Source organism: Pinus tabuliformis, chromosome 7 (assembly GCF_031772625.1).
Source record: "Pinus tabuliformis cultivar Carrire ecotype Pingquan chromosome 7, CPIR1, whole genome shotgun sequence".
NCBI classification, from domain to species: Eukaryota; Viridiplantae; Streptophyta; class Pinopsida; order Pinales; family Pinaceae; genus Pinus; species Pinus tabuliformis.
Window position 1 is genome coordinate 894,261,592 of NC_142293.1, and position 72,089 is coordinate 894,333,680.

The window sequence follows — 72,089 nt, forward strand, 5'->3', positions numbered from 1 at the left end:
GGTGGTATTCCAGAACACCACAGCAGAGTACAAGAAGGTATGTCTGTTAAATCTTTCACAATTTTTTTTTTATTTGATTGAACTGTCTATCTGCAAGCTGTTGTAATATAATTTGACTGACCTTGAGAGATTGGAACTTCAGGCCCTGGTTTGATCAGGGATGCAGAGCCAGGAAGAGGCCCCAGTAGAAAGATATTTGCAGGAAAAAGGAAGACCCATTGGGCGGTTGTAGTATTCAGCGTTTTGTCACTTATTGTGGGTCAAGATGCTGCTATACTTCTTAACAGGTATTACTTTGATGATGGTGGTAACAGTAGATGGATATCAACTCTGGTGCAGTCGGTAGGATGTCCTATTCTTTTCATACCTCTGGTATTTTATCAAGGAAAACAAGCCTCTAAGATTACCCCGCCCACACCCAAATTGGTGCTAATTTATGTTGGTTTGGGCTTGCTTCTAGCTGGAGACAATCTGCTTTACTCATGGGGTATCTCTTATATGCCGGTTTCGACCTATTCGCTTCTCTGTTCAAGTCAACTGGCCTTCAATGCTGTATTTGCATTCATATTGAACAGGCAGAAAATTACTCCATATATCCTGAATTCTCTGGTTTTGCTGACTTTGGGTGCAATTCTGCTTGCGGTTCATTCAGATGGTGACAGGCCTAAGGGAGTGAATACTGCCAAGTACATAGTAGGCTTCATTTGCACTGTTGCAGCTTCTGCAACCTATGGGCTGCTTCTTCCATTGATGCAGCTTGTATTCAAAAGGGTTATAAAGAAGAAGACCTTTGCAGTGGTTCTGGAGATGCAAATTTTCACATCCATTGTTGCTACTGTGGTATGCATAGTTGGATTGTTTGTTAGTGGGGAGTTCAGAGATATGAAAAAAGAGGCTGAGAATTTCACAACCGGGAAAGTTGCCTATTATATGACATTGATATGGTCTGCAATAGGTTGGCAGGTTTCTTCCGTTGGTGGAGTGGGTTTGGTATTTTTGGTTTCTTCCTTGTTCACAAATGTGATTAGCACTCTGGCCCTCCCTATTGTACCCATATTATCAGTGGCTTTCTTCCATGACAAAATGGAAGCTCTCAAAATTATTTCGATGCTGTTAAGTATATGGGGATTTGTTTCCTATATATATGGTGGGTACTTGGATTCAAAGCCTTCTACAGGTGTGTTGACCAGGATATCTGTTCTAGATGAAAGCTCATCAATAAATTGATAGCCATTTATATTTAACTTATACTCTTTCTGATATTTCCTTTGTTGTTGATCTTGTTACTTAATATATGCAAACACGCCATGAGTATCATTGAAAAGCAACAAAAGAATGCATTTCTATATATGGGGTACAATTTAGTTTGGGATACATTAAGTTCATGGGTCTCTTTTATTGGTTGGTTTTATTGGCTCTTATAAGGTGGCGACCCTAATGATTGAAAGTGTACTATAATTTATGTTTTCATTCTTGGTTTTGAATCTGTTACTTGGGTTTTTAAGAAGCAGCAAGTTCTTGCTCTTTCTTTAGTAGAAGCAAGCCATCGATTAGTGGTTAATGTAAGTCAATAAGCCGTTTAGACTTTGTAGATCCTTTTAGAGTTTGGATTCCTATAGCAACATCCAACCACAATCTAATGTGACAACCAAAGTGCCATATAAGCTCGTTAAAGATTGAATCATTCAATGTCGACGCAACAAACATGTTGAGCTACACATGCACTTCAATAGAGAGATTATTCAAAATTGCATTCTCAAAGTCACTGTTTTTCCTTAATTCTAAACATTTTCACAAAGTCTCCTATAAAAGTGAAGTTTTCTATTAACCATGTTAGGAATTCAAGGATTTATTGTTGAGGGAAGTTCAGCTCTAATGCCTACTTCTTTCTCCTATTATGTCACCTTTGTAAATCCTTAAACCCGAGCCCAACTATTCTTAAGGGGGGATGCTAAAATATTTAGACATGTAGGAGTTAGTTAAGATAAACTTGGTCTAATGTGTCTCTAGGTAAAGTGTGTTTCTTTAGTATGCATTTGTAGTTATGTAATCCAATGGACACAATAGGTTCTAGACAAAAAACAATATGATGGTTCAACTCCTAAATACTAATGACTAGTTAAATGGCTTAGCACTTGATTGGTCCATGATCTCTATTTAAAAAGCATGTGTTATAGATAAATCTACTATATCCTATGATTAGGGTGAAATCACAACTCTAAATTTAAATATAACAATCTGCTTTCTCCTAAACTGTCTTACAAAATATCAACTATAACTTCTAGGTAGTTATGAGAACTTACTTGCTTAATTGATGATTGGAGATGAGATCCATGAATTACTCCCTTCTAACCTCCATGTGATATCCACTCATTCAATTTGTGCCATAGCACCTTCACTCGTGTGATATTAGAGAATACCTCTAATCTCACCTCCCCATATTCTTTTGTTACATCCTCATTCCAATACATCTCTCTAATAAAAATAATCTAAATTTTTAATAGATATTTTCTATTTTTACCAAATACCAATTTTTATACTCCATAATACCTATAACCCACCACCACCCCACCTTCTATCCCACATCTCACCACCCACCCCTCCACCATTACCTACAATATATTGCCTCTATTTTTCACAATTTTAAAACCCACTTTATGAATAAATGTGATAAGGTATTGGTCAACAAGGTGAATCCCCCATGCAAACCTCTTGTTCCTCCATTGGCTTTGCAAATCTACACACATGGAATAAGAACTGTTCCTCAAATGAAATGGAAATTAATAATTGAATTGTGAAATAACCAACACTCTAACTACAATCAAATGCATTAGTACCAATAATCGAAAATGAAAAATGGCAATTGAATGCAAATAAATAGCATCTTGATTGGGGAGGGGGGTGCAGGATGTAAAGGAGAAGAGAGATTTCCACTTTTATTGAGAATAACAACAAAAACAATATGGTATACCTAACTTGCATTGTAGACACCATTGGTAATCTAGATGCCTCCTATCTTGGGCCAATTAAGACTACTTCACTTTCAATACTCTACTCCGTGTGAAGAGGAGGAAGATAAGAGTGCCTTAGGCCTCTCTCTCAAAATAGGAGAAGGGATCAACTAAGAATACAAATGTTCATGGAATGGTGGCCATAAAAGCCACGATGTAAAAATGCTCTAACTAATTAACACAAGATGATAACTCTAGTATCATAGAGCTCGGTGTGTGTTATCCTTCCTTGGGGTTTACCAGATGGTAAAGACCATTTCTCATGAGAATTTGGAAGTTATGTAACCAATTTTCCTATAATTTTCACTTAGGGGTGCATAAATTTCACATTTTTTTTTTAATTTTGTGATTTTCTAATGGATACAAGTGAGTGTAGACTCCTTTGTTGAAGGAAACAAGCTAGTATATTGTAAATGATTTTTTACATAGTTTTAGATGGATTGAGTGAGTCAAAATCAAGTATGGAATGATTCAACACCATTTAGGTGCATTTTAGCTAAATGGGGTGGCTAAAGATGCTATAATAGGTACCCTTAATGTGTGAGGTTAGAAAGGATAGCCAATGGCCAAAATACATTACAATTTGGTGAAGGAAAATGCTGACTGTAGCCGAGTGGAGTGCATCAAACTTTGGATTAGAGAAGTAGCTGCAACAAAAGAAAGGTATGAGATGGATCTTTTCTTAAGATAGGCATACCCATGCTCAAGTATGAAAAAGGATGATTGTCAAATCATATACTTTGTAAATTCAAGAAGTATAAATAGGAGTAATGATCATGGCCATGAAAAGATACATGATGGACCCATGAAGTATCTATAGGAATAGCAATCATGCCCATGAAAAGATACATAATCAATCCATGTCAAAGTAGATTATATCCGTGAACAAATACACAATGGAGTTGTCTTAATATATATCAAGGAAATGAACAAATACACAATGGAGTTGTTTTAATATGTATCAAGGAAATGGCTAAAACAAAAGTGGCTCACTAGCTCATTTATAATTTGTTGTGATCTCATATAATTAGAACACTATATTGTTAAATTTTTTTATCCTTAAACTTTAGTTAAAAAATTTAAATACATAATCACTTCATAAATTATTTTTTTGAAAATTTAAATTTATAATTATGGATCTTTCACTTTTTAATATAAAATATATTTTAATATAAAATGCACTTTTTAATATAAAATATATTTTAATATAAAATGCATATTGTGAAAGATCAATAATTATGAATCATTTCTACTTTTATAAATAATTATAAACTCAATTATAAAGATCAATAATTATAAACTCTTTCGGCCTTTTAGGTTAATTGATAGCACTGTTTATGTTTCATTTTTTTTTTTCACCATTACTCTTTGATCACCTATACGGCTGTTTTAAAATTTTGTTTTTTGTGTTATGATTCCAGCAAAATAATATTATTTAGAATGAAATAAGAGTTCTTTCCACTCATGAGTTCTCACAAATTTAGTTTTTGGTTTTTTCCTGATACATGAATACATACGCACAGGATGTGTATCAATTTTTATTCATTTATATCAATAAAATTAAGATTATTTTTTTACCCAACAAAAAATGTTAACCAAAATTCAATAAAAATACGTTTTTTCCAGAAATATATCTATAAAAGAGAGAATGAATCCTTCTGACTAACTGAAAAATTATATTTTACACTAGAATTTGATTTTACGAATTGTACCATGACATTAACAATTCATTTTGGACTACGAATTGTACCATGACATTAACATTTCATTTTGGACTATTATGGACAGCTTAGATAAGATCAATACGATAAAATATCACTGCACTCAACAAAACGTTGACCTGAATTACTAAAGTTAAACAAGGAACATCGAACCTTGAAAAATTATTGCAGAGTGAGAACGATGAAACTCGAATCCCCTTAGAAAGATAAGGAAAATGTGGCCCTGCTCTGACCCGCTATATTCAACAGAGCGGGATCTTAGCAGGATCTTCTGTGGACTAAACAATCCGTGCACAATTCAAAGTCAAGCACAAGCAATGAGTTGCATATGGGCGGCCATTGACCTTCTCACAACTCCACTGCTGGTTCTATCCTTCAGTAAATACCATGTGCTTGCTTTAATAACCAATTTTCAGAACTTGAATTCAGATTGATCTTGATGCACGGTGATAATTCATTCCTAATGGGTGATATTCAGATGGGTTGTATTCTAGAAAGCCACAGCAGAGTACAAGAGGGTATGTCTGTTAAATCTTTCCAATTAATTTTATATTTGATTGAACTGTCTATCCGCAAGCGGTTGTCATATAATTTGACTGACCTTGAGAGATTGAAACTTCAGGCCCTGGTTTGATCAGGGATGCAGAGCCAGGAAGAGGCCCCAATAGAAAGATGTTTGCAGGAAAAAGGAAGACCCATTGGGTGCTTGTAATATTCAACATTTCGTCAATGATTGTAGGTCAAGCTACTGCTATGCTTCTTAACAGGTATTACTTTGATGATGGTGGTAACAGTAGATGGATATCAACTCTGGTGCAATCGGCAGGATGTCCTATTCTTTTTGTACCTCTGGTACTTTATCAAAAAAAACAAGCCTCTAAGATTATCCCGCTCACACCCAAATTGGTGCTAATTTTAGTCGGTTTGGACTTGCTTCTACCGGGAGACAATCTGCTTTACTCATGGGGTATCTCGTATATGCCTATTTCGACCTATTCTCTTCTCTGTTCAAGTCAACTGGCCTTCAATGCTGTATTTGCGTTCATACTGAACAGGCAGAAAATTACTCCATATATCCTGAATTCTCTGGTTTTGCTGACTTTGGGTGCAATTCTGCTTGCGGTTCATTCAGATGGTGACAGGCCTAAGGGAGTGAATACTGCCAAGTACATAGTAGGATTCATTTGTACTGTTGCAGATTCTGCAATCTATGGGCTGCTTCTTCCATTGATGCAGCTTGTATTCAATAGGTTTATAAAGAACGAGACCTTTGCAGTGGTTCTGGAGATGCAAATTTTCACATCCATAGTTGCTAGTGTGGTATGCATAGTTGGATTGTTTGTTAGTGGGGAGTTCAGAGATATGAAAAAGGAGGCTGAGAGTTTCACAACAGGGAAATTTTCCTACTATATGACATTGATATGGTCTGCAATAGGATGGCAGGTTTCTTCGGTTGGTGGAGTGGGTTTGATCTTTTTGGTTTCTTCCTTGTTCTCAAATGTGATTAGCATTCTGGCCCTCCCTCTTGTGCCCATATTATCAGTGGCTTTCTTCCATGACAGAATGGAAGCTCTCAAAATTATTTTGATGTTCGTTAAGTACATAGGGATTTGTTTCCTATATATATGGTGGGTACTTGGATTGAAAGACTTCTACAAGTGTGCTGACCAGGATATCTATTCTAGCTGAAAGCTCATCACATCCTTAATTATGTTCATAGGCCTGTTTATATAATAAAGAGAGAGTCAAATTAAGTTAGGGTGAAATTACAACAAATTTGAATTTAAAGATAACAATATACTTTCTCCTAAATTGTCTTGTAAAATATAAACTATAACTTCTTGGTAGTTATGTAAACTTATTTGGTTAATTGGTGATTGGAGATGAGATCCTCATGAATTATTATCCCTTCAAACCTCCATGGAGTTTCCACACTTTCAACCCATGCTATTGCATCTTCACTCATGGGATATTAAAGGATACCTCTCATCTCACTAGATATTGATTAAAACATCCCAAAATCATTTTGTTGCACCCCCATCCCAATACATCTCTCTAATAAAAATAATCCCTATTTTTAATAAATATCCTTTATTTTTACTAAATAACCTTTTTTATACCCCATAATACCTATAAATCACCACCACTTCACCGTCTATCCCACATTTTCCCCCCCCCAACCACCATTACCTACAATATATAATCTCTATTTTTCACAATTTTAAAACTCCCTTTATGAATAAATGTGATCATATATAGGTCAACAAGGTGAATTCCCCATGCAAACCTCTTGCTCCTCCATGGGCTTTGCAAATATGCACATATGGAATAAGAAATGTTAATCAAATTGGAAATTGATAATTGAATTGTAAAACAACCATATAACTACAATCAAGTGCATTAGTACCAACACTCAAAAATGAAAAACAACAATTGAATGCAAGTAAATAATATCTTGATTGGGGGCGGGGTCAAGATGTGAGGGAGAAGAGAAATTTCCACTTTTATTGAATAACAACAAAACAATATGTTATACCTAATTTCCATTGTTGACACTACACACAACCACCATCTAGATTCCCCTATCTCGGGCCACTTAAGACTACTTCACTTTCAATACTCTACTCTGTGTGAAGAAGAGGAAGACAAAGGTGCCTTACTTAAGACTACTTCACTTTCAATACTCTATTCTGTGTGAAGAAGAGGAAGACAAAGGTGCCTTATGCCTTTCTCTCAAGGACAAAATGCTCTCACTAATTAAGACAAGATGATAACTCTAGTATCATAGGGCTTGGTGTGTGTTATCTTTACTTGAGGTCTTATTTATGCCATTACAAGATGGTTAAGGCCATTTCTCGTAAGAATTAGGAAGCTATGGAACCAATTTTCCTATAATCTTCACTTAGTGGTGCATAAATTTCACATTTTTTTTATTTTTTTGGTAATGTTCTCATGCCTTTCCTAATGGATACATGTGAGTATAGACTCCTTTGTTGAAGGAAACAAGCTAGTATATTGTAAGGATTTTTTGCATAGTTTTAGATGGATTGAGTGAGTCAAAATCATGGAATAATTAAAACCCATTTAGGTGTATATTAGCTGAATGGGGTGGCTAAAGATGTTATAATAGGTGCCCCCTAATGTGCGAGGTTCGCAGGATAGCCAATGTCCAAAATAAATTATAATCTGGTGGAGGAAGATGATGATTGTAGCGGAGTGAAGCGCACCAAACTTTGGAGTAGGGAAGTAGTTGCAACAAAAGAAAAGGTATGAGATGGCTCTTTTCTTGAGATAGTCATACCTATGCTCAAGTACGAAAAAGCATGATTGCCAAATCATAAACATTATAGATCCATGAAGTATAAATAGAAGTAATGATCATGACCATGAAGAAATACATAACAGATCCATGTCAAAATAAATCATATCCATGAACAAATACATAAGTAAATCATATCAAGGAAATGACTAAAGCGAAAATGAGTCACCAACTCATTTATAATTTATTATGATCTCATTTAATTAAAACACTTTATCATTAAATATTTTATACTTAACCTTTTAGATGCATAATCATTTGATAGATTGTTTTTTAAGAAATTGAGTTTATAATTATTGATCTTTCATGTTAAATGTATTTTAATATAAAATACATTTAACTTAGTGTAAAAATCAATAATTATAAACTTTTTTAGCCATTGGCTTATGGCTTTAATGTTTGTAGTAGTTATGTTTCATTTTTCTCTCTCTAGGACATTTAGCCTTTTAGCCTTTTGGTCGCCTATCCAGGCGGTTTTAAAATTTTGTTTTTTTGTATTATCTTTCTAGCAAAATAAATTGTTTTTTTATTATAGTTTCCAGCCAAAAAAAAATTGTTTTTTTTATTATAGTTTCCAGCAAAAAAATAATGTTGTTTAAAATAAAATAAGAGCTCTTTCCACTCATTAACTCTCACTAACGTATTTTTTTGGTTTTTTTTAAATTACATGAAGACAAACTAAATGTATTTTCAACCATTCTACTAATAAAACTACGATTTTTTTTTTTATGTTTTTTTCCCTTCAGAAAAATGTTAGCTAAAATTCAATAAAATATGTATATAATTAACTGTAAAATTATAATTTACAATAGATTTTCATGTTACGAATTGTACAATGACATTAACATTTCATTTTTGGACTGTTATGGTCAGTGGGGGTAACATTTCATTTTGGACTGTTATGGTCAGTGTGGATAAGATCAATGCATTGACGATAAAAATATGACTCCACTCACCAAAACGTTGACCTGAAATACTAAAGTTAAACAACGAGCATCCAACCTTGAAAAATTATTGCAGAGTGAAAACGATGGAACTCGAATCCCCTTAGAAATATAAGAAAAATGTGGCCCTGCCCTGACCCGCTATCTTTAGCAGGATCTTCGGTGGACTAAAGAATCCGTGCACAATCGAACGTCAAGCACACGCAATAAGACTCTCTGAAACGTGCTGCATGTGGGTGGCCTTCGAGATTCTCGCAACTCCTCTGTTGGTGCCTTCTTTAATAACCAATTTTCAGAACTTGAATTTGAACTTGATGCACACTGATAATTCATTCCTAATGGATGATATTCAGATGGGTGGTATTCCAGAACACCACAGCAGAGTACAAGAAGGTATGTCTGTTAAATCTTTCACAATTTTTTTTATTTGATTGAATATAATTTGACTGACCTTGAGAGATTGGAACTTCAGGCCTTGGTTTGATTAGGGATGCAGAGCCAGGAAGAGGCCCCAGTAGAAAGATATTTGCAGGAAAAAGGAAGACCCATTGGGCGGTTGTAATATTCAGCGTTTTGTCACTTATTGTGGGTCAAGATGCTGCTACACTTCTTAACAGGTATTACTTTGATGGTGGTGGTAACAGTATATGGATATCAACTCTGGTGCAGTCGATAGGATGTCCTATTCTTTTCATACCTTTGGTATTTTATCAAGGAAAACAAGCCTCTAAGATTACCCCGCCCACACCCAAATTGGTGCTAATTTATGTTGGTTTGGGCTTGCTTCTAGCTGGAGACAATCTGCTTTACTCATGGGGTATCTCTTATATGCCTGTTTCGACCTATTCGCTTCTCTGTTCAAGTCAACTGGCCTTCAATGCTGTATTTGCATTCATATTGAACAGGCAGAAAATTACTCCATATATCCTGAATTCTCTGGTTTTGCTGACTTTGGGTGCAATTCTGCTTGCGGTTCATTCAGATGGTGACAGGCCTCAAGGAGTGAATACTGCCAAGTACATAGTAGGCTTCATTTGCACTGTTGCAGCTTCTGCAACCTATGGGCTGCTTCTTCCATTGGTGCAGCTTGTATTCAATAGGGTTATAAAGAAGGAGACCTTTGCAGTGGTTCTGGAGATGCAAATTTTCACATCCATTGTTGCTACTGTGGTATGCATAGTTGGATTGTTTGTTAGTGGGGAGTTCACAGATATGAAAAAAGAGGCTGAGAATTTCACAACCGGGAAAGTTGCCTATTATATGACATTGATATGGTCTGCAATAGGTTGGCAGGTTTGTTCCGTTGGTGGAGTGGGTTTGATATTTTTGGTTTCTTCCTTGTTCTCAAATGTGATTAGCACTCTGGCCCTCCCTATTATACCATATTATCAGTGGCTTTCTTCCATGACAGAATGGAAGCTCTCAAAATTATTTCGATGTTGTTAAGTATATGGGGATTTGTTTCCTATATATATGGTGGGTACTTGGATTCAAAGCCTTCTACAGGTGTGTTGACCAGGATATCTGTTCTAGATGAAAGATCATCAATAAATTGATAGCCATTTATATTTAATTCATACTCATTCTGATATTTCTTTTGTTGTTGATCTTGTTACCTAATATATGTATTCATACTCATTCTGATATTTCTTTTGTTGTTGATCTTGTTACCTAATATATGTAAACACTTCATGAGTATCATTGAAAAGCAATAAAAGAATGCATTTATATATATGGGGTACACTTAGTTTGGGATACAGGGTCTCTTTTATTGGCTCTTATAAGGTGGCAACCTAATGATTGAAAGTGTACTATAAATTATGTTTTAATTCTTGGTTTTGGATTTGTCACTTGGGTTTTTAAGAAGCAACAAGTTCTTGCTCTTTCTTTAGTAGAAGCAAGCTATCGATTAGTGGTTAATGTAAGTCAATAAGCCATTTGGACTTTGTAGATCCTTTTAGAGTTTGGATTCCTATAGCAACATCCAACCACAATCTAATGTGACAACCAAAGTTCCATTTAAGCTTGTTAAAAATTGAATCATTCAATGTCGATGCAATAAACATGTTGAGCTACACATGCACTTCAATAGAGAGATCATTCAAAATTGCATTTTCAAAGTGACCGTTTTCCCTTAATTCTAAACATTTTCACAAAGTCTCCTATAAAAGTGAAGTTTTCTATTAACCATGTTAGGAGTTCAAGAATTTATTGTTGAGGGAAGTTCAGTGCTAACGCCTACTTCTTTCTCCTATTATGTCACCTTTGTAAATCCGTAAACACTAGCCCAATTATTCTTAAGGGGGGATGCTAAAATATTTAGACATGTAGGAGTTAGTTAAGATAAACTTGGTCTAATGTGTCTTTAGGTAAAGTGTGTTTCTTTAGTATGCATTTGTAGTTATGTAATCCAATGGTCACAATAGGTTCTAGACAAAAAGAAATATAATGGTTCAACTCCTAAATACTAATGACTAGTTAAATGATTGGTCCATGATCTTTATTTAAAGAGCATGTGTTATAGAAAAATCTACTATACCCTATGATTAGGGTGAAATCACAACTCTAAATTTAAATATAACAATCTACTTTCTCCTAAATTGTCTTACAAAATATCAACTATAACTTCTAGGTAGTTATGAGAACTTATTTGGTTAATTGATGATTGGAGATGAGATCCATGAATTACTCCCTTCTAACCTACATGTGATTTCCACTCATTCAACTTGTGTCATAGCACCTTCACCCGTGATATTAGAGAAGACCTCTAATCTCACTTCCCCATCTTTTGTTACATCCCCATCCCAATACATCTATCTAATAAAAATAATCCAAATTTTTAATAGATATTCTCTATTTTTACCGAATACCCCTTTTTATACCCCATAATACCTATAACCCACCACCACCCCACCTTCTATCCCACATCTCACCATCCACCCCCCCACCATTACCTACAATATATTGCCTCTATTTTTCACAATTTACTTTATGAATAAATGTGATAAGGTATTGGTCAACAAGGTGAATCCCCCATGCAAACCTCTTGTTCCTCCATGGGCTTTGCAAATCTATACACATGGAATAAGAAATGTTCCTCAAATGGATTGGCAATTAATAATTGAATTGTGAAATAACCAACTATCTAACTACAATCAAATGCATTAGTACCAACAATCAAAAATGAAAAATGACAATTGAATGCAAATAAATAGCATCTTGATTGGGGAGGGGGGTGCGCAAGATGTAAAGGAGAAGAGAGATTTCCACTTTTATTGAGAATAACAACAAAACAATATGGTATACCTAACTTCCATTGTAGATACCACTAGTAATGTAGATTCCTCCTATCTTGGGTCAGTTAAGACTACTTCACTTTCAATACTCTACTCTATGAAGAGGAGGAAGACAAGAGTTCCTTAGGCCTCTCTCTCAAAATAGGAGAAGGGATCAACTAAGAATACAAATGCCCATGGAATGGTGGTCATAAAAGCCATGATGTAAAAATGCTCTAACTAATTAACACAAGATGATAACTCTAGTATCATAGGGCTTGGTGTGTGTTATCCTTGGGGTTTATCAGATGGTAAAGACCATTTCTCATGAGAATTTGGAAGTTATGGAACCAATTTTCCTATAATTTTCACTTAGGGGTGCATAAATTTCACATTTATTTTAATTTTGTGATTTTCTAATGGATACACGTGAGTGTAGACTCGTTTGTTGAAGGAAACACCTGGTATATTGTAAAGGATTTTTTACATAGTTTTAGATGGATTGAGTGAGTCAAAATCAAGTATGGAATGATTCAACACCATTTAGGTGCATTTGAGCTGAATGGGGTGGCTAAAGATGCTATAATAGGTACCCCTATTGTGTAAGGTTAGAAGGATAGCCAATGACCAAAATACATTATAATTTGGTGAAGGAAAATGCTGATCAAACTTTAGATTAGGGAAGTAGCTGCAACAAAAGAAAAGGTATGAGATGGATCTTTTCTTGGGATAGGCATACCCATGCTCAAGTATGAAAAAGGATGATTGTTAAATCATATACTTTGTAAATCCAAGAAGTATAAATAGGAGTAATGATCATGGCCATGAAAAGATACATGATGGACTCATGAAGTATATATAAGAATAGCAAGCATACCCATGAAAAGATACATAATCAATCCATGTCAAAGTAGATTATATACATGAACAAATCCACAATGGAGTTGTCTTAGTATGTATCAAGGAAATGAGCAAATACACAATGGTGTTGTTTTAATATGTATCAAGGAAATGGCTAGAACAAAAGTGACTCACTAACTCATTTATAATTTGTTGTGATCTCATCTAATTAAAACACTATATTGTTAAATTTTTTATCCTTAAACTTTGGTTAAAGAATTAGTCTGAATACATAATCACTTCATAAATTGTCTTTTTTTGAGAAATTGAATTTATAATTATTGATCTTTCACTTATATTAAATGTATTTTAATATAAAATACATATTGTAAAAGATTAATAATTATAAACTTTTTCTACTTTTATAAATAATTATAAACATCAATAATTATAAACTCTTTCGGCCTTTTAGATTTATTTATAGCATTGTTTATGTTTATGTTTATTTTATTTTATTTTTTAAAAAATTAATCTTTTGAGCCCACTCTTTCTGCCTTTTAGATTTATTTAAAGCATTGTTTATGTTTATTTTTATTTTATTTTTTAAAAAAATTAATCTTTTGATCACCTATACGGGCTGTTTTAAAATTTTGTTTTTTTGTGTTATGATTCCAGCACAATAATATTATTAAGAATGAAATAAGAGTTCTTTCCACATATGAGTTCTCACAAATTTAGTTTTTTGGTTTTTTCCTGATACATAAATACACACTTTAGTCATTTATATCAATAAAATTACGATTACGATTATTTTTTACCTGACAAAAAATGCTAACTAAAATTTAATAAAAATACGTTTTCTCCCGAAATATATATATAAAAGGGAGAATGAATCCTTTTAATTAAGTGAAAAAATTATATTTTACACTAGAATTTGATTTTACGAATTGTACCCTGACATTAACGTTCCATTTTGGACTATTATGGACAGCATAGATAAGATCAATGACGGATAAAAATATGACTGCACTCAACAAAACGTTGACCTGAATTACTAAAGTTAAACAAGGAACATCGAACCTTGAAAAATTATTGCAGTGACAACGATGGAACTCGAATCCCTTTAGAAAGATGAGGAAAATGTGGCCCTGCTCTGGCCCGCTATATTCAACAAAGCAGGATCTTAGCAGGATCTTCTGTGGACTGAACAATCCGTGCACAATTCAAACTCAAGCACAAGCAATGAGTTGCATATGGGCCATTGACCTTCTCACAACTCCACTGCTGGTTCTATCCTTCAGTGAATACCATGTGCTTGCTTTAATAACCAATTTTCAGAACTTGAATTCAGATTGATCTTGATGCACACTGGTAATTCATTCCTAATGGGTGATATACAGATGGGTGGTATTCCAGAAAGCCACAGCAGAGTACAAGAGGGTATGTCTGTTAAATCTTTCCGATTAATTTTATATTTGATTGAACTGTCTATCTGCAAGCGGTTGTTATATAATTTGACTGACCTTGAGAGATTGAAACTTCAGGCCCTGGTTTGATCAGGGATGCAGAGCCAGGAAGAGGCCCCAATAGAAAGATGTTTGCAGGAAAAAGGAAGACCCATTGGGTGCTTGTAATATTCAGCGTTTCGTCAATGATTGTAGGTCAAGCTACCGCTATGCTTCTTAACAGGTATTACTTTGATGATGGTGGTAACAGTAGATGGATATCAACTCTGGTGCAATCGGCAGGATGTCCTATTCTTTTCATACCTCTGGTACTTTATCAAGGAAAACAAGCCTCTAAGATTACCCCGCCCACACCCAAATTGGTGCTAATTTATGTCGGTTTGGGCTTGCTTCTAGCTGGAGACAATCTGCTTTACTCATGGGGTATCTCGTATATGCCTGTTTCGACCTATTCTCTTCTCTGTTCAAGTCAACTGGCCTTCAATGCTGTATTTGCATTCATACTGAACAAGCAGAAAATTACTCCATATATCCTGAATTCTCTGGTTTTGCTGACTTTGGGTGCAATTCTGCTTGCGGTTCATTCAGATGGTGACAGGCCTAAGGGAGTGAATACTGCCAAGTACATAGTAGGATTCATTTGTACTGTTGCAGCTTCTGCAATCTACGGGCTGCTTCTTCCATTGATGCAGCTTGTATTCAATAGGGTTATAACGAAGGAGACCTTTGCAGTGGTTCTGGAGATGCAAATTTTCACATCCATAGTTGCTACTGTGGTATGCATAGTTGGATTGTTTGTTAGTGGGGAGTTCAGAGATATGAAAAAGGAGGCTGAGAGTTTCACAACAGGGAAAGTTGCTTACTATATGACATTGATATGGTCTGCAATAGCATGGCAGGTTTCTTCGGTTGGTGTAGTGGGTTTGATCTTTTTGGTTTCTTCCTTGTTCTCAAATGTGATTAGCACTCTGGCCCTCCCTATTGTGCCCATATTATCAGTGGCTTTCTTCCATGACAGAATGGAAGCTCTCAAAATTATTTCGATGTTGTTAAGTACATGGGGATTTGTTTCCTATATATATGGTGGGTACTTGGATTCAAAGCCTTCTACAAGTGTGCTGACCAGGATATATGTTCTAGCTGAAAGCTCATCACATCCTTAATTATGTTCATAGACGTGTTTATATAATAAAGAGAGAGTCAAATTAAGTTACTTGCCCTTTATAAATAGAGATTTGTGATCATTTTGTGTTATTAAAAAGTTTTTTAGCCATGTAGTTGACTTCCAACCCTAAATTTGAATCTTTGGCAATATTGTTGCCACAATTGTCTTTCTTACTTACATCTGTGTCCTAAGCTTCTATTCGCATTCATCATCTATTTAATTATAACGCTGGACTAGTCAATGTAATTTTCTCATCGTTGTATATAACACGCCCTTGTAGAAGCATTTATGTTATAGCAATCATGCTTGTAGAACTAAATAGTGTGACTTTGATTTGAAGAGGATCCCTTGTCCTACAGAAAGGCAATAAGGCAATTGGGTGAAAGCCTTGTATTATAATGTATTATAAATTATATATAATGTTAATTGAGTTTATTTTGGATGGTTGGGAGGAGTGATTAATATCTTCCCTATCCCTATTCAATTATTGTAAGTGATATGTTGCGCCCATATAAGTGTTTTTTTTAATCGCTATGAGTAGCTGGGTGCCATCCTTGAAATAAGGGGAAGCACTAGGGGGTTTTTTGTAGGACAATTTTTTTATGTATCATTTTAACTTTGTGTATAGATTTGGTTAATGACTATGGTTTATGTGATACATTTGATTAATAGTGTTTTGGTTGAATATATTATTTGATGTGTTTTCCATTATCTATCTTCAGTTTTGAGATATACAACATCTAACACCGGCTTTATTTTGAGTGCAATATATAGAGGTGTTTCTATCTTTTTGTTGTTAATCACATTGGTCCTTGGAAATTTGCACCTTGCTCTCTAATAGAGGATAACACCATCTAATGTGTTTTTTCTCTAATGGCAATGGTTGCAACCTAACCCTACTATCATTTAGAAATTCAAGAACAAGGTTTTATAAGAATGAAAGGAGATGGTACAACCCTCTATTGGCATTCTCACACGCACACATATTCATTGGAAATAAGATGCATGACTCATTGAGTTAAATTTTTTATTAAGAAAATAATGAGAGAAGTACATATTTTCCAAAAACATCATTCTATTTATTTGTTACTCTACTATTTTTAGCTTATGATCTACTTCACAAAAATATCTCGATACTAAGTGCTTATTAGAACATTTTACAATTGATTGTCAATGTTATGTAGGCTTATTGGACAAAGTTACACCAAGACCTAAATCACCTTGTGTGATTGAACAACCTCAATTGATACAAGAAGTTAGCTAGCTCACCATCCAAAAGTGATAAGAAATATTCTGTCAATATTGCACATAGAATCATCTATCTAGAAAATTCCTCCCTTTGAGCTACAATTTGTGCTTTGATAACTAAGGGTCTGGTTCAAAATCACCTACCAACTTTTGTTTCAATCATAACTTGGAGATACAATCAACACTATTGTAGCATGTTTGTTGCAAGTTGCAATGCAACACACCTCATCAAGGACTAAATACTTATATTAAACCTATTGGTCTTGCTTCAATCTTCATATGCAACACCCAAAACTATTCACTTTGTCCTTATGCAACAACCTATGCTAAACATCATGTCCCTTATGCAACAAATTATGCATCCTCAACTCACCATGCTTCCACAAGCTCAACCTCTTGTAAAGCACCTCAGAGGTTGCCCTGCCAAACTAGGGTAATATATCTATGCAATATTGGAACAACAACCCAATCAATTTCCAAATCACAACAAGAATAAAAGTCAAGGTCAATTAAGGATAATAAGTTATTTCTTTATTCAAATATGTCAATCAAAGTGTTTTTGTTAATTGAAGACCAAATGGCCATGACTCAATCAATTACCTAAAGTCTAAGGAGCCTTAATCTCATATCAAGCTTGCACATTCCAAATTGGACATTTTAGAGTCAATTCAAGGGCTCATACATGCCCTCTTTGGAATGAAGAATGATCATTCAACCCTCAAGATGATGATTTATACATTGATTTATAAGCATTTTTACATATTCCATTGGACCAACTCATCACAACATATTTGAAAAACAATGAAATACCTTATTATACAGTGTTTTACGTTGAATTTAGATTTGACATTACTAACTTAATGCATGGAAAATTGGAACAAAATGAAATTAAAATGAAATAAGCTAAGTAAATAACACACCATCCACAACGAACATAAGATGTACCCTAGGAAAGCTGATCTAAAAGGTGAGACCTACAACTCTACTCTTTTCTTCTGAACTATGAATTGCATATACAAAAAAGGGGCATTAGTTATCAAGTTGCCATGGACATTGTGACTAGCATGGCTATTATAGGATCTTCTACTTCCTTTGTTTTCTTGATTTATAAGAATGGTATCATAAGTTCAAATTTCACCAAAAATCGAGTTATTGAGGGTACCCAAACATTGGGGTATGTCACATACCCAATACTATGGATCCATAAACCACCAACGGAAAATCCATCAATAACCAAATCAAGTTTATCTTAATTACTCAAGTGATTGAGTCAAGATTATCCCAACGCTCTTTATAAAATAAATGTGTAATTCATTTTAAAATTACCATCCTAGATCCATCTTACACCTGAATCTATCAAGCATTAAGAGGAATACAATCCCTCAAGCTGCAAACCTCTTTTAGAGTGCAAAAGATCGGAGTTGTCTTTAGTGCGACTTTTTGGACATTCTAGTGTCGGAATCCGGCAAAAAATTTTGAGGTGAAATCTTGATTTGTGTTATTTAAACTGGTTTTTTGACTATATATATGGATTCGACACAATGAAAAACCCCTAAGGCACTTCAATTGTGCAGGGGTTACCCATCAAGCTTGTGATTTCAATAAATTCCTGTCAAATTTTAGAAAAATTAGACGACAAAAACTAACAAAAAAAATCTCACTAAAGACAATTCCCAAAAAATTAATTTACACCTCAAGAAATTTAAATTTAAAATAGATATAAAATGATAACTATATAAACCAGCAATTCCAATTCAACCTACTCATTATAAACTTACCCTATCATATACCCTCGTAGAATTCTACCTATAAACCCTCTATTTAATGCTAAATAGAAGACCCTAGAAGACGAGCAAGTCTCTCGCAAAATCTGTGCTATAAAGATTTTTCCAAGCATAAACCAGCATACAATACAAAGCTAAAGGTATAAACAAGAGACTTCACACCCAAAGCCAGTGTTACTTTGCTTTGAATATGGAAGGAAAAAAGGCAAAACCTCTGGCCTAAATATATTTTATTGCAGACACCCTCTCCATTTTAAGCCGGTGTTGTCTTTGAGTAGAAAATATTTCTCAAAAGGAGTTTAAATTTGTGTTATGGAACAGAATAAGCAGTATAAGCGTGAATCGTGAACTTACCGAGAAATTAAACAATTTTCTGCAAACGTTGCGGGTACTCTACGCTACCACACGCTGACTGGTTCTGCCAATGTATCCCGTCAAATTAGAGGAGGATTTAGCCAAATTCATATCTCCGTCAAATTAAAGGAAGTTGCAGGTACTTTAAAAATACTATACAACTCTTGAAGGGCATATTTTCTCCTAAAAGATGGAGATAAGCGCTATAATGGGGCTCTGTACGGCTATAAAATGTGGCGTGAGAAACATAGACCAAAAATAAGTAGATTGAACAAACCTATTTAGGAAAAGGGCAAACGACACCAGATTCACGCATAGGATCAAATTTAGATTTATATTAGTAGGATTAAATTTAGATTTATATTAGTTGATCTAATTTAAATTAAATTACTGCTTTTAAATTTGAAAAAGTAAATGAGCTTAAATCTCTGCTAAACTCGAAATTTGGGTTTATCAAGAAGTGAGAAAATATAAATTTTAAGGTGTAAATTTTTTAATCATTTTATGAAGAAATTTATACATGATATGGAACTAAATGATTAAAAAAATATTGCACTTTAAGAAATTTGATGCTTCACTGTGCTCGACAAATCTGGGTTCAATATGAATGTACATGTACACTAATATTTATTTAACTTTGAAGCCAATTTTATTTTTAAACTTTTCAATGTAAGCACTTTTTAATTAATTTTTAATGTAACTATATAACATAATATGACATTCTCCCACACTGGTTGAGAGCACCTCTCAACAAAATACCAATACATGTTCTCACCATCATTCATCACTAATTAGAATAATTGTCTTCATATTATCACATATTGTTCTAAATTTCTTTAAATTGTGTATTTATAATTGTGTCATCAAGGTTGAGCACTATGCCTTTAGGTATCATTGCCTGTTGTAATTGTTGCACTGTCTTAGTCATTGAGATATTCTATATAACTAAGATGCATTCACATAACCTTTCAAAGGTGTGGAACGTGGTGATGATCACATTAGACGCAACCTAGGGTTTTAACAGGATTTCCACAAGCCATTCTTTCGACTCATTCTAATGGAACAATCACCAGGGTTGGATGCAATGCCCTCCTTCAAGAATGTTAGTTCTAGAGATTACAGAGTGTTGAGCTTCGTCGTTACCAAGAACACAACACCTCATTGTTTGCCACCATACACCAAAGGCCATACCACTGAAAATCACAAAGAAGCAAGGGATAAAGCCCCAATGGGAGCACTCTAGAAAAATCAGAATCAGGGAAGATGTTTAGCCAAGGCAATTCAAGACCCCAAATTTGAAGTGATATTGGGAATAGTAGAAAACTACATCTAATACATGAAATACCATGCGATGATATACAAGTTCATAGGCATGTGGCCAACTGAACAAGCTTTGATTTGCTAGATCCAAAGCAAATGACAGAAAAAGGGGAAAATAGATCTTTAATTGGGCTCTAAAGGGTTATTTACATTCATCTTAAAAAATCTAGAAGATAAGGCTAGAGTTTTCAAGAATAACCCTTATTTCTTCAACAACATGGACATATATATGTGCACTTGGAAGGAATTATATAACTCAGAAAATGAGGATTTCTTAGCAGCCCCCATATGGGTACACCTCTTTTAGCTCACCAGGGAGTTTTGGGATGAGGAAATACAGGAGGGAATTGGGAACGAAATTGAAACTTTCGTTCAAATTTTAGAACCAACAAGGCAATGTCAACATACTTTATACGCCTATATCCCTGTATACATTAACATTTCTGAACCATTTTTGTCTTTTACAGAAGTTTACTATCATGGTGAACTTTGGAAGCAAACTCTGGACTATGAGCATGTTCCCTTCAGATGTGATGTTATACATGATTATGGCCATATTTTTTGTGATTTCCCTCTTAATCAAAGGGAAATACCACAAGACTAGCATAGTCAAAGGATGATGACGGATTTGAAAGAGCTCCACCTCATAAGAAGAATCAATGCCAACAAGAATACCCTCACCCTAAGAAAAACCTATATGCATCCTTGAGAGGGGTTGGGTACCCTTCTCACTCAGGTCAGCAAGAAATTACCTACTCACCCCACATTCAATCCTACTTGGCGCATCAGAACACCAGATGCAGAGTTCCAAACCTGGTGGAGGAAGCAGGGAAAGGTAACAGTTTTCTTCGATGGCGCCTCCAAAGGCAATCCAGGGATCTCTGGTGCAGGTGGAGTGGTCTACTCTCAGGACGGCTCCCGTATAGATAGCTACAGCTGGGGTCTAGGACAGAGCACAAATAATCAGGTTGAAATTCTCAGGCTTCTTAAAGGCTGCCAGATTGCTCAGGAGCATGGCCACACAGCTCTTCAGGTCTTCGGGGACTCAGAGCTCTTGATAAAGACAATAAACTCAGAAGAGCACCTAAGCAATCCGGCTCTCAACAACACTCTCCAGAGGTTGCGAGGCTTGCTGGGTTTCTTTACCTCTTCCTCCTTTCACATCCTCTACACCTCAAATAAGGAGGCAGACACCAAAGCCAACGAGGGATGCTGTTTGACTCAGGGGTTTCTAAAAAAAACTCAGATGAGCCCGTGTGGACCGCCATTCCATAGCTCAACAGTGATGCACCAAGCAAAATATGCCCCGAGCAACCGTTGGATCTCAGCGATCAACGGTCCAGATCCAACAACAGATGAACCTAATAGAACTATCGGAACCGATCAATGGAGCAGATCAAGGGTCATCGCTCGTGAAAGAGCACAGAAGTTAACGCAGCGAAAAGGTGGTTTTCTATCCTCGAGTGGTTTTTCGGGTGGCATTAGCAGTGGTAAGTGGTATCGTGAGCTTGGCTCCGATTCCACTAAGTGGAGGACACGTAGCAACGGCGAAGGGTGGGGAAACCACTTTATCGGGCGGTTAACCCTCGGGTGTGTTATCAACCCGAAACATATGAGAACCATCGGATCTAATCAAAGTAGATCAATGGCGGAGATTCATCATGCAAGTTGGTCGATCGGGGATTGGGGTTTGGTAGAGTCAAGAGATTTTGTAATGGGCCGATGCGTGTGGACCCGATGCGGCTATGTGCGCGAGCCTAAAAAGTTTGAAGTCTGAAACATACGAGAACCGTCGGATCTAACCAAAGTAGATCAAAGCAGAGGTTCAATATGAAAGTTGGCCGATCGGGGTCGAGGTTTGGTAGAGTCACGAGCTTTTGCGAAGGCCAATGGGTAAGGACTTGAAGTGGTTATATGCGCGAGCCTAAACAGTTTGAAGTCCGACAGCTCAATCGCATATCGGTTGCAGAGGAGGAGTGTTGTAAAGAGAGCCGCGGATGTGCAGATTCCCGATAGCGATAAAGGTGGAACCTCAGAATGTGTGCCAAGATCGTACTAAGGTAGAAAGGATTGTTTTGCGGACATTCTCATCATAATGGTTTATAAGGATTCAGCGCTGACAGAAGGCTTTATGTGTTATTTATATACATCCAATATTAAAGTCTGACAAGTATTGAGGGGCCTTAACTTTCGGGGACCAATCACATCGCTAAAAGACTTGGTCATTGTTTCGATAATGCCGATAGCTCTCCTCCGATGCGATTGCTCAGGGATTGCTAATCACACCCTTTTGTGTCTTAAGGCGCCTCTTTGTAATCTTCAATCGCCGATGCGATGTACCTTGAAGTCTCAAAACTTTGAAGGAAAATTGATAGGAGTAGAAAGGTATAATGAACTTAAGTCTCCTTGTAATGTCGGTTGATTAGGCTATGGCCCAACCGTTGATCTATAAATATATTAACCATTCTAGTTAAAGAACAAACAAAACAACCAATATTATTAAAAAAAAAAAACTTGGTCTAATGTGTCTTTAGGTAAAGTGTGTTTCTTTAGTATGCATTTGCAGTTATCTAATCCAATGGTTACAATAGGTTCTATACATAAATTGATACAATGGTTCAACTTCTAAATACTAATGACTATATTGTTACATGGCTTAACACTTTATTGGTCCATGGTATCTATTTAAAGAGCATGTGTTATAGACAAATCTACTGTATCTTATGATTTGGGTGAATCACAACAAATTTGAATTTAAAGAAAACAATATACTTTCTCCTAAATTGTCTTGTAACATATCAACTATAACTTCTTGGTAGTTATGAGAACTTATTTGGTTAATTGATGATTGGAGATGAGATCCTCATGAATTATTATCCCTTCAAACCTCCATGGAGTTTCCACACTTTCAACCGATGCTATTGCATCTTCAGTCATGGGATATTAAAGAATAACTCTCATCTCACTAGATATTGATTGAAACATCCCAATATCATTTTGTTGCACCCCCATCCCAATACATCTCTCTAATAAAAATAATCCCTATTTTTAATAGATATCCGTTATTTTTACTAAATAACCTTTTTTATACCCCATAATACCTATAAATCAGCACCACTTCACCGTCTATCCCACATCTTCCCCCCACACCACCACTACCTACAATATATCATCTCTATTTTTCAAAATTTTAAAACCCCCTTTATGAATAAATGTGATAATTGGTCAACAAGGTGAATTCCCCATGCAAACCTCTTGCTCCTCCATGGGCTTTGCAAATATGCACATATGGAATAAGAAATGTTAATCAAATTGGAAATTGGAAATTGATAATTGAATTGTAAAACAACCATCTAACTACAGTCAAGTGCATTAGTACCAACACTCAAAAATCAAAAACAACAATTGAATGCAAGTAAATATTATCTTGATTGGGGGCGGGGGTCAAGATGTGAGGGAGAAGAGAAATTTCCACTTTTGTTGAATAACAACAAAACAATATGTTATACCTAACTTCCATTGTTGACACTACACACAACCACCATCTAGATTCCTCCTATATCGGGCCACTTAAGACTACTTCACTTTCAATACTCTATTCTATGTGAAAAAGAGGAAGATAAAGGTGCCTTGTGTCTATCCCACATATCCCCTACCCCGCCCCCCCAACCACCATTACCTACAATATATCATCTCTATTTTTCACAATTTTAAAACTCCCTTTATGAATAAATGTGATAAGATATTGGTCAACAAGGTGAATTCCCCATGCAAACCTCTTGCTCCTCCATGGGCTTTGCAAATATGCACATATGGAATAAGAAATGTTAATCAAATTGGAAATTGATAATTGAATTGTAAAACAACCATATAACTACAATCAAGTGCATTAGTACCAACACTCAAAAATGAAAAACAACAATTGAATGCAAGTAAATAATATCTTGATTGGGGGCGGGGGTCAAGACAATATGTTATACCTAATTTCCATTGTTGACACTACACACAACCACCATCTAGATTCCTCCTGTCTCGGGCCACTTAAGACTACTTCACTCTCAATACTCTACTCTGTGTGAAGAAGAGGAAGACAAAGGTGCCTTACTTAAGACTACTTCACTTTCAATACTCTATTATGTGTGAAGAAGAGGAAGACGAAGATGCCTTATGCCTTTCTCTCAAGGAAAAAATGCTCTCACTAATTAAGACAAGATGATAACTCTAGTATCATAGGGCTTGGTGTGTGTTATCTTTACTTGAGGTCTTATTTATGCCATTACAAGATGGTTAAGGCCATTTCTCGTAAGAATTAGGAAGCTATGGAACCAATTTTCCTATAATCTTCACTTAGTGGTGCATAAATTTCACATTTTTTTTTATTTTTTTTTGTAACGTTCTCATGTCTTTCCTAATGGATACATGTGAGTATAGACTCCCTTGTTGAAGGAAACAAGCTAGTATATTGTAAGGATTTTTTGCATAGTTTTAGATGGATTGAGTAAGTCAAAATCATGGAATAATTCAAGCCCATTTAGGTGTATCTTAGCTGAATGGGGTGGCTAAAGATGCTATAATAGTTGCCCCCTAATGTGCGAGGTTAGCAGGATAGCCAATGTCCAAAATAAATTATAATCTGGTGGAGGAAGATGATGATTGTAGCTGAGTGGAGTGCACCAAACTTTGGAGTAGGGAAGTAGTTGCAACAAAAGAAAAGGTATGAGATGGCTCTTTTCTTGAGATAGTCATACATATGCTCAAGTATGAAAAAGCATGATTGCCAAATCATAGACATTGTAGATCCATGAAGTATAAATAGAAATAATGATCATGACCATGAAGAGATACATAACGGATCCATGTCAAAATAAATCATATCCATGAACAAATACATAAGTAAATCATATCCAGGAAATGACTAAAGCAAAAATAAGTCACAAACTCATTTATAATTTATTGTGATCTCATTTAATTAAAACACTTTATCATCAAATTTTTTATACTTAAGCTTTTATGTAAAAATTAATCTAGATGCATAATCATTTGATAGATTATTTTTTTAGAAATTGAATTTATAATTATTGATCTTCACACATGTTAAATGTATTATAATATAAAATACATTTAACTTGCGCAAAAATCAATAATTATAAACTTTTTCTGCCTTTTGGCTCTACTGTTTGCTAGTTATGTTTTATTTTTCTCCCTCTGGGAATATGGTTTCCAGCAAAATAGTGTCGTTTAAAATAAAATAGGAGCTCTTTCCACTCGTTAACTCTCACTGACGTATTTTTTTGGTTTTTTTTTTTTAATATTACCGGAATACAAACAAAATCTATTTTCAATCATTTCTACGAATAAAAATACGATTTTTTAGTTTTTTTTTTCTTCAGAAAAATGTTAGCTAAAATTCATAAAATATGTATATAATTAACTGTAAAAGTAGATTTTCATGTTACGAATTGTACAATGACATTAACATTTCATTTTTGGACGGTTATGGTCAGTGGAGATAACATTTCATTTTGGACTGTTATGGTCAGTGTAGATAAGATTAATGCATTGACGACAAAAATATGACTCCACTCAACAAAACTGTGACCTGAAATACTAAAGTTAAACAAGGAGCATCTAACCTTGAAAAATTATTGCAGAGTGAAAACGATGGAACTCGAATCCCCTTAGAAAGATAAGAAAATGTGGCCCTGCCCTGACCCGCTATCTTCAGCAGGATCTTCAGAGCAGAATCTTCGGTGGACTAAAGAATCCGTGCACAATTGAACGTCAAGCACACGCAATAAGACCCTCTGAAACGGGCTGTATGTGGGTGGCCTTCGAGATTCTCGCAACTCCTCTGCTGGTGCGTTCTTTAATAACCAATTTTCAGAACTTAAATTTGAACTTGATGCACACTGATAATTCATTCCTAATGGATAATATTCAGATGGGTGGTATTCCAGAACACCACAGCAGAGTACAAGAAGGTATGTCTGTTAAATCTTTCGCAATTTTTTTTTTATTTGATTGAACTGTCTATCTGCAAGCTGTTGTAATATAATTTGACTGACCTTGAGAGATTGGAACTTCAGGCCCTGGTTTGATCAGGGATGCAGAGCCAGGAAGAGGCCCCAGTAGAAAGATATTTGCTGGAAAAAGGAAGACCCATTGGGCGGTTGTAATATTCAGCGTTTTGTCACTTATTGTGGGTCAAGATGCTGCTACACTTCTTAATAGGTATTACTTTGATGATGGTGGTAACAGTAGATGGATATCAACTCTGGTTCAGTCGGTAGGATGTCCTATTCTTTTCATACCTCTGGTATTTTATCAAGGAAAACAAGCCTCTAAGATTACCCTGCCCACACCCAAATTGGTGCTAATTTATGTTGGTTTGGGCTTGCTTCTAGCTGGAGACAATCTGCTTTACTCATGGGGTATCTCTTATATGCCTGTTTCGACCTATTCGCTTCTCTGTTCAAGTCAACTGGCCTTCAATGCTGTATTTGCATTCATATTGAACAGGCAGAAAATTACTCCATATATCCTGAATTCTCTGGTTTTGCTGACTTTGGGTGCAATTCTGCTTGCGGTTCATTCAGATGGTGACAGGCCTAAGGGAGTGAATACTGCCAAGTACATAGTAGGCTTCATTTGCACTGTTGCAGCTTCTGCAATCTTTGGGCTGCTTCTTCCATTGATGCAGCTTGTATTCAATAGGGTTATAAAGAAGGAGACCTTGAAGGAGACCTTTGCAGTGGTTCTGGAGATGCAAATTTTCACATCCATTGTTGCTACTGTGGTATGCATAGTTGGATTGTTTGTTAGTGGGGAGTTCAGAGATATGAAAAAAGAGGCTGAGAATTTCACAACCGGGAAAGTTGCCTATTATATGACATTGATATGGTCTGCAATAGGTTGGCAGGTTTCTTCCGTTGGTGGAGTGGGTTTGATATTTTTGGTTTCTTCCTTGTTCTCAAATGTGATTAGCACTCTGGCCCTCCCTATTGTGCCCATATTGTCAGTGGCTTTCTTCCATGACAGAATGGAAGCTCTCAAAATTATTTCGATGTTGTTAAGTATATGGGGATTTGTTTCCTATATATATGGTGGGTACTTGGATTCAAAGCCTCCTATAGGTGTGTTCACCAGGATATCTGTTCCAGATGAAAGCTCATCAATAAATTGATAGCCATTTATATTTAACTCATACTCGTTCTGATATTTCTTTTGTTGTCGATCTTGTTCCCTAATATATGTAAACACTCCATGAGTAGCATTGAAAAGCAATAAAAGAATGCATTTCTATATATGGGGTACACTTTAGTTTGGGATACATTAAGTTCATGGGTCTCTTTTATTGGTTGGTTTTATTGGCTCTTATAAGGTGGCAACCCTGATGATTGAAAGTGTACTATAAATTATGTTTTTCATTCTTGGTTTTGGATTTGTCACTTGGGTTTTTAAGAAGCAACAAGTTCTTGCTCTTTCTTTAGTAGAAGCAAGCTATTGATTAGTGGTTAATGTAAGTCAATAGGCCATTTGGACTTTGTAGATCCTTTTAGAGTTTGGATTCCTATAGCAACATCCAACCACAATCTAATGTGACAACCAATGTTCCGTTTAAGCTCGTTAAAAATTGAATCATTCAATGTCGATGCAATAAACATGTTGAGCTACACATGCACTTCAATAGAGAGATTATTCAAAATTGCATTCTCAAAGTGACCGTTTTCCCTTAATTCTAAACATTTTAACAAAGTCTCCTAAAAAAGTGAAGTTTTCTATTAACCATGTTAGGAGTTCAAGAATTTATTGTTGAGGGAAGTTCAGCTCTAACGCCTACATCTTTCTCCTATTATGTCACCTTTGTAAATCCTTAAACACTAGCCCAATTGTTCTTAAGGGGGGATGCTAAAATATTTAGACATGTAGGAGTTAGTTAAGATAAACTTGGTCTAATGTGTCTTTAGGTAAAGTGTGTTTCTTTAGTATGCATTTGTAGTTATGTAATCCAATGGTCACAATAGGTTTTAGACAAAAAGAAATATGATGGTTCAACTCCTAAATACTAATGACTAGTTAAATGGCTTAGCACTTGATTGGTCCATGATCTCTATTTAAAGAGCATGTGTTATAGATAAATCTACTATACCCTATGATTAGGGTGAAATCAAAACTCTAAATTTAAATATAACAATCTACTTTCTCCTAAATTGTCTTACAAAATATCAACTATAACTTCTAGGTAGTTATGAGAACTTATTTGGTTAATTGATTATTGGAGATGAGATCCATGAATTACTCCCTTCTAACCTACATGTGATTTCCACTCATTCAACTTGTGTCATAGCACCTTCACTCATGTGATATTAGAGAATACCTCTAATCTCACCTCCCCATATTCTTTTGTTACATCCCCATCCCAATACATCTATCTAATAAAAATAATCCAAATTTTTAATAGATATTCTCTATTTTTACCAAATACCCCTTTTTATACCCCATAACCCACCACCACCCCACCTTCTATCCCACATCTCACCATCCACCCCCCCACCATTATCTACAATATATTGCCTCTATTTTTCACAATTTACTTTATGAATAAATGTAATAAGGTATTGGTCAACAAGGCGAATCCCCCATGCAAACCTCTTGTTCCTCCACGGGCTTTGCAAATCTATACACATGGAATAAGAAATGTTCCTCAAATGAACTGGAAATTAATAATTGAATTGTGAAATAACCAACTATCTAATTACAATCAAATGCATTAGTACCAACAATCGAAAATGAAAAATGACAATTGAATGCAAATAAACAACATCTTGATTGGGGAGGGGGCTGCGCAAGATGTAAAGGACAAGAGAGATTTCCACTTTTATTGAGAATAACAACAAAACAATATGGTATACCTAACTTCCATTGTAGACACCACTAGTAATCTAGATTCCTCCTATCTTGGGCCAGTTAAGACTACTTCACTTTCAATACTCTACTCTGTGAAGAGGAGGAAGACAAGAGTTCCTTAGGCCTCTCTCTCAAACAATAGGAGAAGGGATCAACTAAGAATACAAATGCTCATGGAATGGTGGTCATAAAAGCCACAATGCTCTAACTAATTAACACAAGATGATAACTCTAGTATCATAGGGCTTGGTGTGTGTTATCCTTCCTTGGGGTTTACCAGATGGTTAAGACCATTTCTCATGAGAATTTGGAAGTTATGTAACCAATTTTCCTATAATTTTCACTTAGGGGTGCATAAATTTCACATTTTTTTTTTTTATTTTGTGATTTTCTAATGGATACAAGTGAGTGTAGACTCTTTTGTTGAAGGAAACAAGCTAGTATTGTAAAGGATTTTTTACATAGTTTTAGATGGATTGAGTGAGAGTCAAAATCAAGTATGGATTGATTCAAGGCCATTTAGGTGCATTTTAGCTGAATGGGGTGGCTAAAGATGCTATAATAGGTACCCCTAATGTGTAAGGTTAGAAGGATAGCGAATGACCAAAATACATTATAATTTGTTGAAGGAAAATGCTGATCAGACTTTAGATTATGGAAGTAGCTGCAACAAAAGAAAAGGTATGAGATGGATCTTTTCTTGAGATAGACATACCCATGCTCAAGTATGAAAAAGGATGATTGTTAAATCATATACTTTGTAAATCCAAGAAGTACAAATAGGAGTAATGATCATGGCCATGAAAAGATACATGATGGACTCATGAAGTATATATAAGAATAACAATCATGCCCATGAAAAGATACATAATCAATCCATGTCAAAGTAGATTATATCCATGAATAAATACACAATGGAGTTGTCTTAATATGTATCAACAAATACACAATGGAGTTGTTTTAATATGTATCAAGGAAATGGCTAGAACAAAAGTGACTCACTGACTCATTTATAATTTGTTGTGATCTCATATAATTAAAACACTATATTGTTAAATTTTTTATCCTTAAACTTTAGTTAAGAGTTAGTCTGAATACATAATCACTTCATAAATTACCTTTTTTGAGAAATTGAATTTATAATTATTGATCTTTCACTTATATTAAATGTATTTTAACATAAAATACATATTGTAAAAGATCAATAATTATAAACTTTTTCTACTTTTATAAATAATTATAAATTCAATTATAAAGATCAATAATTATAAACTCTTTCTACTTTTTAATAAACTCTTTCTGCCTTTTAGATTTATTTATAGCATTGTTTATGTTTTTTTTTGAAAATTAATCTTTAGATCACCTATACGGGCTGTTTTAAAATTTTGTTTTTTTGTGTTAGGATTCCAGGACAATAATATTATTAAGAATGAAATAAGAGTTCTTTCCACATATGAGTTCTCACAAATTTAGTTTTTTGGTTTTTTCTGATACATAAATACACACAGGATGTGTATCAATTTTCAGTCATCTATATCAATAAAATTACGATTATTTTTTTACCTGACAAAAAATGCTAACTAAAATTCAATAAAAATACGTTTTCTCCCGAAAAATATATATATATAAGAGAGAATGAATCCTTTTAATTAAGTGAAAATTTATATTTTACACTAGAATTTGATTTTACGAATTGTACCCTGACATTAACATTCCATTTTGGACTATTATGGACAGCATACATAAGATCAATGAAGGATAAAATATGACTGCACTAAAGTTAAACAAGGAACATCGAACCTTGAAAAATGATTGCAGTGACAACGATGGAACTCGAATCCCCTTGGAAAGATGAGGAAAATGTGGCCCTGCTCTGGCCCGCTATATTCAACGGAGCGGGATCTTAGCAGGATCTTCTGTGGACTAAACAATCCGTGCACAATTCAAACTCAAGCACAAGCAATGAGTTGCATATGGGCGGCCATTGACCTTCTCACAACTCCACTGCTGGTTCTATCCTTCAGTAAATACCATGTGCTTGCTTTAATAACCAATTTTCAGAACTTGAATTCAGGTTGATCTTGATGCACACTGGTAATTCATTCCTAATGGGTGATATACAGATGGGTGGTATTCCAGAAAGCCACAGCAGAGCACAAGAGGGTATGTCTGTTAAATCTTTCCGATTAATTTTATATTTGATTGAACTGTCTATCCGCAAGCGGTTGTCATATAATTTGACTGACCTTGAGAGATTGAAACTTCAGGCCCTGGTTTGATCAGGGATGCAGAGCCAGGAAGAGGCCCCAATAGAAAGATGTTTGCAGGAAAAAGGAAGACCCATTGGGTGCTTGTAATATTCAGCATTTCGTCAATGATTGTAGGTCAAGCTACTGCTATGCTTCTTAACAGGTATTACTTTGATGATGGTGGTAACAGTAGATGGATATCAACTCTGGTGCAATCGGCAGGATGTCCTATTCTTTTCATACCTCTGGTACTTTATCAAGGAAAACAAGCCTCTAAGATTACCCCGCTCACACCCAAATTGGTGCTAATTTATGTTGGTTTGGGCTTGCTTCTAGCTGGAGACAATCTGCTTTACTCATGGGGTATCTCTTATATGCCTGTTTCGACCTATTCTCTTCTCTGTTCAAGTCAACTGGCCTTCAATGCTGTATTTGCATTCATACTGAACAGGCAGAAAATTACTCCATATATCCTGAATTCTCTGGTTTTGCTGACTTTGGGTGCAATTCTGCTTGCGGTTCATTCAGATGGTGACAGGCCTAAGGGAGTGAATACTGCCAAGTACATAGTAGGATTCATTTGTACTGTTGCAGCTTCTGCCATCTATGGGCTGCTTCTTCCATTGATGCAGCTTGTATTCAATAGGGTTATAAAGAAGGAGACCTTTGCAGTGGTTCTGGAGATGCAAATTTTCACATCCATAGTTGCTACTGTGGTATGCATAGTTGGATTGTTTGTTAGTGGGGAGTTCAGAGATATGAAAAAGGAGGCTGAGAGTTTCACAACAGGGAAAGTTGCCTACTATATGACATTGATATGGTCTGCAATAGGATGGCAGGTTTCTTCGGTTGGTGTAGTGGGTTTGATCTTTTTGGTTTCTTCCTTGTTCTCAAATGTGATTAGCACATTGGCCCTCCCTATTGTGCCCATATTATCAGTGGCTTTCTTCCATGACAGAATGGAAGCTCTCAAAATTATTTCGATGTTGTTAAGTACATGGGGATTTGTTTCCTATATATATGGTGGGTACTTGGATTCAAGTGTGCTGACCAGGATATCTGTTCTTGCTGAAAGCTCATCACATCCTTAATTATGTTCATAGACATGTTTATATAATAAAGAGAGAGTCAAATTAAGTTACTTGCCTTTTATAAATAGAGATTTGTGGTCATTTTGTGTTATTAAAAGTTGTTTAGCCATGTAGTTGACTTCGAACCCTAAATTTAAATCTTTGGCAATATTGTTGCCACAATTGTCTTTCTTACTTACATCTGTGTCCTAAGCTTCTATTCGCATTCATCATCTATTTAATTATAACGCTGGACTAGTCAATGTAATTTTCTCATCGTTGTATATAACACGCCCTTGTAGAAGCATTTATGTTATAGCAATCATGCTTGTAGAACTAAATAGTGTGACTTTGATTTGAAGAGGATCCCTTGTCCTACAGAAAGGCAATAAGGCAATTGGGTGAAAGCCTTGTATTTATAATGTATTATAAATTATATATAATGTTAATTGAGTTTATTTTGGATGGTTGGGAGGAGTGATTAATATCTTCCCTATCCCTATTCAATTATTGTAAGTGATATGTTGCGCCCATATAAGTGTTTTGTTTTAATCGCTATGAGTAGCTGGGTGCCATCCTTGAAATAAGGGGAAGCACTAGGGGGTTTTTTGTAGGACAATTTTTTTATGTATCATTTTAACTTTGTGTATAGATTTGGTTAATGACTATGGTTTATGTGATACATTTGATTAATAGTGTTTTGGTTGAATATATTATTTGATGTGTTTTCCATTATCTATCTTCAGTTTTGAGATATACAACATCTAACACCGGCTTTATTTTGAGTGCAATATATAGAGGTGTTTCTATCTTTTTGTTGTTAATCACATTGGTCCTTGGAAATTTGCACCTTGCTCTCTAATAGAGGATAACACCATCTAATGTGTTTTTTCTCTAATGGCAATGGTTGCAACCTAACCCTACTATCATTTAGAAATTCAAGAACAAGGTTTTATAAGAATGAAAGGAGATGGTACAACCCTCTATTGGCATTCTCACACGCACACATATTCATTGGAAATAAGATGCATGACTCATTGAGTTAAATTTTTTATTAAGAAAATAATGAGAGAAGTACATATTTTCCAAAAACATCATTCTATTTATTTGTTACTCTACTATTTTTAGCTTATGATCTACTTCACAAAAATATCTCGATACTAAGTGCTTATTAGAACATTTTACAATTGATTGTCAATGTTATGTAGGCTTATTGGACAAAGTTACACAAGACCTAAATCACCTTGTGTGATTGAACAACCTCAATTGATACAAGAAGTTAGCTAGCTCACCATCCAAAAGTGATAAGAAATATTCTGTCAATATTGCACATAGAATCATCTATCTAGAAAATTCCTCCCTTTGAGCTACAATTTGTGCTTTGATAACTAAGGGTCTGGTTCAAAATCACCTACCAACTTTTGTTTCAATCATAACTTGGAGATACAATCAACACTATTGTAGCATGTTTGTTGCAAGTTGCAATGCAACACACCTCATCAAGGACTAAATACTTATATTAAACCTATTGGTCTTGCTTCAATCTTCATATGCAACACCCAAAACTATTCACTTTGTCCTTATGCAACAACCTATGCTAAACATCATGTCCCTTATGCAACAAATTATGCATCCTCAACTCACCATGCTTCCACAAGCTCAACCTCTTGTAAAGCACCTCAGAGGTTGCCCTGCCAAACTAGGGTAATATATCTATGCAATATTGGAACAACAACCCAATCAATTTCCAAATCACAACAAGAATAAAAGTCAAGGTCAATTAAGGATAATAAGTTATTTCTTTATTCAAATATGTCAATCAAAGTGTTTTTGTTAATTGAAAACCAAATGGCCATGACTCAATCAATTACCTAAAGTCAAGGAGCCTTAATCTCATATCAAGCTTGCACATTCCAAATTGGACATTTTAGAGTCAATTCAAGGGCTCATACATGCCCTCTTTGGAATGAAGAATGATCATCCAACCCTCAAGATGATGATTTATACATTGATTTACAAGCATTTATACGTATTCCATTGGACCAACTCATCACAACATATTTGAAAAACAATGAAATACCTTATTATACAGTGTTTTACGTTGAATTTAGATTTGACATTACTAACTTAATGCATGGAAAATTGGAACAAAATGAAATTAAAATGAAATAAGCTAAGCAAATAACACACCATCCACAACGAACATAAGATGTACCCTAGGAAAGCCGATCTAAAAGGTGAGACCTACAACTCTACTCTTTTTTCTAAACTATGAATTGCATATACAAAAAAGTGGCATTAGTTATCAAGTTGCCATGGACATTGTGACTAGCATGGCTATTATAGGATCTTCTACTTCCTTTGTTTTCTTGATTTAAAAAATGGTATCATAAGTTCAAATTTCACCAAAAATCAAGTTATTGAGGGTACCCAAACATTGGGGTATGTCACATACCCAATACTATGGGTCCATAAACCACCAACGGAAAATCCATCAATAACCAAATCAAGTTCATCTTAATTACTCAAATGATTGATTCAAGATTATCCCAACACTCTTTATAAAATAAATGTGTAATTCATTTTAAAATTACCATCCTAGATCCATCTTACACCTGAATCTATCAAGCATTAAGAGGAATACAATCTCTCAAGCTGCAAACCTCTTTTAGAGTGCAAAAGATCGGATTTGTCTTTAGTGCGACTTTTTGGACATTCCAGTGTCGGAATCTGGCAGAAAATTTTGAGGTGAAATCTTGATTTGTGTTATTGAAACTGGTTTTTTGACTATATGTATGGATTCAGCACAGTGAAAAACCCCGAGGGCACTTTGATTGTGCAGTGGGTTACCCATCAAGCTTGTGATTTCAATAAATTCCTGCCGGATATTAGAAAATTTAGGCGGGAAAATTACTAACAAAAAAATCTCACTAAAAACAATTCCCAAAAAATTAGTTTACACCTCAAGAAATTTGATCGCTCTAAATATTTGATATATCTAAATTTAAAATAGATATAAATGATAACTATATAAACCAGCAATTCCAATTCAACCTACTCATTATAAACTTACGGTATCATATACTCTCGTAGAATTCTGCCTATAAACCCTATATTTAATGCTAAATAGAAGACCCTAGAAGACAAGCAAGTCTCTCGCAAAATCTGTGCTATAAAGGTTTTTCCAAGCATAAACCAGCATACAATACAAAGCTAAAGGTATAAACAAGAAACTTCACACCCAAAGCCATTGTTACTTTGCTTTGAATATGGAAGGAAAAAAGACAAAACCTCTAGCCTAAATATATTTTATTGCAGACACTCTCTCCATTTTAAGCCGGTGTTGTCTTTGAGTAGAGAGGGGAAAAGATGGATTAGCGAAAGAAAATATTTGAGTAGAGGGGAAAAGATGGATTAGCGAAAGAAAATATTTCTCCAAAGGAGTTTAAATTTGTGTTATGGAACAGAATAAGCAGTATAAGTGTGAGTCGTGAACTTACCGAGAAATTAAACAATTTTCTGCAAACGTTGCGGGTACTCTACGCTACCATACGCCGACTAGTTCTGCCCATGTATCCCGTCCGTCAAATTAGAGGAGGATTTAGCCAAATTCATATCTCCGTCAAATTAAAGGAAGTTGCAGGTACTTTAACTAGCATTTGCACCAGATGTTGCAAAGAAAACGTCGTAAGGCATAAAGTGCGGAAATCCATTATCCATGTAGTGTGTGCATTATTTAACAAGGCGGATCTCTCTAAATTTGTTGCGAACATTTATGTTGTTGCATTTCTAATTTATTTAGAATCTACTACTACCTCCTCTTCTTGGAATATTAAATTTCTTATCACCCCATGATGACAATCCCTCTAATTATTGGCATCACAATTTTTTCCACTTTAGTGGGTTTACCTTCAACCTAAAGAAACATGAATTTGAGTCACTCAATTAAAAAGAAATTGCTAAATTGCTATTTATCAGGTTTTGAGTAAAAACAATTAATAACTCATATTTACAACCCTTTAAATATTTACAACCCTTTAAGTCTTGTATTTATAACTCATATTTATAACCCTTTAAAATGAAACTATCTATATTTTTATTAATAATAAAAAGAATCTTCTTTATAAAACTGACACTCACATGCTACTCCTATATATTTATGTTATATTTAATATTCAGTGTTCATCAATTGAATGACAAGATGAAAGCTCAACTTAATTGCACCTTTAAAATGTGACTTAAAAGTTTAATTGGTAATTATTTATTTAGTAATTTGTACATTGTTAATTGCAATTTCTCTTGAAAACCAATGTTTCTATCAAAATTTTAAAAATTAACACTCACTTCTCCCGTAGTCGGGTGTTTCTTTATTTGATCGTGGTACTCAAGATTGCCTTTCTCCAAAGTATCCAATGCGAAGATGATATCTTATGTGTTTTCGTGTTTCTTTATTTGATTGTGGTACTCAAGATTGCCTTTCTCCAAAGTATCCAATGTGAAGATGATATCTTATGTGTTTCCCCTTTCTCAATAGGTTCATGTGATTATTATTATTTTTGGTGTTAATGTTTATGTTTTTTTTATGGCCATCCATTATTTATTATCTAAACATTGATGTTTGAAAATCCGTAAGTGGCTAGTGTGGAAATTGCAAGGTATGTTGAGAATTTGGTTATCTAGTAAGCTTAGAGTCATTCTTGAGTCATTATCTTTACCATCTCAGGAAGAAGAAGAAGAAGAAAAGCCTATTGAATTGAAAAAGAACCCTAAAAAGTATTAGGATCCATGGGTCATTTTTTTTGCATCATGTAGCAAGATCACATGGTTAATTGATTATGCCACATGAAGAATTAGCCTTTGCCAATATTTAGGCTTATAACTAGGTGATTTTTTCTACTAATATTCTTATACAAATTTACCATGATAATTCTCTTTTAGTGTTTCAACTTCATTTATAAAGAGTTTAGTGCTGATAATTAGTAGATTATATGAAATTTTGAAAATTGCACTAATATATTATTGTTGTAAGGCTCTACACTCCCAATGGAACTCATATAGTGAGTGGATAAAGAAATGATAAGTTTTTCAAATGGTGAAATAATTTTCATATGCGTGATATTGTGATCTAGATAAATAAAACCAAACTCTTCATTTATCATGTGTCTTAACTCTTTTATATCTCCATTGTATTTTTCGTACAAATAAGAAGCATTTGTTAATCATGCATCATGCAATATGATCTCCAATCAGTAGAAAAAACTTAATATCAAAGAAAGAAAGTTAGAGGAAAATGCTTTTAATGTCCACAAATGACTCAATATTAAAAAAGAGATGCTTGTTAATGAACAGCTTGGGAAAAGTGTAGTAACAACGTTTATAAAGAATCCTATATAGATTTCCTGTTAACAACATATTAAGATATTTTAGATAGTATTTAAGTATGTTTAGAGATGTGCTAAAGAAGATAAGGTCACTGAATAAAAAAAGAAGATAAACATCAATTCTTATTCGATAATAATAAAAAAAGAATTTGTGGGAACTAACTACTCTTGAGAGAAGCTTCCTAAAATTTCATAATGGTGCTTCTCCTTAAATAAATAGGTTTAAGGCTACATCTAATTACATCAACATGGATAACACAAGCTCTCAAGGATATGGATGTAATTTAATTACTAGAGTTGATATTCATGAAGTGAGAGTGCACACATTAATATCTCCCAAGATTGAGGGAAGTGAAGGTTAGATTAACACATACATGACCTTTGTTGTAAAAGGGATCAAAACAAACAAATAGATTTGCAGGAGTGCATCATAAAAACCTATTAGATGATGAAAAGTAGGCATGTAGGCATATTTTCCCTAGTGTGGAAAATGAGTAAATTATATTTTAGTAGAAAATATTTTCCTATTATTTATAAGGTCTAATATTTTAACAAAAGATTGGCTAATATTTCACATTTTTTTTATAATTTAAAGCAAGATTGGCCGAAAATCTAAGAGATTTTATAATTGAGAGAAAGATACGTCTAAATAATATATACATATTTGGTTATCAATAAGACATACATACATATATATATATATATATATTATATAGAGAGAGAGAGAGAGAGAGAGAGAGAGAGAGAGAAATTTTGTAACTTAAGGTTTTATATTAATCAAAGACCATATTTACATGGGTTTATAAGGATTTCTAGAGTGACCATGGAGGATACAACCTCTCATCGTTTGCTCCTTGAAAATATACTTTCAGGTTCCTTAGGTGGATAGTAGAGCTACTATACTTGACATTGGCAATGTCCAGTAGCTTTTCTAGCCCAAAATCTCCTATGTATGGCTCCATGTCAAAGCCCAGAAGGATGTTGCTTGGCTTAATATTTCCTTGAACAAACTTCCTTTCATGTAAATAAGCCAGGCCTCTGGCTACTCCCTTTGCAATTTTAAATGATAAGTTTGTGTTTACAAAACATAAGCTACTGCAAGGATGCTAAGCTGGAAATGGCTATCTACCTTTCAGCGAGCATTACTGACCCCTCCTCAAAGATTTCTTGGACAATGTCTAAATTTTTCTGCTTTTCAACTGACTTAGACGATGAATCAGTGGATTTCCTTCTGAAAAAATTCTTAAATTTGCCTTCCTTCTTAACTGGAGCTAGTGGTGCAGATTTCTCAGGTGGGATCAAATCCACTACAATGCATGTAGTGTCATCCCTAAGTCCTTTTATCCTCAAAGCCTCCTACAGCTAAATCGGTTAGGCTATGATAGAAAATAAACTTAAAGATGGTGACATTGATCGCTTATCCTTTTCAACAGTTTTTGTACCTTAACAATTTGTTTTGCAGCAAGTTCTGCTGGCAAGCCTCGACAACAATTTGCAGCCTTCTCAGAGCTCAATGCATCCCAAACACCATCAGTTGCAATGATAAGCCTTCCTCCAGCATTAGATATCCATTGAAACAAAAAATTACCAGTCTAAATCAAACAGACACATTGTGACCAGGTATTTTTTTCCTCTAGTAAATGGATAAAATCCATCCCCTGCCACTACAACAATAATACACCATATATCACCTTCCCATTAAAACTGAGAATGAGCTGCAAGTAAACTGTGAGAACGCGGATGCCTCATAAGCATGGAGTTAAGTTTGATCCCTGAGCTTTGCTACAATCCTCAACTGTAGAAATATTGAAATTTTTAAGAAGACTCTGGCCATTTCATAAGCAGCTGAGTTGATAGCAGAGTTTGTCTGTTGCTGAGTCCCAATCATAGAGATGTCTATATGAGTTATGTCAATGTCTAAGTAGAGCTGTTGAATATGGAATGTGGGTGTAAGTCCTCATCTCTGTTCGACTTATGTCAAAGCAAGGATGCTACATAGGAAGAAAGAATTGGTTAATCGGTTGTGGATGATGGCATTTTTTTCTAGAAAATGCAATACCTCCATCATTGATGGTCTCTTTTGAGGGGAAGAAGAAGCACAATTCAATTCAATCCCCACAGACACTGAGATTTCTTCCCTTCCTTCAACCTCTGATCGAAGAGTAGGATCTATGATGCGCAAAAGGCGATGCTTATCATCAACAAAGTTTTGACCCCATGCTGCAAAATCCTTATCTGAAGGCCAGCATGCACAGAAATGCCCTCACTAGGTGTGATGTCAGTTTGACAGACAACACAAGCGAACAATCCTGATACTGTCTGCACCGTATATTCCGAGCCCAGCCTGCAATGTCAAATACTCAATTATTAGCATGACAGACTTGCAACAAGATGCATTCTACAATATTCTCTACAGCTAGTTTTTATTTCAGTACATCACATGGAAAAGCAAGGATTTAATCCTTCGTAGCTGAGACAAAGATATACAAGGCCATAACAGAAAAAGGCCTCCTTTGGACTTCTCTTATCTCAGTATAAATAACATGCCAAATCCTAAAAGGAAGGAAACACCATTCTATATTAAATGCCTAGAAACCAAAAAACACATAAAAAATAGATTAATGCTTTTACTAAGGTTGAACCGAGTATAAACTAAATCTGTTAACAGGAAAAAGATTATTTAAAAAAAAACTAGATTGAAAAATTGAAAATTCAAAAATGCCAAAATATAAGCAGGCATTACCCATGCATAGCCACAATTCAAATTTGCAACACAATTATCCAATTTTAATAAAAAATTGTAAACATAGATTGTCCACATTCGAGGAGCAACAACTCAGATACAGTTTATCATGCTTTGTTCTGAATCCAATGATAAGTCTGAGTTTACAAAACATAATCTACTTCAAGGATGCTAAGCTGGAAATGGCTATCTACCTTTCAACGAGCATTGCTGACCCCTCCTCAAAGATTTCATGGACAATGTCTATATTTTGTTTCTTTTCAACTGACTTAGATGATGAATCAGTGGATTTCCTTCTGAAAAAATTCTTAAATTTGCCTTCCTTCTTAACTGGAGCTGGTGGTGCGGATTTCTTAGGTGGGATCAAATCCACTACAATGCATGTAGTGTCGTCCCTAAGTCCTCTTATCCTCAAAGCCTCCTACAGCTAAATCGGTTAGGCTATGATCGAAAATAAACTTAAAGATGGTGACATTGATCGCTTATCCTTGTCAACAGTATTTGTACCTTAACAATTTGTTTTGCAGCAAGTTATGCTGGCAAGCCTCGGCAGCAATTTGCAGCCTTCTCAGAGCTCAATGCATCCCAAACACCATTAGTTGCAATGATAAGCCTTCCTCCAGCATTCGATAACTATTGAAACAAAAAATTACTAGTCTAAATCAAACAGACACATTGTGACCAGGTATTTTTTTTCCTCCAGTAAATGGATAAAATCCATCCCCTGCCACTGCAACAATAATACACCATATATCACCTTCCCATTAAAACTGAGAATGAGCTGCAAGTAAATTGTGAGAACGTGGATGCCTCATAAGCATGGAGTTAAGTTTGATCCCTGAGCTTTGCTACAATCCTCAACTGTAGAAATATTGAAATTTTTAAGAAGACTCTGGCCATTTCATAAGTAGCAGAGCTGACAGCAGAGTTTGTCTGTTGCTGAGTCCCAATCATAGAGATGTCTATATGAGTTATGTCAATGTCTAAGTAGAGCTGTTGAATATGGAATGTGGGTGTAAGTCCTCATCTCTGTCCAACTTATGTCAGAGCAAGGATGCTACATAAGAAGAAAGAATTGGTTAATCGGTTGTGGATGATGGCATTTTTTCTAGAAAATGCAATACCTCCTTCATTGATGGTCTCTTTTGAGGGGAAGTAGAAGCACAATTCAATGCAATCCCCACAGACACTGAAATTTCTTCCCTTCCTTCAAACTCTGGTCGAAGAGTAGGATCTATGATGCGCAAAAGGCGATGCTTGTCATCAACAAAGTTTTGACCCCATGATGCAAAATCCTTATCTGAAGGCCAGCATGCACAGAAATGCCCTCACTAGGTGTGATGTCAGTTTGATAGACAGCACAAGCGAACAATCCTGATACTGTCTGCACCATATATTCCATGCCTAGCCTGTAATGTTAAATACTCAATTATTAGCATGATGGACTTGCAACAAGATGCATTTTACAATATTCTCTACAGGTAGTTTTTATTTCAGTACATCACATGGAAAAGCAAGGATTTAATCCTTCATAGCTGAGACAAAGATATACAAGGCCATAACAGAAAAAGGCCTCCTTTGGACTTCTCTTACCTTAGTATAAATAACATACCAAATCCTAAAAGGAAGGAAACACCATTCTATATTAAATGCTTGGAACCCAAAAAACACATAAGAAATAGCTTAATGCTTTTACTAAGGCTGAACCGAGTATAAACTAAATCTGTTAACATGAAAAAGATTATTTAAAAAAAAACCAGATTGAAAAGTTGAAAATTCAAAAATGACAAAATATAAGCAGGCATTACCCATGCATAGCCACAATTCAAATTTACAACACAATTATCCAATTTTAATAAAAAAATTGTAAACATAGATTGTCCACATTCAAGGAGCAGCAACTCAGATACAATTTGTCATGTTTTGTTCTGAATCCCATGATAAGGATGCTAAGCTGGAAATGGCTATCTACCTTTCAGCGAGCATTGCTGACCCCTCCTCAAAGATTTCCTTGACAATGTCTATATTTTGCTGCTTTTCAACTGACTTAGACAATGAATCAATGGATTTCCTTATGAAAAATTCTTAAATTTGCCTTCCTTCTTAACTGGAGCTGGTGGTGCGGATTTCTCAGGTGGGACCAAATCCACTACAATGCATGTAGTGTCGTCCCTAAGTCCTCTTATCCTCAAAACCTCCTACAGCTAAATCGGTTAGGCTATGATAGAAAATAAACTTAAAGATGGTGACATTGATCGCTTATCCTTGTCAACAGTATTTGTACCTTAACAAATTGTTTTGCAGCAAGCTCTACTCGCAAGCCTCAGCAGTAATTTGCAGCCTTCTCAGAGCTCAATGCATCCCAAACACCATCAGTTGCAATGATAAGCCTTCCTCCAACATTAGATAGCTATTGAAACAAAAAATTACCAGTCTAAATCAAACAGACACATTGTGACCAGGTATTTTTTTCCTCCAGTAAATGGATAAAATCCATCCCCTGCCACTGCAACAATAATACACCATATATCACCTTCCCATTAAAACTGAGAATGAGCTGCAAGTAAACTGTGAGAACGCGGATGCCTCATAAGCATGGAGTTAAGTTTGATCCCTGAGCTTTGCTACAATCCTCAACTGTAGAAATATTGAAATTTTTAAGAAGACTCTGGCCATTTCATAAGCAGTTGAGTTGACAACAGAGTTTGTCTGTTGCTGAGTCCCAATCATAGAGATGTCTATATGAGTTATGTCAATGTCTAAGTAGAGCTGTTGAATATGGAATGTGGGTGTAAGTCCTCATCTCTGTCCAACTTATGTCAAAGCAAGGATGCTACATAGGAAGAAAGAATTGGTTAATCGGTTGTGGATGATGGCATTTTTTCTAGAAAATGCAATACCTCCTTCATTGATGGTCTCTTTTGAGGGGAAGCAGAACCACAATTGAATGCAATCCCCACAGACACTGAGATTTCTTCCCTTCCTTCAACCTCTGGTCGAAGAGTAGGATCTATGATGCGAAAAAGGTGATGCTTGTCATCAACAAAGTTTTGACCCCATGCTACAAAATCCTTATTTGAAGGCCAGCATGCACAAAAATGCCCTCACTAGGTGTGATGTCAGTTTGACAGACAGCACAAGCGAACAATCCTGATACTGTCTGCACCGTATATTCTGAGCCCAGCCTGCAATGTCAAATAGTCAATTATTAGCATGACAGACTTGCAATAAGATGCTTTCTACAATATTCTCTACAGCTAGTTTTTATTTCAGTGCATCACATGGAAAAGCAAGGATTTAATCCTTCGTAGCTGAGACAAAGATATACAAGGCCATAACATAAAAAGGCCTCCTTTGGACTTCTGTTACCTCAGTATAAATAACATACCAAATCCTAAAAGGAAGGAAACACCATTCTATATTAAATGCCTAGAACCCAAAAAACACATAAGAAATAGATTAATGCTTTTACTAAGGCTGAACCGACTATAAACTAAATCTGTTAATAGGAAAAAGATTATTTAGAAAAAAACCGAATTGAAAAATTGAAAATTCAAAAATGCCAAAATATAAGCAGGCATTACCCATGCATTGCCACAATTCAAATTTGCAACACAATTATCCAATTTTAATAAAAATTTGTAAACATAGATTGTCCACATTCAAGGAGCAGCAACTCAGATACAGTTTATCATGCTTTGTTCTGAATCCAATGATAAGTCTGTTTACAAAACATAATCTACTGCAAGGATGCTAAATTAGAGTTGTTGAATTTCTCTAAAAGAGATATTGGTTCAAGCCTACAAGGAGCAAAGAGATTTGATGTTTGGAGTTCTAAACTATCTCGGCATCATATTTCTTTAAATACAATGTAATTTTTTAGAAAAGTTCAAGCCCAATGCAGTTCTGCCATGCAAATAGTTCTGCCATGCAGACATACACTTAAATGGCTACTGGACTTATGATATTGACAAAGTCAAAGTAAAGTGGTATACAAGAGAATGTACCAAGCTAAACCACAAGTTACACATCTTCAGCCCTGAAAAAGTACATAACATTGGTCTAGCAAATCAATAGCGATATCATACTTGCTTTTCCTTCCACATACATACAATTGCTCCAAAGGCAAGGACAAGAAAATTTTCAGCTCTAGTGAGCACCAGTGTGTCACTAAAACGAGTGACCACCAGAAGAGACAAAATTGTATTAATCCAAAGAAAATAAAAAGTTGTTAATTAGAAATCTATTGTCAAACACTATTGTTCTCATAAGTAGTGTTTGTTATCACATGCTTTTACAGTGGCTATTCAAGTTTCAATTTTATTAGATTATTTAGAACTTGTTTTGGTTCACTATGAATAATCACTATTAAGTTGTTTACATATTCTACTCTTTAGTGAGCCAATGAAGTGTAAATAAGATGGCCATGATTCCAATTTCAGCCAATGGAGTGTAATCATAAACTCGTCCAATAGAGATCAACCACAAGAATAATGTCAAGCTCTATCATCCAACATTAAGTTTTTCTTTTCAATTAACAAGCTACAAGTTCTTCGGCTGTCACACAAAATATAAATTCAAGAGTTAAAAGACACTAGGGCCATTATTGCTAAATATGCACCAAGGTTTACTGCCTCACCTGACCAGAATGCAAAAAGAAATGCTACAACGCAGTAGCAATGGATTCTTCAGCTAAAATTGGGCAGACTTTAATTAATTCACAAAAATGTTGAATGATATCAATTGTTCAAAAGTTTTAAACAAGCAAAGAAACACGAGACAAAAGACAAAAAATGCTCACCAAAAGACAAGAAATGTGCAAATGATTAAATTAGTTACTGAGGTGTGTTGAAATGCCTTAAAAAGTGCTTATAGACTTTAACTATATTTATTAAGGACCCCAAGAAAACATAATTTTTAAAATATGCTTATCTTTGAGATTTGAATTGATTTATCTACTTATTTCTACAAACCCTAATGCATTTCATTGAAAGACAATAGGCAGGACATACATACAATTGGTTAATGATGTATGTACAACATTAATGATGCTTATTCTAACAGGTCCCTGATAGTAGTCCTTTGCCCCAACTGGAATTTGCAGAGCAAAAGGTTTTGCCCCTAGGTTTGTTATTATCATGTTCTTGTTCTCTAAAAGTTTGCTCCAAGTAGATCAAGTGGGTCACTAAAATGAGTGACCACTAATGGCTTTCACATTTATACAAGGAATTGGCAAGGGACTTTACATGGACTCCACTCAACTTCAGACACAGCTTCAGCCAATATGCAGAGCGATTGAAATTGAACACAGCTAAGTAGTGACATTGGCTCACAGTAATACACCAAATATAAAATATTGAAGCTTTTACAGAAGCAAGGAGTAAGAAAAATTATGAAGCTCAGAGAAGTAGATTTAAATCAATCAAAGCTTGTTGAATTGCTATAACGTCCATAGAAATAATCTTCCAAGGTTTTGCTCTCATGTACAAGATCTATACTTTGATCTGGACTACTGTTTGATACCAAATCATCATCAAATCCAAGCATTGCAAGTAATAGATGAGTTTGGTTGATAGTATGACTATTGGGGAAATGATTGTCAACGAATCGATTGACATTAAAACTCAACTGCACATTCTACCAAAATTGTTTTTGCAGAGCTACTTCAGCAAATATGCCCATGCAGAGTGCTATGCACGCACAGGACCTGCCTTGAACTATTGATTCCTGCAGTTACCAATGTCAGTTTGTAATGATCGGGTAACTGAACGCACAGGACCTGCCTTGAACTATTGATTCCTGCAGTTACCAATGTCAGTTTGTAATGATCGGGTAATTGAGGTTCAACCGTATAAAGGTCAACAACATTACAAATATGTGTATAGCTGCAAGAGCCAGAAACATAATACCCAAGTCCAAAAGGCCTTTCTTTCTCTTGAATCTCAGTTGCATGACTCTTAATATCAAATGGAATTAGTGTCTCTTGAGCTCTATCTGGCAGCTTTTCAATGTCCAGATTTTCTGATTCAGAGTCAGCTCTGTCTGGCAAATCAACATCTAACTGTTGTTCTGCGTTACAATCAATCACATCAATGTATATGTCGGGGTCAGGAGGAGGAAAGTGACATGAATGCCTATTATATTTGGCCCAATATCTTTCCTTGGCAAGGCGAAAAGCCTCTTCGCCTGCCGAATCATTCCAATTAAGTATAGAATCGTAACAACTTACGTACTTTTTTGCCTTGCAAAGTTCTTTCCATGGTAGACCAACAGATTCGCAATACTCCTTCTCCGAGGAGGGTACAGTTGGTTTCCAGACTTCTGATAACATGACCAATCAGAGTTAGACTGAGATATGATATCATACACATAATCATCACTACCCTGTCCACCAATAAAGGACCCACAAAGGAATTGCATAATTTAAAAAATAGTAGTTTTAATCATACCAGAAACAAATAACACAAAACTATCATTTTTAACCGGATAACCAATAGCAGAAACCTAAAAGAAAACTTCCTAATTTCCAACAAAGTTCACTCATGGGTGATGCATACAAAACTATTCTTTTTAACCTGATAACCAATAGCAGAAACCTAAAAGAAAACTTCCTAATTTCCAATAAAGTTCACTCATGGGTGATGTATACACTAATAGCAGATACACTACAAGAATGATAGAATGTGATATAAACTCCAAACACAACCAACATAGTTTTCACTTGACACCACCAATAATTGTGACAAATACCAATCCACCAATAAAGGACCTACAAAGGAATTGTATAATTTTTTAAATAGTAGTTTTAATCATACCAGAAACAAATAACACAAAACTATTCTTTTTAACCTGATGACCAATCGCAGAAACCTAAAAAAGAACTTCGTAATTTCCAACAAAGTTCACTCATACGTGATGCATACACTAATGGCAAATACACTACAAGAATGATAGAATCTGATATAAACTCCAACACAATCAACATAGTTTTCACTTCACACCACCCAATAATTGTGACAAATACCAAAAATATGAATAGATTTTGGCCCAAATTTTCAACCCTATTCACCAATAGCACATATATGTCAAAGGTTGCAATCAACACCTTTAGATCAAACTGCTAATGGTACCTATCACAAAGCACCACACAGGTTAGTGGTAGAGCAAACACTTGTTTAAAGGGAAAGTTTTCAATTCAATTCCTAGCCTGTCAATTTTTTACCAAAGTGTGTTAAAGGGGGTAACAGGGTGGGTTTCAGAGGTAGCAATACACAACTTTATATTGAACCTTAAGGGTGCCTGTCATGAAGGGGCATCTATCTCATTGATAGAGCAGCTAATTGCTTGAGGACAGATCTTAGGTTCAATTCCTATAGCTTGTCTAGTTTTCAACAATATAGCAATACGCAACTTTATATTGAACCTTAAGGGTGCCTGTCATGAAGGGGCATCTATCTCATTGATAGAGCAGCTAATTGCTTGAGGACAGATCTTAGGTTCAATTCCTATAGCTTGTCTAGTTTTCAACAATATATAACTATATACAGACACACCACAACCATGAAAAATCCATAGAAATTTCAACATAAAAATAGTATGATCGTCTACCCAACTTGTCAAAAACATATACATTTAGAAAACACAAACCAATATGAAATACCTAGAAAGATCATAACTTTCAAGTTTCAACCCAATTCGAAAAACTAGCGATTTCCAGCTTGACCACCATTAACAAAGACCCAATAATCTCATAATTTTCAAGTAAATTCACCATTTACAGATAAATTAATGAAGCAAATATTCCAAAGAAAAATGTCATAATTATCAACTCAGTTGCAGACAACAGGCACCAACAGAACTGCTGATGAATCAGAGCCAGTACTGCAGATATGTTAGCAGTCTACACAAAACAGACAACGATGGACACATATACTTAGGTAAATTGAGAGCTCTAATGGAAGAAAAATAGACTATGCCTGAGAGCCCCAAAGCAGGCAGATCTGGTGTTCAACCAAACACCACCCAGCGTAATAACATCCTCAATCTGGCAACAAACTGTGATTATGGATGAGTAATCTAGTCATAATTTTCATTCTATGCTTTACGCCTGAAAATTCTCTGAGGTTTGCCACTTTCTTGCTTTGGTATGAACCTAGGTCACATGGTTTGGGGTTCAAGTTCAGGTTCAATAATGATTAGGTTCGATTCGAGTTTGAATTTCTTGATTAGGTTCGCTATATAGCACAAGATAGTAAGATATCAACATCAATAAACATAAAAAATGTTATCATGGACTTCGAAACTGCAAGAATGAACTACAAGTGTGAGCTGTGACATCAAATTATGAGCTTGAACCATGGAATTGGTCAATGACCCAGAGGTTCCATGAGGTTTGCCAAACCCAAAAAGAAAATTTGCCAAACCCCAAAAGAAAATTTAGGTTTGCCGAATTTTGGATGGACTACAAGTGTGAGCTACGACATGATGTTATGAGCTTGAACCATGGAAATGGTAATGACTCAGAGGTTCGATGAGGTTTGCTAAACCTCAAAAAAAAAAATTCAGGTTTGCTGAATTTTGAACCTCAAAGTTGAAGTTCGGTGAACCTTGTGACATAGGTTTAAACTATTTTTGAATTGGCAGTTGGGAGATTGTGGCAGGTTAAGGGAAGGAAAGGAGGCCCCAGGGCAGAGCCTCCAAATGCTCCATAGCAGACCTATCGACTCGGAAAGGTTCTTGAACAAGGGTTGCAGAGATGATTAAGATGGGATTGAGTCGGGGGGGTACGCCCACCCTGGTTACTAGGGAAGGATAGACTTGGAATGAGAAGACAATCGCGTTTTGTAGACAGTCCATCCAAGCGGGGGATCCACAAATCGCTGGCTAGAATTGTGGGGAGCCTTATGAATGGAACGGTGGAGAAAATGGCTTTCAAATCTAAGCTTAGAGAAATAATGTGGGAAATCAAGAAGGAAGCCATGGCAAAGCTCCAAGAGATGATGTGGAACGGTAACTAATTGAGATGAGCTACAGACGTCGAGAGAACAATGGAACACTGATATGAGTTGGAACCACTTCATGCATTCAACTCGAGACCACGCTGTTACAGAGATGGTTATCATAGAAATGAAGTTGGAATCGAGACAAACTGCAGACATCAAGAGGAGAATGGAACATTTATTTGAGTTGGAACCACTTAATGCGTTCAACTCGAGAAAACACTGTGACAGAGATGGTTATCATAGAGATGAAGTTGGAATTGAAACAAACTGCAGACATCAAGAGGAGAATGAAACACTGATGAGAGTTGGAACCACTTCATGCGTTCAACCTGAGACCAGGCTGTGACAGAGACAGGTATTGGAAAGATGTTGGATATTTCCAGCCAGAAGAGGATAATTGACCAGGTGGGAACACTTCTACAAGCAAAACCCATACCTGGGTGTTCTGCACTTCCCTTAGTTCGGACAACAATGACAAACTCTGGCAACCAGAACAAAGGCACTCCTCCAAAGAGTTTCAGCGAGCATTGATGACCCCTCCTCAAAGATTTCCTGGACAATGTCTGTATATGAAGCCATCACTTCATTTGCACTTGGTGATTCATCTCGTTCTATACCTTCTACTCTCTGAGAATGACCATTTTTCTTGTAAATTCAGCACATCACCTAATCATCAAGCTGGACCATATATGTAATGTAAAGGTTGCATTCATTATCATCATGCAGTTTGTTATGGTGGTTCCCGATGTTTGTTCTGGTAAAACCAACAGATATCAGAATGAGAAGGATAGGAAACGCCACTAGTAAAGATATACAAGACATGCAGCTAACAAAATATTTCTAAAGCAAAAGAGCTCCAAACTGTGGAATGGGTCCCGTCAAAGGCACAAGGTTACCCAGCGCAAAAATTGCAGACGAAAATTCGCAGGCGTCTTCAACAATAACACCCAACACGAAATTGAAGAAAAATTTCGACAACGGCAATGGATTTCTCAACGACTTTTCTTCCTCTGGGGCGGATTCGCCCTCTACTCCTACAGGTTCAATCACGAAAACCATTTGGGCGCAGCAGTTGTCGTCAGACCATTTGGACGCAGCAACAGGAAAGCCATGCCAGAGATTCGATGAATGGATGGAGCCCATTTCAGAGGTCTGTCAGGGCAGCATGGGAAGCAAGAGCGGAGCTACCCCAGGCAAATCTTTCAGGCTTCGATCTAGCAGCATTCAGGCTAGGGTTTTGAAACTGTTTCAAAAATAGTGATAGTGAACGGTTGCAACCACTCAATTACCTTCCCTTATCCAACGATTAACAATTTTCTAATCGTCTAACACATGATCTAACGACATACAGGGATGACACGTAGATTTTAGGGAAGTTCATTTAAGAGGGAAACGCCTTACGGCGTAAAAATACTATACAACTATTGAAGGGCATATTTTCTCCTAAAAGATGGAGATAAGTGCTATAATGCGGCTCTGTATGGCTATAAAATGTGCCGTGAGAAACATAGACCAAAAATAAATAGATTGAACAAACCTATTTAGAAAAAGGGCAACAACACGAGATTCATGCATAGGATTAAATTTAGATTTATATTAGTTGATCTAATTTAAACTAGCATTTGCACCAGATGTTGCAAAGGAAACGCCGTAAGGTATAAATTGAAAAATACAAATACAACAAAAGAATACTCTGATAAAGAATAAAAATATATTGAACGCTCAAATCAATGCCCCATTAACTGGAAGCACTTAGTAGACATATCTATCAACATTAGGATTATACACAATGATCAAGAAATTTCCTATTTACAAACAACAACTTCCACAACAACCTTTTGTCACATCCACATTTTAAAAAATTCCTTGGAACGTGATCAGAATCTTCCATATTGCCTTTTTCATTATGCAGATAAATCTTCCATATTGCTATTTTCATCATGAATATTATTAGTTCATTGTTGTAAAGTGTTAGTGTGTTAAATTCAATACTATAAGTTCGACAAGCGAAAAACATTCCTCAATTAGCATAATATGCATTTTTCTCTCACCGTGTATTTTTCAGTCAAAGAGCACAAGTAACATATTAACATGTATTTTCCCGTCATTATTTTCATTATAGAGCCAAGAAATCTAAGCCTTATCTATAAAGTAACAAAAACATTTTGAAATAAGTTTAATATTTCAAGCCAGTGTCTAACCTATAAAGTAACAGAAAATTTTTGAGATAAATTTAATATTTTAAGCAATTGACTAACCTACTTTAATAATTGAAAAATTCTCAAAAATGAATTATACTCCATAATAAGAGAGCCAACATTGAAGCCCATACTTTCACTAAAACCAAAAGAAACACAACCACTTGTTAAGAAGAAATTCAAGTAATAATAATAAAACAAAAATAATAAACATTAAAGTATAAAATGGTATTTCCAACACACAGGGATAAATATACATGCTCTATTTCCATTGTTAGATTAAATGGGTGTGGAGAAAATTAGTAGAGAACCCAAAATTGTATTTCTAATTAGGAGAGGGGTGGAGAAACGCTTTAAATGCCAGTTGTTGTCATTCTAATGAAACCCTTTGCAAAGGGGACGTTAAGAGAGAGAAGCTAGGCTTGGTAGAGAACACCTTCCATGTTAAACATTCCCCTATTGTAACCAAAAGGAAAGGGCAAGAGAAACAATAATTAGGTTTCTGCTCACAATTGTATAAAATATATAGGTGCTATTGATGTCTGAGTGAATAATGGGAGAGATTATTTATGAAATTGTGATGAGGCGCACCTAGTTTTGTCAGAAAGAGGCATATTAATGACAAGTACATCACATTTAGGTAGCATTTCATCAAGATTTGTCTCCATGTTGCTCCAGTTTCCTTTTCCAATTCGGGCCCAATAGAAAGATAGTCGTGGTAAAGAAGCTTACAATTGAAGGGCTGTAAAAAGGAACACAATTCAATTCAACATCATGTAATGTTTATTATTATTAGATTGAAATTTTGAAACAAACAACGTGCATGCATAAGAATTATGAAGCACTGATTTTTGAAAAGAAGTTTGCAACATCATGAAGTAGTACTAGATCCTAAGAATGAATACCTTCAAATGCTTAAGTAGTTCTTTGCCAATACGCTTAAGTATTTTCCTTAGAAGTTAATTAAGATGTTTGAATTTTCAAACTTGTCATTATCTAAAAGTTTCACTAGAAAGTAAGTGAAGGTGAACGAATCTAACCATTCATATGACAAGAAGCCAATTAGCCATTCATATGACAAGAAGCCAATTAACCATTCATATGACAAGGAGCTAATTTAGTTGAGAAATTATAAAATTAACCATTCATATGATAAGAAGCCAATTAACCATTCATATGTCAAGAAGCCAATTAACCATTCATATGACAAGAAGTCAATTAACCATTGATATGACAAGGAGCCAATTTAGTTGAGCAATTATAAAATTAACCATTCATATGACTAGAAGTCAATTTAGTTGACCAATCATAAAAGTAACCATTCATTGGACAAGAAGCCAATTTAGATATCAAACTTGTGATTCTAACAAATTTTTGGAATAAATTTGACTTGGAAAATATACATAAAAAACCCTCCAAAATATCAAATAGTTAAAATAAGTTAAACTTCTATTACGGGTAAATAAAGAAGTTATATAGTGTTTGATTAAACCACAACTTTAAAATTAAATGATTAACTATAAAATGACATGTGACCATATTTTAAATGTGGAACGAAAATGCGTGTCTAGTAGTAGGTGTAATTGTGGGGATTATTATGTCCAGCGAAAATGTAAAATAATAATAAAAAATCTGTATTCTTGTAAGATTACAGGATCATCAGGATCTGTCTGTAATGTAGAAGAAATCCACAATCTAACTAATGTATGCTGATGGTGTCCTATACGTCTCATCATCTGGAGACTCACTCGCAAATTGAATTGAAACCAGCAATCACCACATATTTAAGGCAACCAACCCCTGGGGCCAAATTCATCCATTCGCCATTGCTAGCATAATGTACTGACTAACTTGCTAAATTTCTCTTCTTTGTGTTTCTAGTCGTCATGGCGAGCAGGAGATTTGTTATATCTGCATTCCGAGCTGCGAGTAGAAGGCCAATCTGCTCCCCAGTCTCTTCTGTCAGAGAATTGCATGTAAGTGATGATCGATCACCCTCGCTTCTTTTTTGTTGGGATTGAAGTTGGGTAAGATGATGCTTGCTTGCCACGTATGAAGGTCTGAGATACAAGTATAAGTAGTTCTTTGCCAATACGCCCTGCACCAATAGTACCAATAGTTTTCCCTTCTAGATCATATGACCTGTAAGAAATTGCTGCCACTTTCCAATCACCCTCAACAATTTGCTTATATCCAGGCACATAGTTTCGCATCAATATGAGAATGCGCATTAGCTCATCTTCCACCACGGACACCACATTACTTGCTGTAAAAATTGTTGAAGAAGGCGTCAGTTAAATTATGAAGAATCATTACAGAAACTTGTTCATACCAAAATGTCCATAGCTTGAACAGGGCAGTGACAAGCGATATAATTTCAGAAAGAGTACCTGTAACTTCTGCGACAGTCACACCAGCGGCTGCTACAGCATTTAGATCAATGTGATTAGAACCAATACCAGCTGTCAAAAGAAGCTTTAAGTTCTTTGCCTTCTTGATCCTCTCTGCTGTCACATAGGCCGTGTGGAAAGGTGTAGAAATCAAAACATGCGCATCAGGTATGTGCTTTTCAAGTTCTGCAAGGAAATTAATTGTGTAATTTTAGTCCGCAGTGGGTTACAATTCTCAAATGTAAAAGCAAGCAAGCAATACACTGATTTCAACGATCTATGGTAGCAAGAAGTAGGAAAGGAAGGCATACTAGAAAATTAATAGATTGGATTGTGGATTAAACAACCACCCAACTTCAATTGTGAATAACCAGAAGTCATTTATGACTTGTTCGACAAGATATATATTCTGTAAATCTCACTTTTTGAAGCAGCACATACGATACCATCTAGATTGATTATTATTCAGGATATGAGGAACAAAAGGAAGTCTAGGACATAAACTATTCATCCATATCAATAACAACAACAAATAACACGATTTTATATCCCAAGGGGTGGGTGGCCCTTCACGGGAGCAAATCTCATTAAATACCTTGGGGTTACCAGCTGGTATTTCAGCTAGCAGTTGGTTACTACCCTTTTTGTCCATCCAGAAAAACTGGGAAGAGGGAGGAAATCTGTAGGGGGCTAGCAAGATGCTTGGAACGCCTAAACTGTGGGACAATATTTTTCCGGACCCGAAAAAGAAAGATGACTCCAGGTGATGTGGAGTTGGAGTATGATGTTACTAGGTACCATATAATTATACCTCCCTCCCAGGTCAAAGACATATGAGTTGAGTTAGAAGGTCGTCTCAGGTTTCAAGGGAAACTATTTTTCAAGAAGATTCTACAATACACGAATCAGCATAGATGGTGCCCTGTCTAGCAGTCAAAGAAACTCTACCAAGCAAAACCCTGCTGATACACATTTAGCATTAGCTCTAAATCTTTTTCTGTGCTTTTGATGGCTAGTAACTACAGTTAGACAAATGAGACCTGCTAACAATTAGACCACAGTTTATTCATTTATTAAGAAGTCTGGTGTACATAGCTTGATGATGAGTGTGTCCCAGCACTCTAGTGTTAGCAGATAAAAAATCGCAATTCCAAATCAGTTATCATGATTTCATGTTTCACGGGCCAATTCGACAGGACAATACATGTAGCCTAGTAGGGCATTTAAATTCCATGTTATCACTTCACCAACATAGAGAACACATATAGCCTAGTGGTATACATGGATACAGAAAGAAACAGGGCATTTGGGGGGCTTCTAACAGTTTTAAGAAAGAGATGGTGTTTAGCACAACTCCCTCCATGCGTTACCAGATGCATAATCAAGGAAAATTAGGGGAGGCCAAGTTTTGGGCAAGGATAAGGAAAAAATTTGGGACAAAATTGGAGAGTAGAACAAAAATATAAAGATATACACATATATTTTGATGAAAATATATAAGCAATGGTGAGTGCGACAACATGACCTCCCTTCAGTCTGTTTCACAGAAATTAATCACCTAGTAGAGGAGCAATGAACCCAGCAGAGGTAAAATTAACCTATATTGGGCTGGATGAGGGTTTTTTTATTACACAAGTTTGATTCAGGCAACTAAGTCATACTCATACTCAGAGGTCAAACTCTGTCAACAAACAAGTTACAAGTTGGAAAATCAAACTCTCTGTCAACAACCAAGTTTGACTCAGACAAGTTGGAAAAATACATTTGCCTGAAACTCGAATAATGGCAGGTTAAAGCCACGATCCTGCTAACACTGGTTCAAACTTTCCCTTCTATGTTCTGAACCTACAGATCCCCTGCGCAACTTCTATGCATATGATCGATGATGTTAAATTGAGAAGCCATTGTAATCCCTTCACGGCAGTGGTGTAACTTTTATATTATGTGGATAAGAAAATATTAACTGTTGTTTCAAACTACGAGGTGTAACTACTGTGTGTTGTCCACTATATTCATGTTACTGAAATATTAGATCTAGTTATCTTCTGATATGCCATGTTTGTGGTCCTTGAGTTCACCATTCAACAACAACAACTTGGTAGCTTGGAGTGATTGCGACAACCAACATTCCATAATATGTAAAATAGAGAAAGGTGAAGAACATGGTGAATATATACCAGAAAAATTTCAGTGCAGACCACTGAAATCCTATCATGGTGTACGTGAGCAATCCATACATGGATTTCTGAATAAGTATGTAGGGAATCTCAATTACAATCTGAAACAAACAGCATATTGTGCAATTTAGATAACATATTGGTATATTTCAATCTAATGTAGTAATGCAATGTCAATATCTATTATAATTTATCAAATATAATGTATTTTCCTGATTGAAATATTTATTATTAGAATGAAAAATAGGTGAAGTTTTAGTTGTAGGCTATCATATATATATATATATATATATATATATATATATATATATATATATGGGCTAAAGAAGGTGGAAAATCATTTTAAAGTTTGGTTGAGAAGGTTTATAGTCACTAAGCTTGCCTGTGATAGAGCATAGGGTAAAGCAGAGTACATTCCAGCTGCCTTTTCTCTATAAAAGACAGTTCGCTCCACAGCCACTATGGATTGCACTAAAGAGGAATTAGTGACTCCCAGAAATAAAGTTGCACCATACAAAGCCCCCCTGACCTTTAACAAGTCGTTTTTAGTTTCTCTACAACAGATGCAAACAAAACAGTTAATACTTATTGTTTTTAAAATTATCAGGTCCCATGGCAAGAAATATTTTCTGCCAATTTTGTGATTCTGGTCATGAATTTGTTCTTTTTTATATTTAAAAGGATTTTTATATTAAAAGGTCTTAACTCAAAATTCCTCCATCAAGTTGCAATGCTTCAATTTTGGCATCACCCCTGATATATTGTTTGGAACATCTGTGGATCATGGATATATAATACTAAAATTATAAGCCATATAAACTTTCTATTTATTATCATTGCTAAGCAAATGTTTGTCGTACTTACATATTCATTCCACACTGCCAATAGATGGGGCCAAAAAAGAGTGCCGATATAAATGTGAAGAACAAACAGACTAAATTGTAATCTGTGCTTTGCCAATATGTCCAATGCTTCTTCCACAGACAAGCAGTAAATTGGGTCCATGTAGATTGGGCAAACTTGGTTGGTAAGTAAAGATCCGTGGCACCTTGAACTTGTGTGGATAATTCTTTAACTAGCTCTATATGATACCTGCAAAAAAGATAACACCATATCACTCAAATAATTGATGTAATATGATATTCATATTTCTTTGAAATCTGTTATGGGCATTATAAGAGCGTTTGATCTGGACTTACTGGAAAAGAGGAGACTTCTTACAAATTTCAGCAAAATCTATCTCAAGGCGCTCCTCAGCAGCTCTAAAGCTGATTTCTAGCATCCATGTTGCAGGGTTACATTTATCAGTAATCCTTGTCATACCTTCAATAGCTTGTCCAGGACATTTCAAGTTGCTAGATTCAATGAGACTTGAATAAACTGTAAGATGCCTTAATAACATACGCTGCATTAGCAAACATTAATCATATACCTGGAAGTACTCTATGACATGGATTGAATGGTGACCTAGTGGACTGCCATATATAATTTGACCACCTTGTTTCATCAACAACAGCTGCAAAAAAAGAAAGAATGCTATTGTAGTTGGGATTGTTTGGGAAAGTAAGCATCATTAAATATTTGCAGGGTGTTGTTCAGTAAGCATTGCTTTACACACATGATTATTAGGTTTTACCTAGGTGTCCAAATGCATTGCCCTTCAGAGTGGGCAGTGAAAATTGTTCTAAACATTGATATTGATGGGCTTCTAAAAGATCTTCCTTTCTAGAATGAAGCCACTGGATATGGTGCCGCAATCGAACCGTTCAGTCTCTTCAAGTAAAGACGGTATTTCTGCAGCAAAACATGACTTATTTCTTTGTAAGGGATATGCCCAAGAATCCAACAAGCAAGCTTTCCTCTAGTCACAACATTCAGTCATAAGCATTCTGAATTTGCATCTGCCCAAACCTAAGAGAATTGGATTTTCTAAACAAGTGCCTTGCAAATGTTCAATCTAATTAAATTTATTATATTTTTGTTTAAAAATTAAAGATTAAACATTGTTTTTTATTTTTATATGCATCCAGTAGATAATTATTGAATAAAAACAATAAATTGAATCTAAAGGGAAATTCCAGTCCTTTACTATACATCTGTAACAATTTTTATGTGTATTTTGTCATATAGTTTTCATACCAGCATTTTGAACCGTACATTACAATGAATCAAAATAGTTGAATTTTATCATTACTATGAGAAAAAGCAGTGATGTTCCTGTAATATCAAAGTTGCAATGTATATAATATCAATAGAGGAGATGAGTTTAATGCAAGAGCTGCAATATGCATATATATAAAACAATCTAACTGGAGAGCATACAAATTCATGGGTTCCTCTGTCATATAGGATAATTTAGTGGAGGAATAACCAAAGGAAGATGCAGTCCAAATTATTTACACAATCAGTATGATCTTAGTTCAAAATCAGACACAAAATTATGTTAAACCCTCACAAAAACCTTGCTCTACAGCGTGAAAGAGCAGAATGTGAGCAAGCACCTAAAATGGTGAAGGACATAAAAGACCAAATTCCCAAGTTATTCCTGAGGCAACCCCGTTCTTGTGGCTAAAATTAGCCTTCGTAGTAGAGGGACTGACACCCTGCAGATCAACCCAGAGCAGAAATAACACCCTGCAGAGCAACCAAGCGCAGAAATAAGGAAACTATTGTAAAACCCTAACCGGAGAACAAATCGAATTCTTCCAATTGTCAGTGGTCACTTACCAGGGTTTACGCATTCTTGCAATTGTCCGTCATCACTTACCAAGGTTTACGCTCCACATTAGAAGAGAATTTTTCCTGTGGGGTCTTCGGATTCAGCAGGGAAGTCATCTGCGTGATGGATTCGGGAAACCTGGGAGGAACCCTACACATCACAGTAAATTTACTCAGATTAGACATGGGAAATTGAGCTAAAATCTAAATTAAACACCTCAGGGCACGATAAAGGCTACATCTGTAGGGCAACTGTGTGAATCAGGAAATCGAAACTCCAACGAAGCCATCACTACTGTCTGCGAAGGGTTTCGAGCGGGTAATCTATCCAGCATGAGATAAACAGGGAGTTTTGCATTATCCGCTATACCATGTGTAAGGAGACAGTGAAACCCTGTACACAAAAGAAGTAATGAATAGTACCCTGCAGCATGAGAGAAATTTACAGAACCATCTACTTCTCCCTACAATCCATCTTATAACCTTTTCAAAACTAGCCATTTTGCTGAAGACCTTTGATATTAAATATTTTACTCCATGGCCTTAGATTTGAAATTTAAATATAGCTCTCCGAACTCTAGATACATCACTACCAATTGGCCCCCTATGATTATTGTCAGTGGTTTGGATTTATAGTGAAAAATATTTCTCATGTATGCTTTCATATTTTTTTGTGGGTGTCTGATCGCAATTTCAGATTTGGCTATATTAACAACCTGTAAGGAGTTAGAGATGTATCTTACCTCATTGAATCCTTCAAAAATATGTATACTTGGCTGATGGATAGTACAGACTACAGTTCGGCCTGTGTCCACTGTATTCCTAACTGTACGCATCACGATAGTTGCAGCTATGGCATCCAGACCAGATGTCGGTTCGTCCATGAATCTGATTGAAGGATTTGCAGCAAGTTCTACAAGACCACTCACACCAGGAAGACCCACCAATGTGTCTCTCAAGCTATCAAGGTCTACAAGCTCCATCACTTCATCCAAAAACATCTGTTAAATAGACAATCTCAATCTTAGGAAACCCAATATTAAGAATGAAAGAAAGAAACTATATTAAAGTCCACAGAGTGAATACCATTTTGCTCGCAATAACCTGAAACCCTGGCAAATGTCTCCTGTACCTTTTGAAAACCAGAGATATGTATACCCCCTCAATATAACCTCCCGTTTTTCTTCCATAACACATCCATGAGAGTCGTCTTTCCAGCACCACTAATACCCATTAATGCAGTTAAAACACCAGGTCTGAACGCTCTTGTTATATCTTTCAGCAGTTGAATCCTATTCGAATTACCTGTCCAAAAAGAAATCAGAGTCAGAAATGGAAATCAGTGCCGAGAATCATAAACAGGAGAAGCTAATCATTAAACAGTCCAGGAGTGGTAAGGTGGGACAGAACTGCGGTCCAACCTTCAATTGATGACGCGAAGCCGAAAGCAGAAGCGGCACTGAAACCAGAAGCCAAGCTAAAACTGTTATGGAGGATAAATTTGTGCTTGTCAGGCATAGAGTTGCAACTACCTCAACTCAACTTCCTCATAATGGAACGACTCAACTTGGCTCCATCGTCTAACATATCATCTAATGGTGCAAAGTAATGACACGAAAGCTGAGAGCAAAGTTTATTTCAGAGGGAATGCCTTACGGCGTAAGGAATGCCTTACGGCGTAATTACTGCTTTTAAATTTAAAAAAGTATGTGAGTTTAAATCTTTGTTAAACTTGAAATTTGGATTTATCAAGCAGTGAGAGGAACAAAAATTTTAAGGTGTAATTTTTTAATCATTTAATATGAAGAAATTTATACATGATATAGAACTAAATGATTCAAAAAATATTGCACTTTAAGAAATTTGATGCTTCAATGTGCTTAACAAATCTGGGTTTAATATGAATGTACATGTACACTAATATTTATTTAACTTTGAAGCCAATTTTATTTTTAAACTTTTCAATGTAAGCACTTTTTAATTAATTTTTAATGTAACTATATAACATAATATGACATTATCCCACACTGGTTGAGAGCACCTCTCAACAAAATACCAATACATGTTCTCACCATCATTCATCACTAATTAGAATAATTGTCTTCATATTATACACATATTGTTCTAAATTTCTTTAAATTGTGTATTTATAATTGTGTCATCAAGGTTGAGCACTATGCCTTTAGGTATCATTGCTTGTTGTAATTGTTGCACTGTCTTAGTCATTGAGATATTCTGTATAACTAAGATGCATTCAAATAACCTTTCAAAGGTGTGGAACATGGTGATGATCACATTAGACGCAACCTAGGATTTTAACAGGATTTCCACAAGCCATTCTTTCGACTCATTGTAATGGAACAATCACCTAGGTTGGATGCAATGCCCTCCTTCAAGAATGTTAGTTCTAGAGATTACAGAGTGTCGAGCTTCGTCATTACCAAGAACACAACACCTCATTGTTTGCCACCATACACCAAAGGCCATACCATTGAAAATTACAAAGAAGTAAGGGATAAAGCCCCAGTGGGAGCCCTCTAGAAAAATCAGAATCAGGGAAGATGTTTAGCCGAGGCAATTCAAGACCCCAAATTTGAAGTGATATTGGGAATATTAGAAAACTACATCCAATACATGAAATACCATGCGATGATATACAAGTTCATAAGCATGTGGCCAACTGAACAAGCTTTGATTTGCTAGATCTAAAGCAAATGACAGCAAAAAGGGAAAATAAATCTTTAATTGGGCTCTAAAGGGTTATTTACATTCATCTTAAAAAATCTAGAAGATAAGGCTAGAGTTTTCAAGAATAACCCTTATTTCTTCAACAACATGGGAATATATATGTGCACTTGGAAGGAATTATATAACTCAGAAAATGAGGATTTATTAGCAGCCCCCATATGGGTACACCTCTTTTAGCTCACTAGGGAGTTTTGGGATGAGGAAATCCAGGAGGGAATTGGGAATGAAATTGAAACTTTCGTTCAAATTTTAGAACCAACAAAGCAATGTCAACATACTTTATACACCTACATCCCTGTATACATTAACATTTCTGAACCATTTTTGTCTTCCATAGAAGTTTACTATCATGGTGAACTTTGGAAGCAAACTTTGGACTATGAGCATGTTCCCTTCAGATGTCGTATATGCCATGATTATGGCCATATTTTTTGTGATTTCCCTCTTAATCAAAGGGAAATACCACAAGACTAGCATAGTCAAAAAGATGATGAAGGATTTGAAAGAGCTCCACCTCATAAGAAGAATCAATGCCAACAAGAATCCCCTCACCCTAAGAAAAACCTATATGCATCCTTGAGAGAAGATACAAAGATGTCAAACAATCAAGCCCAAGAGACCAACTCAGTGGTTCCAACACAAATCAAAGTTTCATCAAAAGAAAATCAACATAAACTAGTCACGCAAACATTTCAGGTAAACAAACATTTTATTTAGGATGAAAATTCATGTATTGTATTTATGGTTGAATTACTATAACAGATAATTCAATGCACATCATGAATAATTTTTATGTGCTTACAATGAGAGAGAGTGTGTATGTTTTTGGGGTGAGAAGGAGAGACAAGGGGAGATAGAGATATAGATGGAGGAGGGGAGAGGGAAGAAGAGAGAGGCAAATACGAGAGGGAGGAAGAGATATAGATATGGAGAGAGAAATGTTAGAGAGAGAGAGAGAGAAGGGAAAGAGAGAGAGGGAGGGGAAAGGGAGGTAGGGAGAGAGATAGATAGATATGGAGAGAGTGTGTGTATGTTTAGGGGGTGAGATAAAGAGATAAAGAAGGAGAGACAATGGGAGATGGATATATAGATGGAGGGGGCAGAGATGTGCTTACATTTAAATCTATGCACACTATTAATCTAATTACTTTGAAATTAATGTACATCTTACATCAAGTTGCATCAAATCAAAACTCAACATCTACACTTAAATCAATGCATCTAGTGCAAAAAATCAAATAGGATTAGAAATCAACATCTACACTTGAATCAATGCATCTAGTGCAAGCAATCAAATAGGATTATAAATCAATATCTACACTGAAACCAAAGCATCTATTGCAAGAAATCAAACATGAGTAGGAATCAACATCTACATTGAAATCAATGCATCTAGTGTAAGCTATTAAATAGGATTAGAAATTGACATCTACATTGAAATCAATGCATCGAGTGCAAGCGATCAAATAGGATTAGAAATCAATACCATCATATGCAGGCAATCAAATAGGAGTAGAAAACAACATCTACACTGAAATCAATGCATCTAGTGTAACGTATTAAATGGGATTATAAATTGACATCTTCACTGAAATCAATGCATATAATGCAAGTGATCAAACAGAATTAGAAATCAACAACTACATTGAAATCAATACATCTATTTTAGTGAAAAACCAAAATATTCATGACTTTCTAGATCTAACTTCTATGTATATATTTGTCTCTATGAGTCTCTTTCTTCTTCTCTCTCTCCACCTTCCATTTTGTGTTTATCTCCCTCCCCCTCTCCTTATCTCTCTCTCTTTGCCTCTCCTTCCCTTTCTCTATCTTTCTCTTCTTCCCTCTCTCCCCCTTCCATCTATATCTATACCTCCCTCCATCTCTCCTTATTTGCCTCTCTATCTCAACCCCCTAAACACATGTCATGATCTCTCTCTCTCTCTCTCTCTCTCTCTGCCCCATCCATCTATATCTCTATCTCTCATTTATCTCTCTTCCTCCGTCCCTCTCTTTGTCTCTCTCTTCTGCCTCCCCCCCACTCCATCTATATTTATATCTCCCCTTGTCTCTCATTCTCACCGCCAAAACATACACACACTCTCTCCATACCTATCTATCTCTCTCTCTTCCCCTTGTCTCTCTCTCTCCTTCTCTCTCTCTCTCTCTCTTCCCTCTTCCTCTCCTCTCTCCCTCATTGTCTCTCCATCTCTCCTCTCCACCTTTCTCTCTCTATGTCTTTCTTCCCTTTCTAACACCATCTCTCTCTCTCCTCTCTCTCAAGTCCTCTCTCTTTTTCCTTCCTCTCTTTCCCTTTCTCTCCCACCTCCCTTTGTCTCTCCCCCCATCGCACACAAACTCTCTCTCCACCCTCCAACTCTGTCACTATCTCCCTCCCTCTCTCCTTCTCGTTCTCCCCCTCTCTCCCCCTCCATATATATGTCTTCATGTCTCTCTCTTCCCCTTATTTCCCTATATTTATCCTCTCCTTTTCTCTCTCTTCCCTCGTCTCCTCTCTCCCTTGTCACTCCCTCTCTCTCCACCTCTATCTCTCAATGTCTTTGTTCTTCCCTCCCTCTCTTCCCCCCTCCAAATCCATTTATCTCTCCCTCTCTCCTCATCTCTCCCCCTCCTATATTTCTCTCTCCCCCACTCTATTCCTCTTCCATCTCACACTCTTTCTTAAATATGATCTCATTGTATCGTGTATATATATATATATATATATATATATATATATATTGGTTGTAAATTATTAAACTTATATTTTGGATCAATCATGTCAAAGAAAATACAATAATAAAAAACTTAAAATAATCAAGAACTATCTTTCCTCTCGTTGTTACTCACTTTGCTTTCTCTCTTCGCTTGGATCCTTGGTTAAGATGCATATATCTTTGTTATTTATAATATTATTTATATTATATAAATTTCACATATGTATATATAAAAGTATTCTCATTTTTAATTTATTAAACTGTCAATTTAATCTCTAAAGTAATAATCTTTTTGCTCTTAGAGTTAGTTAAAAAATATTATAAAATTAAATTAAATTAAAGTATTTGTAAAATATTTTGATTTTGAAATAAGTTATGGTTTTTGGGTATGTGGTACTGATAAGCCATAGTATTGTAACAGAATTTAAAAGCCTAGATCCATAACATAATAAGCAAAAGCCTAGATGATCCATGGTATTGATAAACCCTGGTATTATCCCATGGTATTGAAAAAAAAAACCTACTTAGAAGTTAATAATATCCATGGTAAATATTCATGATTAAAAATCTTGTCATATTGTAAATATTAAGTTTTTATCCGCTTATTAATTAAATTTATAGATGGTTATGGAATCATTATTTTAATTTGTATGGTAAAATGGATGTTAATTTATAAGTATTATTTATTTATTGAATTAAGGCTTCTATGACCCATATCAAGTTTTTGAGACATGTTTTCACATCAAAATATTATTTATGTTATATATTTTAATGTGATACACATATTATATTTTTTTATCTAAAAAGTTGTTTGTAATTTTATTAATAAAAAACAAAATTACAATATAAAATAAAAATGAATTTAAAAAATATCTAACGTCTTTCATCTCACATCTCACATCTAACACAAACACATCTCGCATCACATCTCACATCTAACGCCTACACATGTAATGTCCAACACATCTATATTAATTATTACAAATATATTGATTACAATAGAGCCGACATTACAAATGTTTACTTACATTACATCTACACATGTGCTCTATACTGGGTTGTAGAGTGCCTCTGGGCGCAATAAAAACAAACTTAAATAAAAATTTAAAATAAAATAAAATAAAAATTTTATTTTTATTTTTTTTAAATTAAGCAACATAATAATAATTTAAAAGTTTATTTATTATTTTATATATATATATATATATAACTTTTAAAATATAAATATGTTCCCAAAAACAAAAACAAACCCAATAGAATAACTTTGAAATAAATTTTTTTAAAAGAGAAAAAATTAAAATATATGTTAAAAAAATTGTAAGTTAAGTGGTAGAACCTTTCATTAATCAAAAGATATTACAATATCCATCCCCTAGCTTAGATGTGGCAGCTAGTCTCAACCAACTTGTGAGAAACCAGGTCTAGTGACCATCAATAAACAAGGTAACTAGCCAAAAAATTTAACAACATAAAAAATTGCACTCTCACGAAGGAGTTTATATCAACATCAAAATGTAATACTAAAAATAAAAGCATAAAAAAACTAAGATTCAAATGAGTTCACAGGGGTTGTATTTCTTTCGCTCGATCTCGAAGTGACTGAAGTAGAAATGCAAGGGATGTGTCTCTCAATTCCAGCCAATTGGTTGTCCATATGCTCCATCTAGAAACTCATGTTTTGTTGCTCTCTCTTAACATTTACCAGGTTGGCAAAAATATTATATTTATCTACTTGCCTCTCCAACAGGATCTTGCCCATTAAAGAATTCATTTCCCATTAAAGAAAAATGGCTTGAATATATTGCTTCCTTCTACCCTTGGTGTGTCCAGGGTCTAATACTAGTTTTCCAAACTCCTCCACCAACTATGAATCGGACATAGAATGTATATCTTTGGTTGCTATCTCCTCTAAATTATGAATTCATTGCGGACATCAACATAGGTAGTTTCATGGAAATATTTTGCAACCTCAATAGCTTGTGCTTGGTCCTGATTGCGCCCCAGCCTCCTCTCCCACCCCTTCGGCATCACATTCGCTAGCATTGCATGGTGTCCAGTGAGTCACCGTGAACCTTTATATCTCCCCAACTCAACACACAAATATTGATGCCTAGGTTGGTAGGACGTCACACCTCAAAAAATAAAATTTGTCCATTGGTTTGAGCGTAGAGGTATCCCCCTCGTAGACGCAGGGTACTCCCCATCGAAACACTGGACCTAGTGAGCCAAAAGACGCCACCCAATTCTGCCACTATCTTCTTCTGGAAATTGTTTTCTCTGACTCCCAAAGGGTTCAAAGAATTGTGACACGCCTCTAAAATAACAATAAGAAATCAATCTTTGAGTAGGATACCTTTACAAAAGTCATAGGACATGATAATTGCTATGATGAATACCGTGACACAACTCAACACTTCATAACTCACAAACACAACAACATCAAAGGCTAGACCTATAGAAGCACGACTCCTCCCAAAAGAACATGGATAAACCCACCTACAAAAATAAGCCACAGAGTAATACAATGTAGGAGTTTGGTAGACTCACAATTCCTAGGGGGTTTTATAGGACTGGGGAATTCTAGAGCCATAGGAAAAGGGCCTGACGCCTCAAACTAACCCCCTAAGTGCTAGCTCCTGACGCATTAACAACTAAAAACAACCAGAACTAGGCTCTCCCTCTCTGTATCAAGCAAAACTCCCTCCCCTTTACAATTAAAGCTTGATAAGAGTTGGTCAACCCAGAAATTGAACAAATAAATGTAGGACCAGGAAATTAGCTAGTTGAGACTAGAAACAAAGAAGCTAAAAGTCTATGCATAAGCCCAGAAATAAGAATTACAGAGAATGAAATGAAAACTCAAGCAAGGCAAAGAGATTAATACCCATATGGAGGCATACCCAGGAGGTTGCATGTGAAGAAGGAGACTTCGACTCCTAGATGTCGAAGTGAGACACCGCCAACCAAAGCTCCATTATCATTGTTCAGTTGAGGTTTGACCATCCACCAGAACCTTTGAAGCATAAGAACTAAGTCCATAACCCTTTTTGTGATACCTATCGAATGCAATGTATTGAGGTCGACAATGACTGAGAAAAGCTTGACCTCTTGGCGAAATCGATGACGACCCCACCGAATACCAACCATGTGATATAACTCCATGGTTGGATAGTGCTTAATAACACTTTGCATGTGGCTACATGCATCGGGGTGGCCACACTGCCCTCGAAATTTAATGATGTTTATTCTCGATCAGCCCAAGGTGGTGGGCATAGATCCCCACCATGCTATTAGTCCCATTACTCACCCCCATCCGGGATTAAAAGCAATAAATTAAAAAAAAATAAAAAATAAAATTTGAAAAACAAAAATTTAATTTTAAAAAAATAACATAAAAAAATTAATTTAAAAAATAAAATACATATATAACACAACAATTAAAAATTAAAATATATATATATATGAAAAAACCAAAAAACAAAAAAAAAAACAAAACACACACACACACATATATATAAGCCCATGTGGTGTAGAATAGATGGTGATGGGTTGTACTGTTGAGTCACTCCATGATGTGACAGTCACCAATTCGAAACTTTGTGGGAAAAAATCCAATCGTGTTAAAGGCTTGTTTGGCCCAAGCCGAGTGTGATCCCCTGGTGATTTTAGAAATACTATCTAATTACAAATTTAAAAAAATGAAAAATGTTAAAAAATAAAAACATAGTAATCTGTGTGTGATGTGCATGGAGGATAGCATTGTTGGGCATCGCCCCTCCGCCCACTGGGTTGTCAGCCCAGTCCCATGAGAAGAATGGTGATACTCAGCGTCGCTCTCCCCCAAGGATAGTGCACACACTGTTGTGTGTTGTGTGTGGGGGAGAACGATGCCTAGTTGAATAGTTGGTTGCCAACTCGACCCCATTGGCAAAGGGATTATACTTGGCATTTCCATACCCCATGCACATTACTTAGATTGTTGTGTTGTGCATGGGGTAGGGCGGCATTGGGCATCACCCCTCCACCCTATAATTTTTCTTTTTTTTTGTAACTTTTTTAAAGTTAAAAGTTTATTTTTATTTTATAATTTAAAATCTCCGTTTTATAATTTTTCAAATTATATTAATAATTTTTTGTTGAATTCTAACCTTGAATTTTTTAAAAAATAAAGATAAAAATAAAATTAATTAGTTAATTAAAATTAGAATTAAAAAAAAAATGTAATTTTGCATCGCCGCTTTTGCGTTTCAATGTGGTTTTTCATGTCTTTCGTAATCATGATTTTCGTTTTTGATGCCATGGTTAAAAAATGTTTGAATTTTAATCCCAAAATGAAAAAAGGGTGTTGCATCACCACTTTTCAAAATCAACATTAAAATAATGATTTAATGTGACTCCAAAAAAACGAGAACTCTGTAAAGTTCTCATTAAGTTGGTAACATTGTTTTTGTGGTAGGTTCCTAAACCATTTTCGAGCATCTCCTTCTAAACTTTGAACAAAAATATGCACATATACATCTTCTTCTATGGCTAAGTTATCTATACAATCTTTCAAAGTCATCAAATGGTCTTCTATAATTAATTCATTTTAACTATTGAACTTAGGGAGAAATTTCAAATGATTAATAGGAATGTTGTGTAAGTTAGGTGGAAGTACTAAAGGACCATGTGTCGCCACTACCAAAGGATTAGGTGTTGGAGGAGGTGGTTTATAAGTCCTCCTCGACCTCCACCCACTGATCTTCCTCCTCCCCCTACTCTAGCCATAGTAAGACCTTTAAGGAACTCTCTACTACGTGGGGAAAGGGGTTTTCTCCCTATAGTTTTAAAATGAAAGAAAGGGAAAGATTTAACTTTATGGAAATTATTAGTTCCTTTAGGTGTTTTAAGATGATGTGTAAATACCTTAATTTTGGTAGATTTTAAATGACATGGAGTATTAGCCACAAAAGGAATTTTTTTCAATAAATTCCTCTTCAAAAAATGTATACATTTTGCAAGAGATGTGTCCCTGATGTAGAAGTTATTTTCTTCTTTCTTCAAGATAAAGTCTTTTCACGATCATATTGTTGTGAGATTTGCTTAGCATCAAAATTCAAACTTGCATGTTTGTTGGTTCTCTCCATTGTAATGTAGGGAATTTGATCTTCGAAATCTTGTTGCACATGAATAATAGAAGCAGTCTGTCTTGATTTCTTGGATTTTGTGGGTTGGGTTGTGCTATAGCATCTTCTTGAAGCAACATCTCTCAATATGGTTGTAATTCTTGACTAATATTAGAAATTTGCAACTCTATTTTACATAATAACTTAAAATATTGTGTTGATCATCCAACCCAAAAGGAACATGATGTTGAATCGGGTTGTTAATAGTCATATAGGTGATATAAATATGATAAACTAAAAAAAATATGTGTGTGTACACTCCCCCATATAGTCATCAAAATGAATGTTGTTCCTCGATATTGTTATATGGAAGAGAACATTGCCACTGCACCTACAGACAATATCCTCCCTGCTTTAACTTAATTGAAAGAGTTCATCGACTATAGGGGTATCTCTCATATCAATTGGTTTGTACTTTAATTTTTTCTCAAGTTACGGGAGAATGTGCAATCTAGAGGTATAAGACCACATACTTAATGTATACACACACAATAATGAAACAAAAGAGAATTCTAATGAAAAGGAAATTTTAAATAAGAAAAGGGTACCTTAATCTATTTCAATTAGTATACTTAAATAAGTGAAAGAGACATAGTGGATTATTATGAAACAACTATGCAAGCTAATTATTCCAATGCACTAAAAGATGGAAAAAACTAAGAAATAGATAAAACATTACATATATGAAACTACTTATCCAAACTATTTTAAGTAATAAATACTATTCCATTGGAGTGACCATGAACAAATATAATAATAAATACAAAGTATTTAAGTTATCATTAAGTGAAAAAGAAATGCATTTCTTCAACTTAAATGTTTATAAATAATATTTTTTAGGATCAAGTCTCCAGAAGCATAAATGGTTCAAAGTTGAAGATTCAAATGTAAATAACACAAAGAAAATTGATTGAAACACTGATGAGTCCTTTACATAATAAAGCCAATAATCAAAATCCTCTATCAAGTGATTAGCTCTAGGTCTATCGAAACAACATTCAACTTTTCCCAAAAGTAATTACCCCTTCAAAGTCTTCATTATCTCTTTTTATCTTTCACTAAGGTTGTTGTAAAAGTTGTTCCTGAGTAACTTATTTCTTAACTCCTCCTACATTTTTATTTTTCTTTGGTTTTTTAATTGTTGGCTATAATGACATGGAATATTACCCTAAGTATAGCCATTATTGTTGATGGTGCTATGTATGGCATGGAGTATTGAGGTATACTTAATAATTGCCTCTTGTTTCTTATTACTGCAATGAACTATGATATGAACTCTTTCATAATAGGAACTCATTCATTCTTTGTACAATAATATGTAGCTTAGTGTATAGATTATTGATCATCAATGGGAGAGACTTTTTAATTTATGAGATCATTAAAAAAAATGTTAAATGAATGATTTTTTTTATAAATTAAACTTCCCTAAATGGGGCCAATGATGTATTGGTATTGCTCTTGATCATTTCTCCTCTCTTCTAAATGTTCTAAATAGATGTCATCATCATAGAACCAATCTTCATAGCCACATGATGGAGGTAAACCATATTCCAAGACCTTGAAAATTTGTTTTCTAAAATCTTGAGTAAAGGTCTTCGTGCTTTTACATTTGTCATAAGTCACTAGGATCAAATCGTGCTTCCCTTTTATCAGCATTACTTCCATGATAAAAGAAGTATTATATGTTATTTGTTGGGCCTTTGAATTTTTTCATGTTTGAATGTTTACAAATTTGATCACCTAATTTTCCCCTTCCACCTTATTTCCTGACTACTCCCAATTTTTTTAATATCAAGGATGATATTTCTTTCTATATTTTCAGTATCCTTTAGAATGGTGAAATGATCTTTGAGGTCCATTATTCGTTTTTTTTTTGTCCCAAATACAATGCTTAGCTCCCAATAAATATCTCTTGGATTCCATTTTTCAATTCATATGCAACCAAACTTTCTATTGATTCAACTATTTGTTTGTCATTTTAAGCAATCATAACATATTGTTCGTTTATGCTTTCATTTCCTTTTTCTAGTAATAATTGCATTATGCAACCCTTGTGACCATTGCTTGGCATTCTCCCTATAGCTAATTTAATTGATTGTTAAATTTAATAACATATTCTTGTTTATTCAGCTTAAATTGTTTCTACCTTGAGAAGAACTTTTTTTTTTCCAGCCTTT

The 72,089-nt window shown here is 35.2% G+C and overlaps 6 protein-coding genes and 3 pseudogenes across 9 annotated transcripts in view; 6 read left to right on the forward strand and 3 right to left on the reverse strand.

Moving 5' to 3' along the window:
• The window catches only part of LOC149250480 (putative purine permease 11), a 1,514-nt gene extending 266 nt beyond the window's left edge, over positions 1-1,248 (forward strand). Inside the window, exons 1-3 of one of the 2 annotated variants that reach the window (XM_089459106.1) lie at positions 1-37; positions 143-287; positions 461-755. The exon at positions 1-37 is cut by the window's left edge and continues 266 nt beyond it. In XM_089459106.1, the coding sequence (XP_089315232.1) occupies positions 1-37; positions 143-287; positions 461-659 (381 nt within the window). In that variant the 3' untranslated portion in view covers positions 660-755. Of the gene's footprint in view, positions 38-142 lie in introns of both variants that reach the window. The other variant, XM_089459105.1, reaches the window with a different exon arrangement.
• Positions 1,249-5,052: 3,804 nt separating this feature from the next.
• Positions 5,053-6,440, forward strand: LOC149250481 (putative purine permease 11). Its single transcript, XM_089459109.1, has 2 exons — positions 5,053-5,250; positions 5,355-6,440. The coding sequence occupies exons 1-2, from the start codon at positions 5,172-5,174 to the stop codon at positions 6,419-6,421; spliced, it is 1,146 nt and encodes a 381-aa protein (XP_089315235.1). The 5' UTR covers positions 5,053-5,171; the 3' UTR covers positions 6,422-6,440.
• A 2,688-nt stretch (positions 6,441-9,128) lies between these two features.
• On the forward strand, positions 9,129-10,586 carry LOC149250482 (putative purine permease 11; annotated as a pseudogene). The gene is made up of 2 exons (XR_016266833.1): positions 9,129-9,388; positions 9,468-10,586. The product of XR_016266833.1 is annotated as a putative purine permease 11 (transcript).
• A 3,834-nt stretch (positions 10,587-14,420) lies between these two features.
• On the forward strand, positions 14,421-15,790 carry LOC149250483 (putative purine permease 11). The gene is made up of 2 exons (XM_089459108.1): positions 14,421-14,550; positions 14,655-15,790. The coding sequence occupies exons 1-2, from the start codon at positions 14,472-14,474 to the stop codon at positions 15,737-15,739; spliced, it is 1,164 nt and encodes a 387-aa protein (XP_089315234.1). The 5' UTR covers positions 14,421-14,471; the 3' UTR covers positions 15,740-15,790.
• Positions 15,791-26,062: 10,272 nt separating this feature from the next.
• On the forward strand, positions 26,063-27,751 carry LOC149250484 (putative purine permease 11). 2 transcript variants are annotated; one of them, XM_089459111.1, is made up of 3 exons: positions 26,063-26,428; positions 26,534-26,678; positions 26,852-27,188. In XM_089459111.1, the coding sequence occupies exons 1-3, from the start codon at positions 26,266-26,268 to the stop codon at positions 27,048-27,050; spliced, it is 507 nt and encodes a 168-aa protein (XP_089315237.1). In that variant the 5' UTR covers positions 26,063-26,265; the 3' UTR covers positions 27,051-27,188. The 2 variants fall into 2 exon arrangements, with proteins under 2 accessions (XP_089315237.1, XP_089315236.1); XM_089459110.1 differs by having other exon boundaries at positions 26,066-26,428; positions 26,534-27,751.
• Positions 27,752-31,293: 3,542 nt separating this feature from the next.
• On the forward strand, positions 31,294-32,868 carry LOC149250485 (putative purine permease 11). The gene is made up of 2 exons (XM_089456444.1): positions 31,294-31,517; positions 31,622-32,868. Exons 1-2 carry the CDS (start codon positions 31,439-31,441, stop codon positions 32,692-32,694), a joined length of 1,152 nt encoding a protein of 383 aa, XP_089312570.1. The 5' UTR covers positions 31,294-31,438; the 3' UTR covers positions 32,695-32,868.
• Positions 32,869-50,250: 17,382 nt separating this feature from the next.
• LOC149250486 (uncharacterized) lies at positions 50,251-51,036 on the reverse strand. The gene is made up of 2 exons (XM_089456445.1): positions 50,696-51,036; positions 50,251-50,553 (listed from the first exon to the last, which is right to left on the reverse strand). Exons 1-2 carry the CDS (start codon positions 50,940-50,942, stop codon positions 50,462-50,464), a joined length of 339 nt encoding a protein of 112 aa, XP_089312571.1. The 5' UTR covers positions 50,943-51,036; the 3' UTR covers positions 50,251-50,461.
• A 2,952-nt stretch (positions 51,037-53,988) lies between these two features.
• Positions 53,989-54,768, reverse strand: LOC149250487 (formate dehydrogenase, chloroplastic/mitochondrial pseudogene; annotated as a pseudogene).
• Positions 54,769-56,461: 1,693 nt separating this feature from the next.
• Positions 56,462-60,800, reverse strand: LOC149250488 (ABC transporter G family member 29-like; annotated as a pseudogene).
• Between the last annotated feature and the right edge of the window lie 11,289 nt (positions 60,801-72,089).

Coding starts and splice junctions, on each gene's coding strand:
- LOC149250483 (XM_089459108.1), top strand. CDS start 14,472: ATGCACACTGGTAATTCATTCCTAATGGGTGATATACAGATGGGTGGT. Junction 14,551..14,654: donor CCACAGCAGAGTACAAGAGG/GTATGTCTGTTA, acceptor TTGAAACTTCAG/GCCCTGGTTTGATCAGGGAT.
- LOC149250486 (XM_089456445.1), bottom strand. CDS start 50,942: ATGGGCTCCATCCATTCATCGAATCTCTGGCATGGCTTTCCTGTTGCT. Junction 50,554..50,695: donor GTCTGCAATTTTTGCGCTGG/GTAACCTTGTGC, acceptor TGGTTTTACCAG/AACAAACATCGGGAACCACC.
- LOC149250484 (XM_089459110.1), top strand. CDS start 26,266: ATGTGGGTGGCCTTCGAGATTCTCGCAACTCCTCTGCTGGTGCGTTCT. Junction 26,429..26,533: donor CCACAGCAGAGTACAAGAAG/GTATGTCTGTTA, acceptor TTGGAACTTCAG/GCCCTGGTTTGATCAGGGAT.
- LOC149250481 (XM_089459109.1), top strand. CDS start 5,172: ATGCACGGTGATAATTCATTCCTAATGGGTGATATTCAGATGGGTTGT. Junction 5,251..5,354: donor CCACAGCAGAGTACAAGAGG/GTATGTCTGTTA, acceptor TTGAAACTTCAG/GCCCTGGTTTGATCAGGGAT.
- LOC149250485 (XM_089456444.1), top strand. CDS start 31,439: ATGCACACTGGTAATTCATTCCTAATGGGTGATATACAGATGGGTGGT. Junction 31,518..31,621: donor CCACAGCAGAGCACAAGAGG/GTATGTCTGTTA, acceptor TTGAAACTTCAG/GCCCTGGTTTGATCAGGGAT.